Source organism: Henckelia pumila, chromosome 2 (assembly GCF_033568475.1).
Source record: "Henckelia pumila isolate YLH828 chromosome 2, ASM3356847v2, whole genome shotgun sequence".
Taxonomy (NCBI): domain Eukaryota; kingdom Viridiplantae; phylum Streptophyta; class Magnoliopsida; order Lamiales; family Gesneriaceae; genus Henckelia; species Henckelia pumila.
In genome coordinates, this window is record NC_133121.1 from 161,797,400 (window position 1) to 161,869,488 (window position 72,089).

General features: G+C 35.2%; 1 protein-coding gene and 2 long non-coding RNA genes across 4 annotated transcripts; all 3 read right to left on the reverse strand.

Annotated features, from left to right (window-relative positions):
* Positions 1 to 23,867: 23,867 nt before the first annotated feature.
* Positions 23,868 to 26,231, reverse strand: LOC140884096 (uncharacterized). 2 transcript variants are annotated; one of them, XM_073290762.1, is made up of 6 exons: positions 25,898 to 26,231; positions 25,636 to 25,821; positions 25,381 to 25,462; positions 25,158 to 25,265; positions 24,401 to 24,556; positions 23,868 to 24,298 (listed from the first exon to the last, which is right to left on the reverse strand). In XM_073290762.1, the coding sequence occupies exons 1-6, from the start codon at positions 26,132 to 26,134 to the stop codon at positions 24,066 to 24,068; spliced, it is 1,002 nt and encodes a 333-aa protein (XP_073146863.1). In that variant the 5' UTR covers positions 26,135 to 26,231; the 3' UTR covers positions 23,868 to 24,065. The 2 variants fall into 2 exon arrangements, with proteins under 2 accessions (XP_073146863.1, XP_073146864.1); XM_073290763.1 differs by lacking the exon at positions 25,158 to 25,265.
* A 15,369-nt stretch (positions 26,232 to 41,600) lies between these two features.
* Positions 41,601 to 42,453, reverse strand: LOC140884965 (uncharacterized). Its single transcript, XR_012150775.1, has 3 exons — positions 42,174 to 42,453; positions 42,061 to 42,084; positions 41,601 to 41,769 (listed from the first exon to the last, which is right to left on the reverse strand). It is a non-coding gene; the product is annotated as an uncharacterized lncRNA (long non-coding RNA).
* A 6,407-nt stretch (positions 42,454 to 48,860) lies between these two features.
* LOC140885133 (uncharacterized) lies at positions 48,861 to 49,619 on the reverse strand. Its single transcript, XR_012150815.1, has 3 exons — positions 49,340 to 49,619; positions 49,227 to 49,250; positions 48,861 to 48,935 (listed from the first exon to the last, which is right to left on the reverse strand). It is a non-coding gene; the product is annotated as an uncharacterized lncRNA (long non-coding RNA).
* Between the last annotated feature and the right edge of the window lie 22,470 nt (positions 49,620 to 72,089).

Genomic DNA, 72,089 nt, shown 5'->3' on the forward strand with positions numbered 1-72,089 from the left:
GACAGTTGCATGTGCTTTTCATTTTTATTCAGTTAACAAAAAATGCTAGAATTATTTTGGGTCCATTGAATCTCTACTCAGTATTGTGCAGTGAATCATATATATATATACTAGTGAACACAACACATGTTTTGCGTGTGCAATATAATATATATTAGCGATCGTGACACATGATTTTCACGGGCTTGATAATTTAATATATAAATTAGAGAGAAGTTGTAAAAAAAAATATGTAAATAATTTAATAGGGTAAATGGTGAAATTTGAAAAAAGAGATAAAGATAAAAGGAGATAAGGCTGTTAGAGAAAAACGACGATAATTTAGTCATTTAAGATGTAACATAAAAGAGATGTATGTTAAATTTAGAGGTAAAATGAGAAGAAGTTTTGGTATGATTTGACACACCAAAATCGGTTAGTTTAAGGGGTTGAACTATTATAATATATATATATATATATTGTATATACTTCAAAATCTTATAATAGTAACACACACGTGTCAACAATTATTTTTTGCACAACAAAGTTTTAAAAATAAAATATTTAATATGTACTATATTAAAAAATACGTTTAACAATATTTTATGATTAACATTATACTACCTTAGCTGTTCTAAATTTCATAAAATTAGCTCAGTGTATGAAAAATTAAATCAAATTTGTTTTAAAATTTCAATCAAATGAAACATAATGAAACTCACAAACCATGAAAAAAATTCAACATTATGAAATGTCTAGTAGAGAAAATATTCCATGTAATTGAAACTTAGAAACTATCAAAATTTAAACTCATAATGAAAAAATTTTAAGAATTACAAAATGTCTATTAGAGCAACTGTTTCATGTAATTGAAACTTAAAACAATAAATATTCCACCACACTTCTAATTCTTCCGAAAAGTTGTTCAGATGCAGCCGAACTTCTTCAAACTTGCGAACTACAAACAATGCAACATTATTCAGCACAATTGTCAAAAACTCTGTTGTCACTCGGGCAAGTTCTTCTAGCATACACACCCCTTCTGGCTAAAAAATGACGAAAATGCCCTTGACTTTTATGAACTATTTAATTTATCATTTATTTTATGTAGGGGTATTTTCGTCATTTTTTATCTAAAAAGGGTGTGTATGCTACAAATCTAGAATCACAGGGGGTTATTAGCTTAAAAAATTTTCACAGGGGGTTATTAGCTAACACGGGATTTCACAAGGGTGATATATGCAATTTTCCCATTTTTTTTCCCTAATTTCTTTTGTGTTGATGTTATTTCCTAAAAGCATAGTAGAATTACGCAAAGCTAAAAATACCAAGCTCAGTCTGAAACACGTTCTACGTCAAAAAATAAACTATTTTCAAGCCACCCCGAAGTGTCAAACCAATGAACTCAAATCGAGAATTGAAACATAACCCCATGATCGTACGAATATCGTTCCTAAATAATAACTTTTGTCGCAAGAAATTGAAGTCTTCTATTTCTTTGGTATAGTTGTTACATGATAGGATTACCATGTCACAAGTTGTACTTGCTTTTTCTTTAGGAATGATGATTAAAATACACACAAGGCGACGTTCGAATCTCGATTTGTATTCATGGGTTTGACCCTTAGACGAGGCTTAACTACGATTTTTTTTATAACATTGAACTGATATCTAACTAAATCTGCACTTTTTCATTTGTGTGCTTCTGCTATACTTACTACTAATTATTGAAAAAAGTTTTTGGGGAAAAATCATAGCACCAACGTTCATGATTTGAATGAATTTGGAAGATAGATTTTTGGTTTTGTGGGTTGGGCTATTGGATAATATTTAATTTGTGGAGGGAGATCTTTTAGACCGTATGTGAAAGATGGTTTAGTAAATTAGTTTTGTTGATTTTGAGGGAATCGATATTTACACTTCCGAATATTATGTGTATGCATCTCTAAGTATTTTACCGATGCTTCGAAATCATATAAGAGTAACACATGTGTCAACAATTATTTTATACCCATTTGAACAATTTTTAAAAATGAAATAATTTTATATTTACAATATTAAAACATCCATTTAAAAATATTTTAACTTAATATGATATTATCTTAGTTGTTCTAAATTTCATAAAATTAGCACAGTGCATGAAAAATTAAATCTAATTTGTTTGAAAATATCAATCAAATGAAATATAATTAAACTCACAAAACATGCACAAAATTCAACATTACGAAATTTCTAATAGAGCAAATATTTCAGGTAATTTAAACTTAGACACTATCAAAATTTAAAATAACAATGAATAAAATTTCGGAAAAATTGCAAATTTAGTCCTGTATGTTTGTTACTTTGCGATTTTGGTCCTTTATGTTTTCACATTTCAGTTTTAGTCCTGTATGTTTCGATTTTTGGCAATTTCGGTCCTTTTTCTTCGAAAATGCTGACGTGGCACTGTACACGTCAGCTCCACATCAGCATTGAATTGGTGCCACGTCAGCGCCACATCGGAAAAAGGACTAAAATTGCCAAAAAAATAAAGATAGCGGACTAAAACTGCAATCTAAAAATATAAAGGACCAAAATCGCAAAGTGACAAACATACAGGACCAAAAAAGCAATTTTCCCTAAAATTTCTGAATTACAAAATGTCTATTAGGGAAACTATTTCATGTAATTGAATCTTAAAACTATGAATATTCCACCACACTTCAACTTCTTCAGGAAAGTTTTTTAGATGTAGCCAAATTTCTTCAACCTTGCGGAGTAGAAACAATGCAACATTAGTCTGCGCGATTGTCAAAAACACTATTGTCACTCGGACAAGTTCTTCTAGATGTTTCCGATCATCGACAAATATATTCCTCAATTTGACAACGTGTTGAAGTTCAGGCTGTGTCCCGTCCAACTGCTGTTGTTCAGGGTGTCCCCCTTCCACCCATTTAACCATTTCTTCAAACCCTAGCAATACAAATTTCTGGAGATAATATCTACGTGATGTGAAGGCAACTTCTGGAAAATTTATCTTGAGCTGTGGCAACATCGATAAGTGAATACCATCAAACATATCAACAGATTCAAAATCTCTCTCGCACGGGTGCGTTAGCTGAATGAAAGAGGTACATACAACAAACACACATAGAACACAGATCCCACTTTTATCATTAAAATACGGGAAAATTGCTTTTTTGATCCTGTATGTTTATCACTTTGCGATTCTGGTCCTTTATATTTTCAGATTGCAGTTTTAGTCCGCTATCTTTATTTTTTTGGCAATTTTAGTCCTTTTTCCGATGTGGCGCTGACGTGGCACAAATTCAATGCTGATGTGGAGCTGACGTGTACAGTGCCACGTCAGCATTTTCGAAGAAAAAAGACCGAAATTGCCAAAAATTGAAACATACAGGACTAAAACTAAAATGTGAAAACATAAAGGACCAAAATCGCAAAGTGACAAACATACAGGACTAAATTTGCAATTTTCCCTTAAAATACTCAGAAACGTACGCACCTAGTATCGGAAATAATGTTAATCACGGTGCCGTCAATACATGAAAACAAATTTTCCTAGACCTTGATGCTCATGCGGTCTAAGGGTCATCTCCCAATGGATTAAAACTCCCAATACACTCATCCAAATCCTCCAGACGATGGCCCCAACCACAAAACCCAAACATCCCATCCAAGCTAGGGCATCGTTGTCGTGCTTTTTCCCCAACAAACCTTTGTTGAAGCCATATTCAAGAACTAGGAATAGCCACAGCAAAAACACACAAAAGAAAAGAAAGTCGGAACATCCTAATACCTATTCAAGGTGGAACAAAAAATTATAGCCAACGCCCGCCGAAAGGCCAAACTTTTCTTGAATTTCATTCTCATAGAGTCTAAGAGACATTTTCCAATGAATTAAAATTCTCATAATATTTTTCTGAATTCTCCCGCCGACACTCCTAACCAAAAAACCCATACTTCAATGTTATAAAATTCCTTTGCAATAATGGACGTTGGAGCTTTGATTTTTCCCTAATAGCTTTTGTGTTGATGTCATTTCCTAGAATTATTAGTAAACATAGTAGAATCACGCAAACCAAAAAATACTAAGATCAGTATGAAACATGTTCTACGTGAAATAAGATTTGTTGTGAAGCCTCCCTGAAGTGTCAAACCAATGAACTCAAATCGATATTTGAACCATACCCCCATGATCGTACAAATATCGTTCCTAAATGAGTAATTTTTGTCGCAAGAAATTGAAACCTTCTTTTTATTTGGTATAGTTGTTACGGGATAGGATTACCATGACATAGGTTGTACTTGCTTTTTCTTTAGGAACGATGATTTAAATAAACACAAGGCGATGTTGGAATCTCGATTTGGATTCATGGGTTTGACTCTTAGACGAGGATTGACTACCGTTTTTTAATTAACATTGAACTGATAACGGACTACGTCTGCAATTTTTTTCATTTGTGTGCTTCTGCTATATTTAATCCCAAATATAGAAAATAGGTTTTGGGGAAAAAAACATAGCACCGACGTCCATGATTTTAATGAATTTGGAAATAGATTTTGGGTTATGTGGTTGGGGATATCGGGAAAGATTTAGATGAGTGTACTTAGATTTTAATAAGTAAATTGGTTTTGTTGATTTTGAGCGAATCGAGATTTACAATTCCGAATATTTTGTGTATACATATCTAAGTGATGTATCCAAAAATCACTTGTACCCAATATGTTGCTTCCGCAAAGTTCGGAGTATCAACAAATTCTTGTATGTTCTCTGTGGAGATATTCAGTGAGTTGTTCCTACGTCACAAAACAAAGTCATAGGAGCCGGGAGGATTCCCGGCGAAGGAACTCCGATGCTCAAGTCAGTGATTACTCAAGGAATAATAATCGAGAGTAGAGCGTTATAGTGCTAAAGAAAGTGTGTACCTTAATGATGATGTGACTTGAGCTATTTATAGATATTCGGAGAGTTTCATGAGCTTGAACCTCTTATGGACTTTTGTAGAATTCAGGATCTACTTGAATTAAATATATATAATATTTAAATAAAATTTGGCCTCAAAAATATTTGGAGTGGACCTTCATGATTGGGCTCAGACTCAATTGAATTTTTAGGTGTAACCCATCACTAAGTATTTTACCGATGTTGTTGGTTCATGTTTTATGCCCGACGGCTGCTTGTGATTTTTATTTTTATTAAGTTAACGCACTCATGCTAGAATTATTTTGGGTCCATTGAATACCTACTCACTAGTGTGCAGTGAATCAAATTTATATATATCTATATATATATATATATATATATATATATTTATATATATATATAAATGGTATATGTTTCGAAATCTTATAAGAGTAACACACATGTCAACAATTATTTTCTACCCATTTGAACAAAGTTTTAAAAATAAATTATTTATATTTACTATATTAAAACATCAGTTTAAAATTATTTTATACTTAACATGATATTATCTTAGTTGTTCAAAATTTCATAAAATTAGCTCAGTGCATGAAAAATTATGTCAACTTTGTTTGAAAATATCAGTCAAAAAATAAAATTTAAAATCACAATCCATGAACAAAATTCAACTTTACCAAATGTATGGTTGAACAAAGATTCCATTTAATTGAAATTTAAAACTATCAATATTTAAACACACAATAAACGAAATTTCAGAGTTACAAAATGTTTATTAGAACAACTATTCCATGTAATTGAAACTTAATAAATATTCCACCACACTTCTACTTCTTCAGGAAAGTTGTTCAATGTAGCTGAAATTCTTCAACCTTGCGAACTACAAATAATGCCGCATTAATCTACACGATTTTCTAAAACTCTAATGCCACTCGTGCAATTTCTTTAGATGTTTCCAATCATCGGCAATTATATTCCCGAATTTGACAACCTGCTGCTATTCAGGCTGTCTCCCGTCCAACTGTTGTTGTTTAGGTTGTCCTCCTTTCACCCAATTAACAATTTCTTTAACGCATAACAACACAAATTTCCTGAGATAGTATCCATATGATGCCAAGACAACTTTTGGAAAATTTAGCTTGATCTATGGCAACATCGGAAGGTGAATACCCTCGAGCATATCAACAAATCCGAAATCGTTCTCCATAGGTGTGTTAGCTGAATGAAAAGGGTACATCCAACAAACACACATAGAACACAAATACCACTCATATCAGTAAAATAAACGGAAACGTACGCACCTAGTATCAGAAATAATGTCAATCCCGTTGCCCTCAAAATCAAGAAAAGAAATTTTATTAGACCTTGATGCTCATACGGTCTAAGGGCCATCTCCCAATAGATTAAAACTCTCAATACTCATCCAACTCCAGCCGATGTCCCCAACCACAAAATGCAAACATCCTCTCAAAACTAGGGCATCGGTGCCGTGCTTTTTACCCCAACAGAACTTTTGTTGAAGCCATATTCAAGAACTGGGAATAGCCACAACAGAAACAAAAAAATGAAAAGAAATTCGGAACAACCTGATACCTGTTCAAGGTGAACCTAAAAACTATAGCCAACGCCCGCCGAAATGTCAAACTTTTCCTATACTTCAAGGCTTCAAGCTAATATAGTTTACGAGACATTTTCCAACGAATTAAAGTCTCAGCATATTTATCCAAATTCTCCTGCCGACGGTCTTAACAAAAAAACCAAAACATCAATATTATAAAATATATTTCCAATAATGGACGTTGGGGCTTTGATTTTTTTCTAATATCTTTTGTGTTGACGTCATTTTCTAGAATTGGTAGTAAACACAGTAGAATCACGCAAACCAAAAAATATCAAGATCAGTTTGAAACATGTTCTATGAGAAAAAAAACTGTTGTATAGACTCTCGAAGTGTCAAACTAATGAACTCAAATCGAGATTTGAACCATACCCCCTTGATCATAAGTATATCATTCCTAAATAAGTAACTTTTGATGCAAGAAAATTAAACCTTATTTGGTATAGTTGTTACAAGATAGGATTACCATGACACATGTTGTACTTGCTTTTTAGGAACTATGATTCAAATACACATGAGACAATGTTCGAATCTCGATTTGGATTCATGGGTTTGACTCTTAGATGAGGCTGGACTATGGTTTTTTTGTTTAACATTGAACTGATATCTGACTACGGCTGAATTTTTTCTTGTGTACTTCTGCTATACTTACTCCCCATTATTGTAAAGAGTTTTTGGAAGAAAAAACATAGCACCGACGTCCATGATTTAAATGAATTATAGATTTTGGGTTTTGTGGTTGGGGCTATCGAGGAAGATTTATATTAGTGTACTTAGATTTTAATTCGTGGTAATTGTAACACACACGTGTAAACAATTATTTTTTGCCCATTTGAACAATATTTTAAAAATAAAATAATTTTATATTTGCAATATTAAAAAAATCCGTTTAACAATATTTTATACTTAACATGATATTATCTTAGTTGTTCTAAATTCCATAAAATTAGCTCAGTGCATGAAAAATTAAATCAACTTTGTTTGAAAAAAAATCAATCAAATGAAACAGAATTAAACTCACAAACCATGAACAAAATTCAATATTACAAAATGTCTAGTAGATCAAATATTCCATGTAATTGAAACTTAGAAACTATCAAAAGTTAAACTCACAAAGAACAAAATTTTAGAATTACAAAATATCTATTAGAGCAACTATTTCAAGTAATTGAGACTTAAAACAATGAATATTCCACCACAATTCTACTTCTTCGGGAAAGTGTTCAGATGCAGTCAAACTTCTTCAACCTTGCGAACTTCAAACAATGCAGCATTAGTCTGCGCGATTATCTAAAACTCAACTGTCACTCGAGAAAGTTCTTTAGATGTTTTCGATCATCGGGAATTATATTCCCCAATTCGACAACCTGCTGCAGTTCAGGCTCTCTCCCATCCAACTGTTGCTGTTTATGTTGTCCCCTTTCACCCAATTATACATTTCTTCAACCCCTAACAACACAAATTTCTGGAGATAGATCCATATGATGTCCAGAAAACTTCTAGAAAATTTAACTTGATCTATTTTAACATCGGTAAGTGAAAACCCTCGAGCATGTCAACAAATATGAAATCGTTCTCCACAGGTGCATTAGCTGAATGAAAATGGTACATCCAACGAACGCACGTAAAACACAGATCCCACTCATATCAATAAAATAAACAAAAATGTATGCACCTAGTATCGAAAATAATGTCAATCTCGTTGCCCTCAAAATCAAGAAACCAAATTTTCCTAAACCTTGATTCTCATACGGTCTAAGGGCCATCTCCCAACAAATTAAAACTCTCAATACTCATCCAAATCCTTCAGCCAATGGCCCCAACCACAAAATGCAAACATCCTCTCAAAACTAAGACATCGGTGCCGTGCTTTTTACCCCAACAAACCTTTTGTTGAAGCCATATTCAAGTATTGGGAATAGCCACAACAGAAACAAAAAAATGAAAAGAAATTTGGAACATCTTGATACCAGTTCAAGGTGAACCAAAAAACTATAGCCAACGTCCCCCGAAATGTCAAACTTTTCCAATACTTCAAGAAAATACAGCCTAAGAGACATTTTCCAATGAATTAAAAGTCTCAGTATATTTATCCAAATTCTCCTGCCGACGTTCCGAACAAAAAAACCAAAACTCCAATATTATAAAATTCATTTCCAGTAATGGACGTTGGAGCTTTGATTTTCTTCTAATAGCTTTTGTGTTGATGTCATTTCTTAGAATTGGTGGTAAACACAGTAGAATCACGCAATCTGAAAAATATCAAGCTCAGTTTGAAACATGTTCTAAGCAAAAAAAAAAAAAACTGTTGTATAGCCTCCCGAAGTGTCAAACCAATGAACTCAAATCGAGATTTGAAACATTCCCCCATGATCATACGTATATCGTTCCTAAATAAGTAACTTTTGGTGCAAAAAAATGAAACCTTATTTGGTATAGTTGCTACAGGATAAGATTACCATGACACAAGTTGTACTTTTCTTTTTAGGAACTATGATACAAATAAACACGAGACGATGTTCGAATTTTGATTTAAATTCATGGGTTTGACTCCTAGATGAGACTTGACTATGGTTTTTAGTTTAACATTGAACTGATATCTGACTACTTTTGAAAAAGCCTCACTTCTATCCCTCAGTCCCGAGCTAATCATGTCACACCTGACTCGATCATGCCCCACCTGTTGTCAAGCACACATACAAAACAAGACAACAGCGGGATAAATCAGGTGAGAATAACATTCCCAGTAAAAGCAACATAACATGCAATATCAAGTAATATATCAACAAAATGATATAACCTCAACATAGTTCAAAGATAAATAGAATGATATGCATGTTTTTAAAATTTGGGATTATCTAATCGGATAATCGTAGGAGAATTCGGTTCTTCGATTGGGATCCCGAGGATAAGATATAACAACAACTCACTGACTCACCCGATCGAGGTGGATGAGGTATAACTTAATCCTCTATACTTTGGAACAACTACAAGAAGTATTCAGATTTTGGGAGACGTCAACAACCCTTGCACTCAAATATAGTCTCCAAATCGTTTAATTCTAAAGAAATCAAATAACCAAGTATGTGATTAACAAGGAAATACTCGAAACAATAGCTATTTCGAGCGTTCTATCCCATCTGGATTAGCTGTCATTTATACCTTTCGATAGCACGTTTGAAAGTACTTCAATTCTGCAATGACATCAACGATAAGTCATATCACAAAGCTGCTCAACTTTTCAACTCAATGTCAAGTGCAAATGCTAGCAAACCTTGCTTCAAATCCTTCTCGGTTCGAATCGAATATCTCGAGTTCAGTAACTTCAATATAAAGCTGAGAAATAACATGTAGAAGGACTTAAAAGATCAGATGCAACTCAAACTATGTTTCTTTCAATCAACAATATCAAAGTCTTGACATTTTTCGAATCGGCGGCGTAACGGCTAAAAACCGGCAATCCAAACGATATCCAAATCAATATATCAAGCACTTTTCAACATAATTCTCCACATATAACTCAAAAATCAGCATAATCAGAAATGATAGGGTTCGAATTTTGCTTTTTAAAATCATAAGAAATCCAAACGACAGTCTTTTTTCGAACCGTCTACGAATACATAATCGGTACTATCTCATAGATGCATATATCAAAGAATAATAACAACCCATCTTCAACATAAAATTCAACTATGAGAAAAGTGAATAAAACTTATACCAAAACGTAGCTCTCGGAGCGGTGATCACAGATATATATTCGATTCTGAATTCTGACGGCCGGACCACGAATTATCAGAGGTTCAAAAAGCTGAAAATGGCGTTTTGCAAGGTGTCTGATATTTCTCCCTTATCTTTTCTGATATGCACGTGTAAATGGAGAAGAAACAAGTGGGAATTAGATATATATAGCATATTTTCAGTTTAGTCCCTGAACTTTTGGCTATTTGCAATTCAGTCCCCAAAAAAGCGATTTAATTCAATTTCAATCCTTATTCATTTAAGAACATTAGAATTTAATTCTAAACTCTAAATATTCCCAAATTAAATATTCTCGAATTAAATTTAAATAATCCCGGGCCTTACAAAGTGCTTAATGCGATACACCCTCTTAGCCTCGATAGCAGCTGAGTCTATTTGTCGCTTAGGCTGCAGCCATTATTCATCGTTACGAACAGAAACCCCAGCGCGTATGCACAGAGCAGTGATGATCATGGGAAAGTAGAGACCCACGGCGGTAGAAGTAATCGACCGGTGAATCTCGCTATGGATTACGCGTCCCACGTTAACTGGCCACCCCATATCAAGAGCGTAAAGAAGGAGAGCTCAAGACTGACTTCGCTAGAATGTAGTATCGACATCAGACGTCAAGTCAAAAAATCATACCAGGTGGCAGGAACCACATGAAAATAGCGCTCCTTAAAATTCAATGAAGACACTGGGTCAACCCACGCAGCTCCAGGATAGGCCAGTTGGCCAAGTAGCTCTTCCAAATCCGGGTTGAGTTTTATGATTTGATATAGAGAATCATCGACCTCCGGTATTTCAAACAAGGAATTCAACTCATGGGGCAGAAAAGAAACCAATTTCCCCCTGACAAACGCCTTACTATCCATCCTCTCCGCTGCATTAGCATAAAATTCACGGACAATGGGTATGACAGCGGGAGGAGGTTGCGTGCAAATTTTTTCCCAGCCCCGTTCTTGAATAAACCCAAAAATTTCACTATCACAAAATTCCAATTCGAATCCACGCTCGGGAATGGGAGAGCGGGTTACCTTAGCAAGCACGTAGCGATCACGAGCCGCTTCATTCACAAAGTGGCCGGCGAAGTTGGCGTGAGCCCGAGCCACGGCCGCACATTGAGAAGATGACTCGCCGGTAACTCGGATTTGTTTAGGGCCCATGTAGAAGTATAGAGATGACACAATTAGTAATAGAGGCAATTCGTCGAAAACTTGGCGTGCAACAAAATCCGGTGGATTTTCAAAGCTATATGAGATCAATACGAGAATATGAAGGTCGGTAGAGGTGAACTGATGATATGTAGATGTCGAGGATGATGATCGGAGATGGGGAAAAATCAATGAGATGACCGGCTGCGTAAGCTTGAGTTGACGACATGAGCAATTTTTCGGAGAAGAAGAAGATCAGATAGTAGAGAATATTCCAGGATATGATGAGGTGCGGCCTTGCTTTGAATTCCTGCGATAGAGGATGAAATTCGGGTGAGATATAGAGAGAAAGAAAATTTGGGGATTAGGGATTTGAGAGATAAGAAAGGGGAGAATGAGAGAGGAAGAAAGAAATCTGCGTTTTAATTCCCGCAATAGCTGTCTCACTCGATCGGTATGATGTGACCGATCGAGCGAGAGAAAAAATACCTACTTACTGTCCAAATAAAAGTGCTCTCGCTCGATCGGTATGATGTGATCGATCGAGCGAGAGAAAAGTACCAACTTACTGCCTGCTCCAAAATAGCACTCGCTCGATCAGCAAGATGTGACCGATCGAGCGAGAGAAAAAAATTCAAAATCTTTTTGGTTTTTTTTCTATTTTTCGAGAAACAAAATTAAACAAAAAAAAAAATAAACAAAAAAAAACTAAAATAAAAACAAGGGAAAGGCGAAAGAAGAATTGCCTTCCAGCCAGCGCTAAATTTACAGTCAGTCTATAGCTCGACTGCATGCCGCAATTTACTCGACAATTGGCGGAGCATCTAAAGTGATATCATGCTCGTCCCCTCCTATATTCGCTTGGAATCCTTCATAGTAGTGTTTAAGACGGTGACCATTCACTTTGAATGTTTTGGATGTGTCCAAGCTCTGAATTTTGACTGCACCATGGGGAAAGACATTAGTGACAACAAACGGACCATTCCAACGTGAACACAACTTACCTGGAAATAAGCGAAGTCGTGAGTGATATAGCAAAACTTTCTGACCGACTTCGAATCCCCGTCTAGAAATCATCTGTCGTGGAAGGCCTTTGTCTTGTCTTTGTAAATCTTTGAACTGGAATAAGCATCATTGCGGATCTCTTCTAATTCTTGCAACTGCAGCTTCCGGTGGTCGCCACTCTCATCCATTTGCATGTTAAAGTTTTTGATAGCCCAATAGGCTCTATGCTCCAATTCTACTGGCAGATGGCATGGTTTTCCAAAAATCAGCAAATATGGGGACATTCCAATCGGCGACTTGAACGCGGTTCTATAAGCCCACAAAGCGTCATCCAGGCGCAAGCTCCAGTCCTTTCTTGTAGGATTCACAGTCTTTTCTAAGATGGACTTGATCTCTCGGTTCGAAACTTCAGCTTGACCATTGGATTGTGGATGGTATGCAGTGGAGATCCTGTGCGTGACATGATACTTTTTAAGCAAACTAGCCACAGTTCGGTTGCAGAAGTGCGTTCCTCTATCATTGATGATGGCTCGTGGAATCCCAAACCTAGAGAAAAGATTGTGCTTGATAAACTCTGCAACAACTTTAGAATCATCAGTACGGGTGGCCTTTGCTTCCACCCATTTCGAGACATAGTCCAAAACAAGTAATATATATATATATCCATATGAACTTGTGAAAGGTCCCATGAAGTTGATACCCCAAACATCAAAGATTTCACAAACTAAAATTGGTTGCTGGGGCATCTCCTTACGTTGGGATATATTACCTGTCTTCTAGCATTTAACGCACGACTTACAAAAAACGTAAGCGTCTCGAAATAAGGATGGCCAGAAAAATCCACAATACAACACCTTTCTTGCTGTCCTTTTTGCTCCAAAATGACCACCACATGCATAAGAATGACAAAATGTGAGAATAGGGATTACCTCGCTTTCCGGTACACATCGTCGTATGACTTGGTCAGCGCAGTGTTTCCACAAGTATGGATCATCCCACACAAAATACTTAGCATCACTTCTCACTTTGTCCTTTTGTGCCTTGGAAAATTCAGAGGGAAACCCTTTAGTAACTAAATAATTGACAATATTTGCATACCAGGGTAATTCTGTGCTCGCTGAAAACAGTTGCTCATCAGGAAATTCTTCACTTAAACTCAGCTCCTCATCGATGTGAACCAGACGGCTCAAGTGGTCTGCGACTCGATTCTCGGCTCCTCTTTCAAATAAAAGTACAATAACTGAAATACATATATAAAAAGCTTCCCCTTAATGTAACAAAATTTTAAACAAATTGTTTATCACATAATCAAGTTTTATTCATTAATTTTTATTCTTTCCCTTAATGAAATCAAACCAAATTAAATCTTCCCCTTTTTGTGATAATCAAAAAGCCAAATAAATAAACAACACAATGGAATTAAAAATTTCATTAATAAAAAAAATTTAAATACAATTTAATTACAACAAAAATATAAAACTAAGAATCGTCATCCGAAGGGTCTTGAGTATAGTAGTTCTCTAGTACATTGAGTCTTTCGTTGACACCATCAAAAGAGTTTCGCATTTCTGTAGACAGGTTCGTGATAGATGTTTGAATAGACTGATAGGCGGAGAAGTTGCGATCCAAATTGAGCTCAAGCCGCTGAAGATACTCAAAGAGTCGATCGAAAAATGGAGCCGGATAGGTGGAGGCTGAGGCATCACGGGAGGAGAAAAAGGTAGCTCGTCATAATCAAATATGGGTGTAGAAAATGGAGGAACCGTAGAAGAATAAGGAATATCGGTGTCAATAAAAATACCAGGAAATCCTTGCTCTTGAATGGACGGAGGAAGAAGTGAAAAAAGAATGTGAAAGTTGGTTTCATGATGATAACGAGTGAAAATATGAGCTGGATCATGCACCCATCGAGAAAGTGCATGATTCCATGACAACTCCATTTTAGTGATGGAGGCATGGTCAAGAGTATAAGTCTCAGTGATAGGTGTCTTCTCCAAATCATCGAAGACTATGTCAAAGTGAGTCAAAATTTGGTTAATAAACCGAGCAAAAGGAAGAATGACTTTCTTTGACTTTTTTGCAATGTGATGCATGACCTGAATGATAAACCTAGGCAGGTTAAAAGGTCGCTAAGCAACAATGTGAAAAAGGACATAAAGGTCCAGATATTTGCATTTGGAGTGGTCTCCAGCGCGAGAAATGATTGAGTAAGTGATAAGTTTTTGAATAATTTGAAAATCGGGACAAAGAATTTTGAGAGTTGGTTGATCATCATCAGCGTGAGGTGGTAGACCAAAATGACAGAAAGAGCTTCCTCACGGCTAAATGCGGGACTATCCTCAGGCCATTTAAATGCAAAGAACTCACTGGGTCCATCTCTAGGAAGAGAGAACCAAGCAGCCAGATCACCTGAAGAAAAGCAAATATACCGATTTTGAACAATCGTAACATCATAAATGTCATCGCTGCACAACTCAAGTTCAAAATTGGCGTAGAACTCATGGATGAGAGAGGTATAGATAAAATCTGGATGAGAAGGCTGAAAAAACGCTCTCCATTGTTGGAAATCAATAAATTCCAACACACAAAGATGCGATTTCGCTAAATAAGGGCGATCAGAATACGACCCGGAAGAATCTGCCTATCATGGTAGTCGGCAGGTATAGGTCGTGAAACAGTGGTTAAGGTTGTGGACAAAGGGTTGGGTACGAGCACGAGTGCGTCACCTCGGATTGGCGGGATCAACTTGGCATCTGTAAGCCATTTTGGAAGGAATATCTTGAGTAAAATAAGGAAGAAGAGTGAATTTTGGTGTTCAAAAATGAGGCAAGGAACGGAACGGAACGGAACGGAAGCAACGTTAGCGAACATTGCGTCCGTTCGTCCTGGCGGGAAATTTGAACTGATATTTTTAAAAGTAGGCAGGAATGGGGACTAACGGAAGCAACGGTAAACCAACGTTGCGTCTATTGGTGACTTGGCGGTAAAAAAAATTCGCGGTAAATTTTTGCCAAAAATTTAAAATTTAGGCGGGTAAAGCTATGAACGGAAGCAACGTTAAGCGAACGTTCGCAACGTTAGGGCTGAGAACGGATGCAACGTTCTGACAGGATATGTAAATTTTGGATTTTTTCTCTTAGAATTATATTTTTGAAGATTTTATACCACATAATACACATAAAATGTGAGCTTATAATTATGAACAAATACAATTAATTTGTATTATCCAACATTAAATTGCTCGAATTTAATATTAATATCCTCCTTAATATGACATTAAATTTAAAATTATGTCTAAAGCGATTACAACTCAATCATGCCAAGTTCACCACGCAAATGAATAAAAGTATTTTCATCTAGTGGTTTTTTAAAAATATCGTCAATTTGATTTTTAGTGTCAACATATTGAAGTTCAACTTCATTTTGTTCGATGTGGTCACGTATAAAATAATGACGAATGTCAATATATTTGGTGCGCGAATGTTGAATTAGATTCTTTGTAAGACATATGGCGCTAGTGTTATCACAGAAAATAGGAATTTTTGAAAAAGAGACGCCATAGTCGAGCAGTTGATGCTTCATCCAAATAATTTGCGCACAACAACTACCGGCAGCCATATATTCGGCTTCGGTTGTTGACAGTGCAACACAATTTTTTTTCTTTGAAAACCAAGAAACTAAACAGTTTCCTAAAAAGAAACAAGTTTCACTAGTTATTTTCCTGTCTACCTTATATCCACCAAAGTCGGCATCACAGTATGATTTTAAATCAAAGAAAGAATTTTTCGAATACCACAAGCCGAGATTTGGAGTATTTGAAATATTTGAAAATGCGCTTTAAGGCGAACAAATGTGATTCCTTTGGACATAATTGAAATCGTGCACACAAAAAAACACTAAACATAATGTCCGGCCTACTAGCAGTAGCATATAATAAGGAGTCAATCATACTACAAAAGGAATATTGATCTACATGTTTACCATTATCATCCTTGTCGAGTCTGATTGCTGTGCTCATCGGTGTGGATGATGATTTCGTGTTCTCCATCCCAAATTTCTTTAGAATCTCCTTGATGTATTTGCTTTGGTTCACAAAGAACTCATCCTTGCACTGTTTGATTTGCAATCTGAGGAAATAGTTAAGTTCTCCATAATGATCATCTCAAAGTGATCCAACATAAGCTTGGAGAACTCTTGACAGAGAGATTCGTCAGTAGAACCAAAGCCATCAAGTTGTTTAATATAAACTTTTTCTTTTAATTCACCATTAATAAAGACCTTTTGACATCCATTTGAAATAATTTAAAATTTCTAGAGCAGGCAAAAGCAAGTAGCGTGCGAATAGATTCTAGTCTAGCAACAGGCGCATAAGTCTCATCATAATCAATGTCTTCTTCTTGACTATATCCTTTTGCTACAAGCCTAGATTTATTTCTAGTGATAGACCATGCTCATCAAGTTTATTCCAAAAGACCTATTTAGTATCAATAATAGATCTATCATGCGGCCTAGGAACAAGACACCAAACATTATTACGCTTGAATTCATTTAATTCATCTTGCATAGCAATCATCCAAGCATCATCTAACAAAGCATCGTCAATGCAATTAGGTTCAATATGCGAAAAAAAAGCAAGATGATTACAAATATTATTAAGAGAAGAGCGAGTGGTTACTCCCTTCGAAGAACTTCCAATGATAAGATCCATAGGATGATCTTTGTGAAGCGTCCATTCCTTCGGTAGTGGAGTTTCCTCAACAGAAACATCTATATCATTTAGGCTTGAGAAAGCCATATCTTCTTCGAGTAATTCTACATCATCGTTAGTAGTACGAGAAACTACAGACATAGATTCATCAAATATAACATGCATAGATTCTTCAACTAATAAAATACGTTTATTAAATACTCTAAAAGCCTTACTTGAGGTAGAATATCCGAGAAAAATGTCTTTGTCAGACTTGGCATCAAACTTACCAAGGTTGTTCTTACCATTATTATAAATGTAGCATTTTGATCCAAAATCCCAAAAATAAAAAATGTTAGGTTTTCTCCCTCTCCATAATTCATATGGAGTTTTCTTGAGAATGGGTTTTATTGATACACGATTGATGATGTAACAAGAAGTGTTCATTGCTACAGCCCAAAAATATTTTGGTTGAGAATGCTCACATATCATGGTCCTCGCAATCTCCACAAGTGTCCTATTTTTCCTCTCAACGACCCCGTTTTGTTGAGGAGTCCTAGGACAATAAAAATTATGACCGATGTCTTTCTCTTCACAAAATTTTGTAAAACTCTTATTTTGAAATTCAGTTCCGTGGTCACTACGGATCTGCTTTATTGAAAGATTTTTCTCATTTTCAACACGTTTGACAAAATTTTTAAAATAATCAAAGACATAATTTTTATGGGCTAAAAATAATGTCCACGTGAAACGTGAGAAATCATCCACAATGACAAATGCATAAAGCTTTTCTCCTAGGCTGGCGTTCTTTGAGGGACCACATAGAGTGGAGAATTTCAAGGGGCATAGAAGTAGATACAAAATTTTTCCTTTTAAAAGATTATTTTGTGTGTTTGCCAAGCTGACACGCATCACAAACAGAATCTAATTTTAAATTGAGTTTTGGCATACCAACTACTAGATCAAGTTTAAAAAAAAATTCAATGGTACTAGGACCAACATGACTTAATCGTCTATGCCAAAGAATATTATCATCAACATTCAAGGATACAAGGCTTTTAATATTTGTCAAAAATAAATTATTTAAAAAAACCTTGTAAACATTTTCACTTCTATATCCTTTGAAATTTATGGATTTGTCATTCGTGAGTGATATTGTGCAGTGTTGGGGAGTAAACTTGACTTCATAACCTCTATCGCACAATTGACTTATGATTATTAGGTTATGCTTAAGTCATTTCACTAGGAGTACATCATCAATCAAGCAGGATTTAGATATACCTATCGAGTCGATTCCTTCAATTACTCCTTTGCTGTTGTCTCCAAAGGTGACAGTTCCCTTCTCTTTTGGTTTGATCGATTGGAGTAGCTCCTTGTTCTCCGTCATATGTCTAGAACATCCACTGTCTAGATACCATATACTTGGGAAAATAGTTTTTCTATTTCCCTGCAAGAATTGATTTTGGTACTCTTTATTTTTTTTGGGTCCACAGTGTTAGAAAAGAAAGATACAAAATAGATTTCTAAGAGTTCAGTCTCTCATAGCAACATCATCGACACTTTTCAAGAGTGCTCCTAGTAGTAGGTAGGGATATGGCCTCTTTAAAAACCTATTTCCTTGGACAGAGCAGCGTTCATCAGGAAGACTAGTCGCAAGTCAAGACAGTTTAAATCGGTCTATGATGAACTCCCTTAGATCATGTTCTCATAATGTTGACTGATGAGTTGTTAAATACTCTTAGGCCTCCATTTCATGTAGCTCTTTTTATCATATTGATATTTCAAAGATCTATATTTATGTCTAGCATGATCTATTTTACAGCAGTAAGAGCATGTAGGGGGTGATCTCATTTTTGCTTTAGTAATAAGACTAACAAAGTCTATAGATTTCTTACCATACACTATTCCACCTTTATCAAAGCTACATTTCTGCATGCTTAGTAAATTATTCAATTTATTACTACTAACATTGAATTTATCAAATAATTTTTCTAAGTGAGCTATGTTATCCTTTAATCTTAGGTTTTCATGCTTCTTAGATTCTAATTCATTTTTGAGGTTTCTATTTTCCTTTCTAAGTGATTTAGTCATGTCAAACATAAGCTTATAAACATGTATTAACTCATTGTAGGAAGGTACATCATCATTGTCATAGGAGACGATGTCATCATCCCTAGCCATGAGGCAGATATTGGCTTCCTCCTCGTCATCATCACTGTCGCTCCAAGTTGCTATTAGGGCTTTCTTCTGGCCTTTGTCAACTTTCTTCTTGAGGAGGCACTCATTTGCATAGTGGTCTTGTTGTTGACAGTTGTAGCACGTCACTTCCTTGTCCAAATTCTTCTCTTTTTTGAATTCTTTTCCTCGCATGAATCGTTTGAACTTTCTTGCGAAGAGTTCCATATCATCATCATCATCTTCTTCGACTTGGGTGGATAAGGCAATCCCCTTTGCCTTGATCTTTTCACCCTCCTTATTTGATTATTTCCTTGTAGACACTTCTAACTCATGAGTTTTTAGGGTCCCATGGAGTTGATCAAGATCATAGGAAGCAGTGTCGCCTTTTTTGGACTCAATAATGGTCGTTCTCTTGGCATCCCACTTCTTGGGTAAGGTGCGCAGAGCTCTCCTCCACACTTGCTTGATTTGATATTGTTCTCCAAGTTGGGCTAACTCATTTATGATTTGAGACAGCCTCCGGAACATTGTATCTACGTCTTCATTGGTTTCCATCTCGAAGGTCTCATATTTGAGCTGTAGGAGGTCAATCTTGGTTTCTTTGACTTGGTTTGTTCCCTCGTGGCATATTTCCAATTTTTCCCAAATCTCTTTTGCGGAGGAGCACATCGAGATCCGATTGTACTCGTTTATATCTAGGGAACAATGCAAAATATTTATAGCTTTAGCATTTTGATAAATTAATTTCATATCCTCCTTTGAAAAGTCATCCATTCCCTTAGGAATGTTAACCCCTTCAACCTCTTTCAAAGGTATATAGGTACCTTTCACTGTTACTTACCAAAATTCATAGTCTACGGATTGGATATATAGGGACATTCAATTTTTCTAATATCCGTAGTTTATGCCATTGAAAAAAGGAGGACGATTGGTTGATTGCCCTTGAGCATAATCGCTCGCTAGATTTGCCATAGAGCCTTTTTGAAAATATTTTGTAAAAAGGTGGCTCTGATACCACTTGTTAGAACCTAATGAGGGGGGAGGATTTAGGTTCTATTGGCAACTTTAGCAATTTAAAGCGATTATGCAAATACGCAAGCGGAAGACTTAAAACGATCAAATATAAATGCGGTAAATAAGTGCATAAAGTAAATAAAGCAGTAAAAGAGATCAGATATGTTTATGTATGTTCGACGATAAATCGTCTGCGTCTCCCCTTCTTGGTTAAGATCGATTAACCAAGGATCCATAGCATTCCGAATGTCTTGGCCTTGATGACTCCAAGGATATCCGTACAACTCAATACGATCACCGTGCCAATTCACTCTCCTTTCATTTTCAAGAAATCTTCTCTCTATCAAAAGTGTTCAATCAATATTTGTGCGATATATTCAAAAGTCGAGAGTTGTTTGTCAAAATCATTTGTTTGTTGGTTGTGCGATCATTGTAAACACTTGAGTGTGAAGCCAAGTGTGTTGTGTGATTGTTGAGGCTATCCTTGGAGCCCTTAAGGCCAACCTTTCATTTTCAAGAAATCTTCTCTCTATCAAAAGTGTTCAATCAATATTTGTGCGATATATTCAAAAGTCGAGAGTTGTTTGTCAAAATCATTTGTTTGTTGGTTGTGCGATCATTGTAAACACTTGAGTGTGAAGCCAAGTGTGTTGTGTGATTGTTGAGGCTATCCTTGGAGCCCTTAAGGCCAAGTGTATCGAGATGTATTGGCGCGGTGATCGTGTTGAGTTATACGGCTATCCTTGGAGCCATCAAGGCCAAGACGTTTGGAGTGCTAGTGGATCCTTGATTAATCGATCTTAACCAAGAAGGAGAGATGTAGACGATTTATCGTCGAACTTCCATAAACATATCTTATCTTTTTTACTGTTTTATTTACTTTACGCATTTATTTACCGCATTTATATTTGATCGCTTTAAGTCCCCCCCCCCCCCCATTAGGTTCTAACAGCCGGGGTCCGAAGTGAAGGGGAGTTTTGTGTAAGGAAAGAAAAACTCTTTAAACAAGACATGACGAGAGACAAGGATTTTAGTAGACACAGGATCAAAGCACAAATAAGAACTTTGAGTAAGGGAGTATCCTAGAAAGTCACAAGGTGTAGATTTAGGTTCGAGTTTGTGGGTAGTGTAAGGACGTAACCAGGGATAACACAGACAGCCAAAGACGTGGAGTTTCTGAAGATTAGGACTATGACCAAATAATTTCTCAAAAGATGAGATCATAGAGAGATTGGCCTTGGGCATGCGATTGATAGTGTAGGTAACAACCGTAAAACCAAAAGTCAGAAGGTAGAGAGAAGAGAGGCTTGGTGAAGAAGAGTGAGACCAGTTTCAACAATATGTCAATGACGACGTTCAGAATATCCATTATGTTGAAGGGTATGAGGGGGAGTGGTAAGTTGAGAGATTCCCATGAGTGAAGAGAATATTCATTAGTTGTCAGTCTCTTGTTTAGAGTTTGTATTTCAACTCCTTGACAAAAGTTTGTTCTATGTTTAAACTACCTAATTGACGTCCAAATGCTAAACTACCTTCATTTTATTTTGAAATCCAACAATACTCTTTTAAATATGCAAATAATGAATATTAAGGAGAAATTATATGAAGACATTATTTTCCCTCTCTTTCTCAAACTGATCCTTCTTGGACGAAAGGAATAAATGATATTTGACGACAAGCTTGGTAGTCTAGATGATGGAACCAAATACGAGTCCTTATTGGCATGAAAAAAAACACGATTTGAAAAAAATCGCACACTCATGAATTCAGTAACAAAAGATTCAAAGTGTTGTTCTAATCTTGAAACAAGTAAAAGATTTTTGAAATTCACCCCTAGTTGAAGAAAACTAATGATAAATAATCACGATAAAACAATTGAGTTCAATCTAGTTACCGATGTCATCACCAAGTTGGCCGCCCAGTTCTCTCTCAAGGACCTGGGTTAATTATCTTATCTTTTGGGTGTTGAGGTTCTTCCCACAGCTAGTGGTCTTGTTCTTTCTCAGCGCAAGTATGTGCTCGATCTCCTTACTCGGTTCAATATGCTGACTGCTAAACCTGTTCAGACACCGTTGGCTACTGGCACTACTCTCTCTTTGCACGACGGTGCTCCATCTACTGATGCCTCTTGCTACCAGCAAGTTGTTGGTAGTTTACAGTATCTCCTTCTTTCTCGGCCAAATGTTGCCTTTGCTGTAAATCGTCTGTCTTAGTTCATGCAATCTCCCTCAGAAACTCATTGGGGTTCCGTCAAACGCTTACTTTGATATATCAATGGTACTCATAACTATGGTCTTCATCTTCGAAAGGATACTGTCCTTTCCTTGCATGGCTACACTGACGCCGACTGGGCTGGTAATCCCGATGATCGTTTCTCTACAGGTGCCTATGTCATTTTCATGGGATCAAATCCGATATCTTGGAGTTCAAAGAAGCAACAGTCCGTCGCTAGGTCCTTTACTGAAGCTGAATATCGAGCAATAGCCTCTGGTGCGGCCGAACTCACTTGGATCAGCTCCCTTCTTCAGGAGCTCGACATCTTTCTTCCTTCTGTCCCAGTCCTTTACAGTGATAATATCGGGGCTACATATCTTTGTGCTAACCCGATCTTTCACTCTCGTTTGAGACACATTGCACTGGATTACCATTTTGTACGTGAGTTGATTCAACGGTCACAACTACGTATCTCCCATGTTTCATCTCAGGATCATCTTGCTGACGCACTCACAAAGCCTTTATCTTCTGCTCGACTATGCACGTTAACTTGCAAGATTGGTGTTTTCCATGAATCACTATCTCGATGGGGCATGTTAGCAAATATTCTTGTATATCTTCTCATGAATATTTGTATAGATTTTCTATTATATCTTTCCCTTATAATTTGTATTGTTAGTTAGGAAGATATTTTGTGAATATCTTTTCATGTCCATAGGATCACGCATGTAATTATTTATACGACTTTTGAGATCAATAAAATTCATTCAATTCCATAAACTCTACAAGTTTAGCATTTGAACGTCAATTAGGTAGTTCAAACATATACCAAACTTTTGTCAAGGAGTTGAAATACAAACTCTAAACAAGTCGCTCCATCGATAAATGTTTGGAGCGAATATACACTTCAACAATTTTGATTTTCTATAAATAAGCTTGGATTGTAGCTGGGTTAGCAACTATAATTCTGATCATAATCTCTGTCCATCGAGCTAGCAAAGAAAACAGCACGCATAAAAAGCTTGCTGAGCTCGGGTGAGTTAGGATAAAATAACATATCCTGCATTAAAAAAAAAAAAAAAAAAAAAAAAAAAAAAAAAAAAAAAAACTTTTTGGAAGTTGGCATTCAAAAATGTTTTTTTAAGGAAAAGTTGCAATTGATGTTGTATCTTGGATAAATAGATGAAACAAATTTTATTTTTTATTTTTTGTTTGAAAAACTATAAATTTGAGCTATTAAAAAAAAATTTATTTTAGGTTATTAAGTGCTTTTAAAAGTACTAGAAGATCTACCCAAACTATAAAATAACGGGCGCAAGTTTCAGCAGGGCTCAAAGATAGGAAAATGACTTGAAACAATTTGTTTAGTTGATGAAAGTTCAATTCAAAGATCGTGTAGTTCTTTTGTCTAATGTTTAACAGAACTATATCACTAGAAATAGAAAAGTTTAGTCAGTACAAGCAATTTGTGAAAATCCACTTTAACCAGACTTACTAGTAGGCAGTAGCCTACTGAAACTCCTACCTAACAACGCACTGTGATATAAGATGATTCATTTAGGACATTTTAAGATGACCACTGTTCTGCTCAAAATTCATACACACAACAATCTTTCCACTGCTATCATCATCCCTCAAAATGTCCAGAGCTGTTTGAGATTCAATCACTGGAAAACGGAGCTTAATTGCAGGAACAACTTTTTGTTGAAGCACGGCAGCCCACAAATGAGTTCTCAGTTCAATAATCAAAGAATTTTTGTAACCCAAATCCTTAGATCGTAGATCGACAACTGTAAATAGTAATAACTACAAGATTAATAAACTGTACACTAAAAAATAGTTGGGAATGAAGGTTCTAAGCCAACTATGACGATGAAGCTGATAATTTTTACCTTTAATTTCAACGTGATTTAGTTGTAGTATAGAGAGATCAATCAAAGTAGATTTCGTTCCATGTAAATCCACAATGACAACCTTACCCCGGTGACGGCAGCACTGAATATTTCTGTGAAGGTCGGAAGCTTCGTAATCAAGAACCAAATCAACACCTGAAAATATGAATTTCAACCTAGTGAAAAAAAATGCTTCGGGAATTCGTTACTCTTGACACACATTGGCTGCTCCAAATTTCAACATGGAAGTATTCAAATACTACGAAGTATCAATTAACATGCTACGTGAAAAGAAAATTTTAGCATAATTACCAGTGTACACTGTATATAAGCAAAATCAAGACTTAATTAAGTTATGAATTTGTCATGGTTAAAGTGACAAACAAAGAGTTGTGAATCTCCATTTTGATCTCCAATAATAGGACTTAATTAAGTTATGAATCTTTTATTTATGATAAAGGTATGATAAAACAAGGACAACAGGCATCATTCATTCTAAACACTAAACTAATCATATAAACTTGGGAAACTAATAATTTGTAAATTCTGAAACTTGTGCTAGACCAATCTCCTTCCCTTGAACAAAAACTCATCCTCGAGTTTTGAAGGTGCAAAGACAATTTGTCCAGTGGAAAGTACTAAAAGATGAGACAATGAAAGTAACAGTGATGTTCATATCAGCAGTGTTGGGGGAGAGAAATTAAAAAATATCATGCAACACATCAGATCTTTCAATAAAGGATCGGTAAAACCTTACCTCCAGATAAAGTGTTAATGGTAACAAACCCTACAAAGTTTTTGGATGTGTGATCAAGACAAAAATCAGCACCATAATGACGACAAATTGGAAACTTGTCGCTACTTCCTTGCAATATCATGAACAAGAATGAGCATATGCAATAATATAGACAATGAAGACATTATAAACTATCACGGAAAAGAGAATGTGCTCAAGATTATAATGCAGTAAACCATGTCACCTGTGGAGGCAATAACTGTGAAGCCCATGTACTTTGCATATTGTATTGCCAATACGCCGATGGCGCTAGTACCTTCGCGAATCTAAATAAAGAAGTTATCTCTTAACAAAACAATCAGGAAAAAAAAAAAAAAAACATTATTAAAATTTAGGTATAAACAAATGCAAAACAGAAATTTGGAATGTAAATCACTTTTTTTTCTCCTTTTCCATTAAGATGGTGGTTCAATAACTTTAGTATCGGTTCTTTTCTCACCAAAACAATTTTTTTTTCAGACGTCTTGGGATCGTGCAATTTGAATAAAGCTAACAGTAAGGTGCATGATGCATAAGGCAGGCCAGCAGCATCATCTAAATCAATATTATCTGGTAATGGAAGAAGAAAGCTTGCCGGTACAGCAACTTTTTCAGCATACCCACCTCCCTCAAGAATGGCACAAACCTGAAATTCACAATTTTATCACCCTTTTGTATGAATATAGATTATATTAAAAAGGAAAAAAAAAAATTTATCACACCCTTTGTCCAATTTTCCAACAATTGACATTTCTTCCAACAGCTTCAATTATTCCAGAGCATTCAAGGCCTGGGCAGACACCATCAACACCTTTAGCCACATCAATTATGTCACCTCTATTGACACCAACGGCGCACACCTTGATCAACACTTCGTTCTCCTTAATTTTAGGCACTTTCACTTCTCGCCGTTCCAAAATTCTTGAAAACAAGCGTTTTTTAACCATCATCGCCTTCATTCTCGAATTCGATCAAGATATATGGCTGCGGTGCGATTTTGAAATCGGGGCTTAAATTGGGACATACATATTGATTGATATTAATTTTTTTTAACCATAATCCCCTTTTTTAGGAATGATCGGCTGGAGATAGTATTGTATTTTTTATATTTATCTATTATCTATTATCTATTACTATTTATCTATTACTATTTATTAAGTCTAAGCACCTTATAAAAACTGTGGTGTCTTGGTCTGTTTTTTATTTTTTCCAAAATTGCCACTTAACTAACTCACATTCTTTGTTTTGGATCCTCAAATCTCTCTCTTCAATATATAATATTCTTTAAATTCTTCTTGATTCTCATAATATTAATTTCATATAACAAATTGAACAAGAAAATAAAATTACAAAATATATTTCAATTCATACAAATAATTTAATCTCCACATGCGATTCTCCAAGTGCATCGCACGTGCTTTTTGCTAGTATTAATGATAATTGTTCACTAGTTTTTGAATTTTTTTTTGAATATAATGATATTTACAATGATAATATCCTAAAATTTTGTTATTTTATCGTGATATTTTGTATTTGATCATTTATCATAATATTTGATATATTAAATTTTTATATTGAATTTTTTGTGTTATAAAATTTGGTGTATAAATTTTGTTGTATTGGGCAAAACAACCAACGTTAAAAACAAAAATTAAATTTTGTTTCATCAAGATAAAATATATTTTAATTTTTTAAAAATAAATAGTATTTTTTATCTATATTTTAAATATTTTTAGATCAAATTTTTTATCATTGATAATATCATTTTATTTTTTGTATTTTTTTAATTTTATGTTATATTTATTATTTTCTCAAATGTTTTTTGGAAGGAAAAATTGTTTTATTTTTATTTAAGTTACTTTTTTGTTTATAGATTAAAATTTAAAAATAGGAGAAATACTATTTTTGTCTATTAACTTGTTCATGTTTAGGTTTTGGTCCAATAACATTCAAAATTTGGTTTTGGTACACTAACTTTTAATTTTCATTGATTTTAATCCAACTGCATGCGTGTCAGCTAGACATTGGCACACATCACTTGGAAAATGCTGGCGTGTGCCAATGTCTAGCTCACATGTGCAATTTGGACAAAAATAACAGAAATTTAAAATTTAGCGTACCAAAAACAAATTTTAAAAAATTAATGAACCAAAACAAAAATATGAACAACTTAATAGACCCAAAAAAATATTTTCCCTTACAAATAATAATCACTAGTAGAAAAGAACAAGCATCGCGTTTGTGATATAATACAAAAATATTATATATAATTTATAGAGTATATATAATTAATATGATTTGTTTTTGTACTGACCCGCACCATGATCACCTACTAAATAGAGACTTTTAGAGGGTATTTGGGTGAACTTATAAACTTTTCAAAACAACTTATAAGTTGTTTTGAAGAGTTTGTTTTGAAGCTTATAAACTCCAAAAATCTGTTTGGTAATTTTTTTTACAAACAGCTTATAAGCTGTCAAAATAAGTTGTTTGACAGCTTATAAGCTGTTTTTAAAAAAGTAGATACACCCTACTTTTTAAAAAAAAATCATATTCTAATATTTTATTTTCCACAATTACCCTTCTATATTTTAACTTATGCCCAACATGCCCTTCACACAAGTTTTTACTCGCACGATCCAGCCTCCTATCACGCAGCCTTCGCCTTCGACTCTTCTCTCCCAGCGCAGTTCGACTTCCATTTTCTTCTCTTCACGACACACGAATTTTCTCTGAATCGTTTAGACTTTTATATTGGTTATCTTAATTTCTTTCTATATCCATCTATTACAACAGTGGTTGCAAAAAAAAAAAAAAAAAAAAAACTTTAATTCATACCGAGATTGAATTATACGATTCTGAAGTTTTGGAAGGAGAGCCCCTGTTTCTACCATTGTTTCGCTCATTTCAATTTATTTTTTTTTCTTTTCAGTGCTTGATTGATGATGGTTCATGAGTGAGTGCTTTTTATTTTTTGAAAATACTGTTTGTTTTTTGTTTCCCATTATAATTTAAAAATATGTTTCGTTCTATCATTTTTTTATAATTTAAAACACTAAATTATGACGATATATTTAAGTAATTTTAAAAATATTATGACATTAAATATTTTTTAAAAAAATTCAAATATTACTATTTTTATAAATTAAAATAAAAAATAGTTTTTTATTTAAGTTTAACATTCATCATAAAATTTTAAAATTATTTTCATGTATATATATAATTTACATCACCTTCATATTATTATTATATCTTTTAGTAATTTTCACAGTAAAAAGATCTTATTATGCCAAACACATCAACATCTTTAAATTGTTTAACATAAGTTCATCCAAACATTTTAACAGCTTATTTTTAAAATAAGACCTAACAGCTTATAAGCTCTTAGAGCTTTTAAGTTGTTTTTAATAAGTTCAGCCAAACACCCTCTTAAACATGCATTTAAATTAATAAAATAATAAATCAAAAATAACAGTGAAAACCATAAATAAAATCCTAAAAATTTATACAATCATATCGAAAATCCAAATGTATTAACTCAAATACATTACAACTAAAAGCTTAAACATATCCGCTGGCCATCAGAAGCCTAAGCCCTCCAGAAACCACCAGCCTCATCCAATCGCAAATCTACCCCATGGAATAGGGGGTCCAAAAACAACAAAGTACGGGACTTGAACATAAAATGTTCAGTACAAGAGTATGAGTATACTGTATTATACGTGCATGTTTGCAAGTGAATTGGATACCATGACACTCTGATCAAGAAGAAGCTCATAGACCAGACCCAAAGTATATAGAACACTGTGTCGTTGCCTCAGGAGGTGGCTCCTATACCCAGTGAATAATGGTGACCTGATATTAGTACAAGTGTCCAACCATAACGGTGACCTGACACAAGATTTACGTATCCAACTATCGACATACTCGTAGGATGAACGCTCTACTAGAGGATATATCTAGGATAAAGGATCAATATACTAATGTACAAACAAATAATTTGAAACTTTTTTTTTAGGTTGCATTAATGTCGTGTGACCGTAACATGTGTGATTGATCAATCAAAGAACCAACGTACGTGGCAGCGGGATCTCTACCTCTTATACCACTTCACCAGGCTCAACCCGGATCCATAGGCGCATAATCATAATCATGTGGAAAGACAATCGGGCCCCAGTATCCCGTCTCACAATCGCGTAGCATATGAAAATGACTTCGGGCCTAGATATCACATCCCCAATCTCGTGGATTGTCACACGTTCATTTCAACTTCCTTGAAATATTTTACATGCCCGTAATCATTCATAAAAATATTCTTTCATCATGCATGAACTTAAAATTTCTTCACGATACCATTTTCATAAAAATTTGCCCGAAAATATATATTTAATTAATTTTCATAAAAATTATACTTACACATACATAAAAATATACATGCAAGAATTAAATATATATTTATAGACCATGTATTTTTATGGACTGGTTCAAACTGCTGACCCCTTAGACTTAAACTCATAAATTACTAGCATGTCTCATTAATTGAACTTAGACCAATTAACTTAATTTTTAGTTTAAATATCTTATTCAAGCCCATTAATTCTTAATTTGGCTCATTAGAGAACGCAAGCCCAATAATAACTTATTCTGGCACAATAAGCTCAATTTAACCTGAAGTGGCCCAATAATTCCCATGGACTACCAGGTCCATGAAAATTAATGGGCTCACTTAATTAATTATTTAAGTCCAAAATATAAAAATTATATAGTCCAAGTAGTTATTTAAATCTAACTTATCCCAAAACTCTTAATTATTTTTAAATTAAAAATACCCGAGCCCAACTAACATAACCTAGACTCGAACCCAACTAACTTAACCTACAAAATTTTAGACCTGACCCAGACCCAAGGACCCGAGCTATAGTAACCCGCACCTCATTTTAAGTAATTACATGGTAATCAAGGATTTTCAAGTGATTAAGCAGATCGGAACGTCCGATGCACGATCGGAGCTTCCGGTAGAGATCGGAACGTCCGATCCACGATCGGAACGTCCGATGGCGATCGGAGCTTCCGATGACGTGCACCGATGACTCAACTTCAGATCTTGACAAGTGTCGCACATGCGGAGATCGGAGCTTCCGATCTTGGCCGGGAATTTTGGCTATAAATAGGGGTCTCCGGAGTTCATTTTCAAATACAAATTTTCGAGTTTTCTTCTTCAGTTATATAGTGTGAGTTATACACTTGAGGGCCCTATCGATTATAATAGAAGTTCTGGAATAACCAAGTTGGGGTTATAGTCATCCGGGACTAGCGACTCCAAAGGGATATCTACGGATGAAAGTATGGTCCGGGAATTTATTTAAGTTTTGGGAGTACTTATTAGCTTAGTTAAGGCTTATAGAACTTGTGTAGTGATACGATGAACTTTTGAATATAGGCTTGGAACCTAGGATCTACTATACTTGAACTAGCCTAGAGGTACGTACACATTGACTGAGATTGTCAGCGAGTATACATGTTTATATGTTGAATTTATTTGGCATTATTATATGGCATGATATATGATTTATCGTTTTCCATATTCATATGTCATGTGCATATACACGTTGAGCCTATACCTTGTTATACCTGACTATAGAGCCGCTCAGCTCTATACTCGATAGTCTGTCACTGAGAGTACCGCGACGAAGGGGGCATTTATGTCTGACTACTCTGGTGTACTAGATGAGTGTGGTTGCACCCAGAGGTTGATCCGTGCGGTGGCAGCACTCATGTGGCGCTGGTTCTGGGCATGACTTTTCGGATGACCCTTTACCAGTCATCATGTTGCATGCATTATATACATATGTTTACTCATGTCTATGTACTGGGCATTAGTGCTCACGTCCTAGTTGTTATCTTGGACACCCTATTCCATGGGGCAGGTCGCAGGATGGATGGAGCCGGTAGTTCAAGGCAGGACTAGAGAGCCGGAGCTTTTCAGAAGATTTTATACAGAAGGATTTGTTTTAGACTGTTTACAATAAGTTCTTCGATTTGGTTGTATCACTACAGATTTAAGCCTGGATTTGTTTTACTAAGCTGATATGTAAATTATGGATTATTTTTCCGCACGTTTTTACTCTGTTATGTGTTTTGCTGTATTAAGTTTAAAGCATGCTATTAGTTGTCAGTTAATATGTGATTCCATGCAGGGTCACTACATTTTTGGTATCAGAGCATGCATAGATTTTGGGAATTAGTACTTGGGATTTAGTTTAGTCTTGAGAAATTATTGCGCATTTGGGATTTTAATGTGCAATTCTTTTCAGGATATGGCTGACGAGAGTCACGGTAGTGTTGGCCAGGGAGGTGGTCATCATCATTGTCACCATCACCATCAGGATGATCGACATCGTCCTCATGAGGGGAGACGTCGCTACACTATCAATAAGTTCATGCAAGTAGGACCGAAACCCTTGGTGGAAGGCGAGAATCCTGAACAAGCTAGAAGCTGGATGTCCAAACTTGAGAGTGTGTTTCGAGATTTCGAGTGTACTGAGGAGTAGAAACTGGAAGTTCTAGAATTCGTTCTAGAGGATCGAGCACGTTTTTGGTGGGATGCCAAAGCTGCTCAGGCACGTACTGAGAGAGGACAGGTGACTTGGGAAGATTTCTGTCAGCAGTTTCAGAAACTGTATTTTTCTCCGGCTGTTCGCCAAGCACGATCGATGGAGTTGCTTACTTTGAGGCAAGGATCAATGACTATTGATCAATATCAGCAACGATTTCTTGAGCTGCTACCTTTCAGTCCTCATATCAGTAACAGTGATGCATCAAAGTATGATATCTTTCTGCAAGGCTTGGACCAAGATATCTACTCACAAGTTGTCGTCTGTGATGATCCGACATCTTATGAGACTTTGGTGAACCGTTGCCGTCTTGTGGAGACCAGCAACAGGCGGGCACAGTTGATGATGCCAGGACAGCCTAGTGGATCTTTTGAGCCTCGAGCTCAATCTGTTGTGCAATCTGTACCTACGTCTTCTTCTACTCCTACTACTTCGTCTGGTTCTCGTGGTTCACGAGGTACATTCCGCTTTGGGAAGAAGAATAAGAAGGAGGAGTTTTGTAGCCACTGTGGTGGGAAGCATCCTGCAGCTTCATGTCGGAAAGCTACTGGTGCTTGTTATATTTGTGGTCAGCAGGGACATCTGCGGAGAGATTGTCCTTAGCGTATGGGTTCTGCTAGTAGATCGGGATCACAGGTTGGATCTCAGGCTTCTACTTTTTCACGTCAGCAGCCAGCACCACAGAGTCTTCTGGTTATCGTCCCCAGACTCAAGGGCAGGTGTTTGCTCTGTCTCAGGAGCAGGCTACTGAGGGAAGCGATCGCATGTTGGCAGGTAACTTTTTGTTATGTGGTATTCCTGCACTTGTCTTAATTGATACTGGAGCATCGCATTCCTTTATTTCTAGTCGTTTCGTTAAGAGACATAGATTACCTTATGTATCATTAGATATGGATTTAGTTGTATCTACTTCGCTGGAGCAGGAGGTAGTAACTAAGCGTCTAGTGATGGGTTGCCTTCTGGAGTTTGAGGGTAATGTATTATCGGCTAATTTGATGATATTAGCGATGACAGATTTTGATTGTATTTTGGGAATATATATGCTGACTTTGTATCACGATACTGTGGATTGTTATCAGCGTCTAGTACAGTTTCATCCTGTTGAGGGTGATAGCTGGTATTTTTATGGTGAGGGTGCGCGACCTCCGATGCCACTTGTTTCGGCTCGAAGGCATGTCATGTCTTGGAGTCAGATGGGGAGGGTTACCTCATCTATGCAGTTGATATGACCACGAGTAGTCCGGGTATTGATCAGCTACCGATAGTCAGTGAGTTTCCTGACGTATTCCCTGATGAGATTCCTGGTTTTCCTCAGGTTCGAGAGGTTGAATTTGGTATTGATCTAGTACCAGGAACTACGCCTATATCCCGAGTAACTTATCGTCTGGCACCGTCAGAGATGAGGGAATTGAAACAGGAGTTGCAGGATCTGCTTGATAAGGGATATATTAGTCCGAGTGTTTCTCCGTGGGGAGTACCTGTTTTATTTGTCAAGAAGAAGGATGGATCGATGCGATTATGTATTGATTACAGGCAGCTGAATCGTGTCACCATCAAGAATAAGTATCCTTTGTCGCGGATTGATGATCTGTTTGATCAATTACAGGGTACTTCTGTTTATTCGAAGATAGATCTGAGGTCTGGATACCACCAGATGCTGGTACGAGACTCAGATATTTCTACGACTGCTTTCAGGATCAGATACGGGCATTATGAATTTCTGGTGATGCCATTCGGTTTGACGAATGCACCGGCAGTCTTTATGAATCTGATGAATTAGGTATTTCAAGAATATCTGGATAGATTTGTCATCGTCTTCATTGATGATATTCTTGTCTATTCTCATGACAAGAATGAGCATGCACATCATCTAAGGATTGTTTTGCAGATGTTACGAGATAAGCAGATGTATGCGAAATTGAGCAAGTGTGAATTTTGGCTTGATCAGGTAGTGTTTCTCGGTCATGTGATTTCTAATGAAGGAATATCTGTTGATCCTAGTAAGATAGAGGCAGTGCTGAACTGGTCTCGTCCGACGACGGTTGCTGAGATTCGTAGTTTCTTGGGTCTAGCTGGATATTACTGTCGGTTCATCGAGAATTTTTCAAAGTTGGCCAGGCCTTTGACTCAGCTTACTCGGAAAGATGTTACTTTCATTTGGTCCTCGGATTGTGAGGAGTCATTTCACGAGCTGCGTAGACGTCTTACTACCGCACCTGTGCTAGCTCTACCTTCTGGATCAAGAGGTTATGTTGTATATACTGATGCCTCTGGTCAGGGGTTAGGATGTGTTTTGACACAGCATGGACATGTTATTTCCTATGCTTCTCGACAGTTGAAGACACATGAGAATAATTATCCAGTACATGATCTCGAGTTAGCCGCCATTGTATTTGCACTCAATATCTGGAGACATTATCTTTATGGCGAGAAATTTGAGATATTCACGGATCATAAGAGTTTGAAGTATTTATTCACTCAGGCAGAGTTGAATATGCGACAAAGACGCTGGATGGATCTTCTGAAAGATTATGATTGTGAAATCAAATATCATCCAGGTTCTGTTAATCTTACTGCTGATGCCTTGAGTCGGCAGGTGAGACTTTCTGCACTTCAGACTAATGAAATATCTCATATGATTCAAGAGTGCTGTTCATTGAGTTTTACGCTCAAGCACAAGAAAGGGAGGAATGAGATTCATTTGTATACTATTCTATCTGAGCCAGCATTGTATTCTCGGATTAGAGATGCTCAGATATCTGATGTTAAGACTCAGCGTTTGGCACGTCTAGCCAATGGGGTTCATACATCTGGATTCCATTTTCAGGCAGATGGTTTATTGTGCTTATCGAATCGAGTGGTTGTACCTGATGTTGCGAAACTCAGGAATGATATTCTTTCTCAAGCTCACAGGAGTCGATTATCAGTTCATCCTGGTAGAATGAAAATGTATAAGGACTTGCGAACTAGATTCTGATGGAAAGGGATGAAGCGAAGTGTTTATCAGTTTGTTTCGAGATATTTGGTTTATCAACAGGTCAAGGCTGAACATCGATTATATTAAAAAGGAAAAAAAATTTTATCACACCCTTTGTCCAACTTTCCAACAATTGACATTTCTTCCAACAGCTTCAATTATTCCAGAGCATTCAAGGCCTGGGCAGACACCATCAACACCTTTAGCCACATCAATTATGTCACCTCTATTGACACCAACGACGCACACCTTGATCAACACTTCGTTCTCCTTAATTTCAGGCACTTTCACTTCTCGCCGTTCCAAAATTCTTGAAAACAAGCGTTTTTTAACCATCATCGCCTTCATTCTCGAATTCGATCAAGATATATGGGTGCGGTGCGATTTTGAAATCAGGGCTTAAAATTTAAATTGGGACATATATATTGATTGATATTAATTTATAATATAATTTTTTTTATTATTATCAAATAAAGTTATCAGCCCGCTCGTTTAATATAGGATTGTGGCCCGTTAAAATCCATCAAATTATACGTAAGTTTGTTGAGTTAGCCTACGTATAATTTGACACCTCTATGAACATACATATTGATTGATTTTAATTTATAATAATATTATTTATTATCAAAATTATCAAATAACGTAAATAATAATACACATACATAAATAATTTTAAATTTATCAAAAATATTAAATATATATTAAAAAATTTATTTAAGAAAAAAATTGAAAATCATGTAAAAAAAAAAAAAAAAAGAGGACATGATGAGAATTTAATAAAATTTATAAGGATTAATTTGAAGAAGTAAAACAATATCAAAATAAAAAAAAAATTATAAAAAGTAAGGGTATCTTTTAAAAATAATTTATTTTAACAGCTTATAACGTTATTTAAACAAAAAGTTGTCAAACAACTTATAATCGTTAAACAATTTATAAGATATTTTCAATGGCTTATAAGCTTTATTATGCACCATCTTCCACGATTTTTGCGAATTCTAGAAATATCAAGAGGAGTGTGTTTTTTTTTTTTTTTATTATTCTAGTAATCCACATGTGCGATGCACATAAGGTTATTTTTATGTAACAATTGGCAAAATTAGTAAATATGAATTTTGATTAAATAATTAAATTAAGGTTGAATTGGATTAAATGATTTGAAATCTACGGATATAAATGTATTTTCAATGTTTAGATAATTTTAAAAATAAAATAAAATAAAATTTATCTTGATATTTATTACACAACAATTGAGGTCATCACAATGGATTTCAAATCCTTAGATTATTGGAATCAATTTAATTCGTTGTGGTTAAGGTGTGTTTGACAAAGTTTATAAGTTTTGTAAATTTGTTTGGAAAACTATTAGAAAACAGTTTTAAATGGTTGAAATAAGCTATTTGACATCTTCTAAGATGTTTTTTTTTAAATGTTGCTCCACCCCTATTTGTTTTTTTTTAAAAAAATTTATTTTAATATTTTACTTCTTCATATTATCTTTGTATATTTAAATTTTGTTATTTTCTAAAAGATTTATTTATAAAATAATTATAAATTTGATGCATGCAATATCTGTATTCTATACAAAAACAAAACATAATTTTTTTAAATTTTAAAAATTTTAAAGTTGAAATAGCAAAATATAAAAAAATAAAATATAAAATAAATATAATAAAATATAGATACATAATATATAATATAAGATAAGTTGGGCATGAAAAAAGAATTATTGTTGAACGATGCAAAATAACTAGTTCCAGCAGACAGAATTCTTTCCAAGAACGTTGCGATGTACAAATAGATAAAAGTGGAAATATTGATGGGAAGAAAGGCTGGCATCTTAGAGGGCCTCCTCAATACATATTGTCCTTGTGTTCAGAATACTAGCTATAACAAGAAAGGAAATACTCAACCAATGGATATATAGATTCGAGGATGATGTTTGAGCAGGAAATTGGGTATGCTCCTGGATGGTTAAATGAATCTGATGAGGCATCGGCTGGAGATCAGAGTTGTGGCTCAATCTTCTTATGAATGATAGGCCTGAAAGACAAAAATTTTGAAAAAACGAGATGAGCAGTCGCAACTTTGAAAGAAGATGGAATAAGAATCATGCTTGTCTTAGGAGATGAAAAGGAAATTGAGGAAAATGGATTTACAGGTTGATTGGGTGAGAAGTGAAGCTTGAATTAGGTAAGGAAGTCAACATCATTAGTTTTAACGTTTAATTGGATGGATGGATCAATTGCGGAAATAGAGTGAAAATTGGAGGACTAAATTGGATCAATGAAAAAACGGAGGACCAAATCAGGAAAGAGACCTAAAATGAGGGACCAAATTGGGAATTATTCCATTAAATATTATATATATTTAAAATTTAGATTCGATCACATAGTATTGTATTTTTTAAATTTAATGAAAACTCTTCACTATTTTTCAAAAAGATTTTTGGACGAAAAAGTTTCATGTTTATATTTTTATCACATTTTTCTGCGCATATATATATATGTATATATATATATGTATATATATACATATATATATATGTATATATATATATATAGAAACAAAACACTTTATTAAGAATAAAAACTAAATTTTGTTTCATAATGAATAAGTTTTTTACAAAAAAAAAATTATAAAAATAAAAAGTTAAAAAATAATTAAATTTTATAAAAAAAAATTTGATTGTTGTTTTTAATTCATATTTTTTATTTATATTTTCACAATTTTAATTTAACTATTTGTAGTTGTGTTTTCAGCTTTTATATATATAAATGCAAAAGGTATAACAAATATCATGTACAATGATATTTACAATGTTAATATCCTAAAATTTTGTTATTTTATCGTGATATTTTGTATTTGATCATTTATCATGATATTTGATATATTAAATTTTTATATTGAATTTTTTTGTGTTGTAAAATTTGGTGTATAAATTTTGTTGTATTGGACAAAACAACCAAAGTTAAAAGAAAAAATTAAATTTTTTTTCATCACGATAAAATATATTTTAATTTTTTTTAAATAAATAGTATTTTTATCTATATTTTAAAATTTTTAGATCAAATATTTTATCATTGATAATATCATCTTATTTTTTTAATATTTAATATTATCTCTATCTATAATTTTAAATTAAATAATATATTATTTGTATTTTTTTAATTTTATGGTATCTTTATTATTTTCGCAAATTTTTTTTGGACGGGAAAAATTGTTTTATTTCTATTTAAGTTACTTTTTTGTTTATAGATTAAAATTTAAAAATAGGAGAAATACTATTTTGTCTATTAACTTGTTCATGTATAGGTTTTTGTCCATTAACATTTCAAAATTTGGTTTTGGTACATTAACTTTTAGTTTTCAGTGATTTTAATCCAACTGCATACGTGTCAGCTAGACATTGGCACACGTCACCTGAAAAATGCTGGTGTGTGCCAATGTCTAGCTCACATGTGCAATTAGGACCAAAATAACTGAAAATTAAAAGTTAGCGTACCAAAATCAAATTTTGAAAAATTAATGAACCAAAACAAAAACATGAACAATTTAATAGACCCAAAAAAATATTTTTCCTTAAAAATAATAATCACTAGTAGAAAAGAACACGCATCGCGTTTATGATATAATACAAAAATATTATATATAATTTATAGACTAAAAATTTTCAGCTGTCTAACCAATGATGCCCAACTCGTCCCCGATCACTAAAATCTGGTACCGTGTTTTAGTGATATGAAAATTCAAAAAAAAAATAACTAAAATCCGGTACCGGATTTTAGTGGTCGGGGATGAGGTGGGCAGGAATTGTTGGGCAGCTGAAAACTCCTCATTTATAGAGTATATATAATTAATATGATTTGTTTTTGTACTGACCCGCACCGTGATCACCTACTAATAGAGACTTAAGCATGCATTTAACTTAATAAAATAATAAATCAAAAATAACAGTGAAAACCATAAATAAAATCCTAAAAAATTATACAATCATATCGAAAATCCAAATGTATTAACCCAAATACATTACAACTGAAAGCTTAAACATATCCGCTGGCCATCAGAAGCCTAAGCCCTCCTGAAACCACCCGCCTCATCCAACCGCAAATCTACCCCATGGAATATGGTGTCCAAAAACAACAAAGTACGGGAACGTGAACATATATAAAATGCTCAGTACGAGAGTATGAGTATATGGTATTATACGTGCATGTATGCAAGTGAATTGGGTACCAAGACACTCTGATCAATAAGAAGCTCATAGACCAGACCCAAGGTATATAGAACGCTGCGCCGTTGCCTCAGAAGGTGGCTCCTATACCCAGTGAATAATGGTGACCTGATACTAGTACAAGTGTCCAACCATAACGGTGACCTGACACAATATTTACGTATCCAACTATCTACATACTCGTAGGATGAGCGCCCTACTAGAGGATATACCTAGGATAAAGGATCAATATGCTCAAGTACAAAAAAATAACTTGAAACTTTTTTTTAGGTTGCATTAATGTCATGGGACCGTAACATGTGTGATTGATCAATCAAAGAACCAACGTACGTGGGGCGGGATCTCCACCTCTTATGCCACTTCACCAGGCTCAACCCGGATCCATAGGCGCATAATAATAATCATGTGAAAAGGCAATCGGGCCCCAGTATCCCATCTCACAATCGCATAGCATATGAAAATGACTTCGGGCCTAGATATCACATCCCCAATCCCGTGGATTGTCACACGTTCATTTCAACTTCCTTAAAATATTTTACATGCCCGTAATCATTCATAAAAATATTCTTTCATCATGCATTAACTTAAAATTTCTTCATGATACCATTTTCATAAAAATTTGCCCAAAAATATATATTTAATTAATTTTCATAAAAATTATACTTATACATACATAAAAATATACATGCAAGAATTAAATATATATTTACAGACCATGTATTTTCATGGACTGGTTCAAACTGCTGACCTCTTAGACTTAAACTCATAAATTACTAGCATGTCCCATTAATTGAACTTAGACCAATTAACTTAATTTTTAGTCCAAATATCTTATTCAAGCCCATTAATTCTTAATTTGGCTCATTAGGTAACTCAAGCCCACTTATTCTGGCCCAATAAGCTCAATTTAACTTGAACTGGCTCAATAATTCCCATGGACTACCAGGTCCATGAAAATTAATGGGCTCACTTAATTAATTATTTAAGTCCAAAATATAAAAATTATATAGTCCAAATAATTATTTAAATCTAAATTATCCCAAAACTCTTAATTATTTTTAAATTAAAAATACTCGAGCCCAACTAACATAACCCAGACTCGAACCCAACTAACTTAACCTACAAAATTTTAGACCTGACCCAGACCCAAGGACCCGAGCTCGGCCCGCAAGAAAACCCAAAACCCAAACCCCTCTTCCCAACCCCCTATGCACGCGACCCAAGTTTTAAAATGAATTTTAAAATTTTTAAAGTTGAAATAGCAAAATAAAAAAAATAAAATATAAAATAAATATAATAAAATATAGATACATAATATTTATATAAGATAAGTTACATTAAACTCTCTAAAATTAGTATAAATTGTTTTTTATTAACAAGAATTAATATATAAGTATACAAAGTTAAATAAATAAAAACAATTATAAGTATGATAACGAAAAAAAATTAAAAATTAAATCATATATTTATCTATATTTTAAAAAATTTTAGATCAAAAAATATTTAACTCAAATCATAATATTATATTTTCTTGAATATCCTATATTATCTTCATCTATAGTCTTGAATTCAATCATATCTTATTTCAAATTTGATGATAATTTCTTCACCATTTTCGAAAATAATTTTCCAGTTGAAGAATACTTGAAAGGGCCCGTGTCCTGATTTAATATTTAATAATCAAACAACCAGGATTAATTAATGTAAACAGCGAAAACGAGTTAAAAATTTACGTTTGGGCCTACAGAAATTTCGGCATGACCTATTCGTAAATAGGACATCCCAAAAATCTGTACAACACAACCAACAATATATATTCGAAAATAGAGTCACAACTCCAATTAACAAACCTATAGCCGCACTGGCCAGGACTAAACACATGCAGAGCCGGCAAGGCTCGATCACACAAATAACAATTCAAAACAAGGTCCAAAACTATTTATACAGATACACAGGGCATCACCCCGGCAAATATAAAACTCGCTAAACTGATATATATACATATATCTGGGAACTCGACTCCACGCTCGCCTCACTGGGTACCACTAGATGACGCTCCACCAGATGCGTCAAATCCCCCTGGATAACCTGCTATGGAATCACAAACAACCATAGCATAAAAAGAAAACAGGGGTCGGACCCCAGTACGACGAACTATAAAAATTACGACAAATATAACTGACATGAATAAAATCAAGTACAATGCAATGAAATGCAATGTAATGCGTGACAGGTATCAATGAAATAAGGGATACCAAAAGGAGTCCAAATAATCGTATCACAATAAACTCAGTGGCCACCCGTGCCAGGAACGCAGCAGACCTCGAATCATCACTGCTAATCCATACACGTAGCATCGGAGGGTGACAGGAGCGACCCGTCCAGCCTCATGCTGTCATCAGGAATGTCGTACGTAGCATCGGAGGGCAACAGGAGCTACCTGTCCGTGCCTCATGCTATCTCAGGAGTGCACTAAAATAATGTCACTCGCTCCATGATGACTCAATACATCTCAAGAGATCAATATAAATAGCAATCAAAGGAGTCAAGGCTCAACGTGCTATGTAAACTTGTAAATGAGTGAAGTAAATCATATAATCCACGTAAGCACATAAAACACATTATCACTCATTACAATATACTTAATATCATTACATGCCATTATAGGTGTCGTAATATAAACAGCTCATACGTACCTCAATCGACACTTAATTACCACAGAAATATCTCAAGTATTTCTCGGATATTCCAATCCCAAATTTTCAGAATCTGTAATTCCAGAAAAATTGCTCATAAATCCTAAAATTCATATTTAATATTAAAACATCCTATCAATGACCAAATATCGAATATACGACTCTAAAAGTCAAAATACCCCAAGTAGAACAATCTGAATTTTCCGAAAATTCCTACAAATTTCGAAAATTCGCATTTATATTTTCTAGAGCATCTAAACACTCAATTAATGAATAATCAACACTTAAATTCGAAAATCCCCAATATAAATAAATCTGGAAATTCGAAATAAATCCCAAATAAATTCTGAAAAATATCGAATACCTTCAATCGACTTCGATATAATACCTACAACCAATAATAAATCAAATATCAATTATCGGATGTCAATTGAATCGAAATACCCAAAATTCGAAACCCTAAATTCAAAATTATACCTCAAAGCTTGGAATTAAAGGGTTAAACGACTACCACCACCTACCCCTAAACTCCGGCGACGATCGGCGGCGGCGAACGGCGGCGAATGGCGGCGGCTGGTGCGACGGGTTTTCGGAAATTTCAATAAAAATATGAAATATGGGTACCGAAAGATAGCTCTCGTCGCGAGGATTCCGGAACTATATTTACTTTTGAAATCCAGCCAAAAACGAAGGAGATACGGACAAGTGAAGAAATGAAGAAATTGAAAAACAAAGAAACAGAAGAAACAGAAGAAACGAGGAAGAGAGAGACGGTGGAGAGAGAGATATTATGATATATATATTCTATATGTATATATAGATATGTATTAGTTTAATGTGTGTCCTATTTTATTTCATTCGGGGTTCAAACTGGACCCGGTTCGAGTTATTTCAACTCCTGTGTGCTCTATAAATAACATATTCATTTAATATCGTCTATAAACCGATATTTATAAATACATATTTTTAACACACAAATTAATTAATATATAATATCGGGTCCTTACATTTCTCCCCCTCTAAAAAGAAGATTTCGTCCTCGAAATCAAAAACACATCAAACTTATATACATAGTGGTCAAGCATCTACCACTGATAGTACATAGGAAAATCAGAGTACATGGCATAATTCATGACATTGTCAAACAAATGAGGCCATTCTTGACGCATTCGAGACTCCAACTCCCATGTAGCTTCTTCTCTCCCATGTCTACTCCATTCCACCATAACCAAAGGAATCGTCTTGTTCCTCAGTTGCTTTTCTTTACGATCACGAATCTGCACTGGATACTCAACATAGCTAAGGGAACTATCCAACTCCACATCATCAGCCCTCAAGATATGAGAAGGATCTGGTTCATACTTCCGCAGCATAGATACGTGAAATACATCATGTATCGCAGACAAACTCTGCGGCAAGTTCAAACGATACGCTAAAATACCAATCTTCTCAACAATCTCGTATGGACCGATATAACGAGGAGCTAATTTCCCTTTACGCCCAAATCTCATAGTACCACGAAATGGTGATACTTTCAAGAAAACAAAATCGCCAACCTGAAATTCTAAAGGTCTACGTCTATTATTAGCATAGCTGGCTTGACGATCCTGGGCTGCTTTCATTCTTTTCCTGATCAGGTCAACTTTTTCTTTCATCTCTTGAATAAACTCTGGTCCTGATAATTGTCGTTCTCCTACTTCTTCCCAACATATCGGAGATCTACATTTTCTGCCATACAAGGCTTCAAATGGTGCCATCCCGATAGATACGTGGTAACTGTTATTGTAAGAGAATTCCACCAGAGCTAAAGATTCTTGCCAACCTCCACTAAAAGCCATCACAACAGCTCGTAATAAATCTTCAAGTGTCTGAATAGTCCTTTCAGATTGACCATCTGTCTGTGGATGATAGGCAGTACTCATGGCCAATTTAGAACCTAAAGCTGATTGCAAACTAGACCAAAACTTAGAAGTAAATCTGGGATCACGGTCTGATACTATAGTAACTGGCACACCATGCAATCGCACTATCTGATCAATATACATTTTCGCCATTTTCGTATATGTCCAAGTACGATCATATGGAATAAAATGGGCAGATTTAGACAATCTATCCACAATAACCCAAATGGCATCACAACCACGATTAGATCGAGGTAGGTGTGTCACGAAATCCATAGTAATGTGTTCCCAATTCCACTGTGGTACTTCAAGACTAAGTAACATACCACCTGGTCTCATTCTTTCAGCCTTAACTTGTTGACACGTCAAACACTTAGCCACAAAATCAGAAATATCATTCTTCATACCTTCCCACCAGTAATGGGCTTTCAAGATATGATACATCTTTCTAATTCCAGGATGTACACTATGTCGACTACAATGAGCTTCTCGTAGTATATCGTCTTTCAAATCTATCAAATTCGGAACCACAAGTCTACCATTATAACGCAAACATTCATCAGAAGCAACAAGAAATTTCCCTGACTGACCAGCTGGAGTTAATTCTTTCAAATGATGAATATATGGATCAGTCTTTTGTGTTGCTTTGATTTTCGAAATTATTCGTGGTTCAACTTGTATAGATGAAACTATGAAATGATTACCTTTAGCTCGATAAGTCCATCCTGAAGTTTCCAAATGCTCATGAACTTTAGAAATAGTTAAAGATGCCAACATCTTAGTATGAACTTTTCTGCTCAAAGCATCTGCAACTTGATTCACGTTTCCTGGCTGGTATTGAATATCACAGTCAAAATCCTTAAGCAGTTCCAGCCATCGACGTTGTCTCATATTCAAATCAGACTGTGTGAATAAATATTTCAGACTCTTATGATCGGAATAAATCACAAACTGCTCACCGTACAGATAATGACGCCATATTTTCAATGCATGCACAATGGCAGCCAATTCTAAATCATGAACTGGATAACGAGTCTCATGTGGTTTCAATTGACGAGATGCATACGCAATCACGCGTCCATTTTGCATCAAAACACAACCCAGTCCATTCAAAGAAGCATCTGTACAGACAACAAATCCACCTGAGCCTGAAGGTAATGCTAGTACTGGAGCCGTAGTCAATTTCTCTTTCAAAGTCTGAAAACTAGCTTCACATTCCTCAGTCCACACAAAACGTCGATCTTTTTGCGTCAATATAGTCATAGACCTAGCTATTTCAGAAAATCCCTTGATGAAACGCCTGTAATATCCAGCCAAACCCAAAAAGCTACGAATCTCAGAGACATTGGTTGGTCGAGACCAATTAAGAACAGCTTCAATTTTACTAGGATCGACAGATACCCCTTGTGCTGATATCACATGTCCTAGAAATAATACTCTGTCCAGCCAAAATTCACACTTCGAAAACTTAGCATATAATTGTGATGTTCTGAGTGTCTGAAGAACTAATGTTAAATGTTCTTTATGCTCCTTCCTTGACTTAGAATAAATCAAAATGTCATCAATGAAAACGATAACAAATCGATCTATAAACTCCCGAAACACCCGATTCATTAAATCCATAAAAACCGCTGGAGCATTAGTCAACCCGAAAGGCACAACTAAGAATTCATAATGTCCGTAACGCGTTCGAAATGCTGTCTTGGAAACATCTTCCTCTCGAACTCGAAGTTGATGATATCCGGAACGAAGATCAATTTTAGAATATACAGATGTACCCTGCAACTGATCAAACAAATCATCAATTCGTGGCAAAGGATACTTATTCTTCACAGTAGCCTGGTTCAATTGCCGATAATCGATGCACATTCTCATCGTTCCGTCTTTCTTCTTCACAAACAAGACTGGAGCACCCCAAGGTGATACACTTGGTCTAATATAACCTTTTTCCAGCAAATCTTGCAATTGCGTCTTGAGTTCTTTCAATTCTGCTGGAGCTAATCGATATGGAGCTCGAAAAATAGGACTTGTCCCTGGCATTAATTCAATGCTAAGATCTATTTCCCTTTGAGGCGGAAAACCCGGAATCTCATCAGGAAATACATCAGTAAAATCCTTAACGACAGGAATATCTGAAACTTTCAATTTCTCTTCCTTCGTCGCATCTAGAGCATAAATCATAAATCCTTCATTTCCTATCGACAATAATCTAAACATTTCCATTGCCGATACTAATGGAATGCGAGATTGTGAATCACTACCATAAAAATTCCACTTATTGCCATAATACGGTCTAAATCTCACAATGCCATGGAAACAATCAACAGTAGCTCTATAATTCATCAGTGTATCCATACCCAAGATACAGTCAAAATCAGACATAGCTAGTTTGATTAGATTGGTTATCATGATCTTATCCTCAAATCTAATCACACAATTCAAAACTATCTCATTAGACATCAAGAAAACACCAGCAGGAGTAGCAACAGACACAGTATCCAATAACGGAGTAAAAGCAATCTCATGCTCATCAGCAAATGTAACAGATAAAAATGAATGAGATGCTCCTGTGTCTATCAAGATACGTGCAGGATACTCAAAAATATAACAAATACCTGCAATAACTCCCCCAGGTGCATCTTGTGCCTGATCCTGAGTCATAGCATGGACTTGAGCCTGCTGTGGACCTGGAAAACGCTGCTGACTCTGAGGAGATGGATACCTAGGCTGCTGAGTGGACTGTCCTGGAATATAAGGCTGTGTAGGAGCAAACTGTGGTACAGGAGCATATGGTCTGAATGATGGTCGTCCAGGAAACTGGCCAAACTGTTGTGGCTGAAATTGCTGTCTTCCAGCATTTGGACATACTCGAGACGAATGTCCAACCTGCCCACAAGTATAACAAGTTCCTGGAAATCCTGTACAATTTGCACTCAAATGCTTACCACCACATCTGTCACAGTATACCCTACCAGACGATCCAACTGAACTTCCACCACGACTACCACTGGAACTGGAGGAACTAGACTGTGGTTTCTTTTTAAATGGTTTCCCCTTAGCTTTAAACCAAGGCCTTTTCGCTTGCTGAGAAGATTGAATAGGCTGATATGAAGGTAAACCCATTGGTGTCTGTGAACTGCTTCCAGCTCCTTGAGGAACAGATGCTGGGATTGATTGTGGTTCACCCCTGAGTAGATTTGCTTCAATTTTCTTGGCCTTTTCTACTGCTTTCATATAAGTAGATGGAGTTCCAGTAGTTACCAACGTATGGATCGTTCGTGTAAGCCCCTTCAGAAAATGTGAAAGCTTTGATCGATCATTCTTTGCAACATGTGGGACATAAGGCAAAAGAGCAGAAAATTGAGAAGCATATTCAGCAACAGATTTATTGCCTTGCACCAACAGATTAAATTCATCTTCTTTAGCAGAATAATAAGATGGTGGTGCATATTCTTGTGCAAACTGCTTACAAAATACTTCCCATGTGCTCTTTTCACCAGAATCAGAAAGTGTTTCTGCTGTCGTTTCCCACCACAGTTGCGCTCGGTCTTTCAGCTGAAAAGGAACTAACTTCAGTCGAATGTCATCAGGATATTCTAGTCCATTAAACATATTGTTGAGACTTTTCAACCAACTAGCAGCTTTCTCACTTCCTTCATTGCCAAAGAACTTTTGCGGACGCAACTCCTGAAATTGAGAAATTATTAATCGAATTCCTCCCATTTTCTCTGTCAATTGGGCTACTGGATCAGACTCAGCCTGAATCGCTTTTCCTTTGTCAGGATTCACCCGTGGTTGTTGTTCCATCTCTAATTCCATATCTTTCGGAGGCTGAACAGCTGGTCGACCACGTCTTCCCCTGACAATATCATCAAGATTTCTAACATTTTCCGTTGCAGACTCTTCTACAACTTCCTTCCCTTTTCTACCTCTTCCTCCTGGTGCCATTCTACAAGACACAAGGATTTAAATACAGGCAAAATAACTTAACAAACAGAAAACTATGATAGGAACTCAGAGTTCTAATAGAATTCATAAACTAATTCTAAAGCCAAGAACTACTGGTTCTAACAAATACGTTCAAAAATAAACACCACAAGTAAGTCACGTAAGAACAAGTAGTCACACACATACGCAACCAATTTGTTAGTGTCTAAACTCGAGTGTCCTAGACTCTAGTTCGAGCATATCCCAGTATACGCTCTGATACCAAATGAAAGGGCCCGTGTCCTGATTTAATATTTAATAATCAAACAACCAGGATTAATTAATGTAAACAGCGAAAACGAGTTAAAAATTTACGTTTGGGCCTACAGAAATTTCGGCATGACCTATTCGTAAATAGGACATCCCAAAAATCTGTACAACACAACCAACAATATATATTCGAAAATAGAGTCACAACTCCAATTAACAAACCTATAGCCGCACTGGCCAGGACTAAACACATGCAGAGCCGGCAAGGCTCGATCACACAAATAACAATTCAAAACAAGGTCCAAAACTATTTATACAGATACACAGGGCATCACCCCGGCAAATATAAAACTCGCTAAACTGATATATATACATATATCTGGGAACTCGACTCCACGCTCGCCTCACTGGGTACCACTAGATGACGCTCCACCAGATGCGTCAAATCCCCCTGGATAACCTGCTATGGAATCACAAACAACCACAGCATAAAAAGAAAACAGGGGTCGGACCCCAGTACGACGAACTATAAAAATTACGACAAATATAACTGACATGAATAAAATCAAGTACAATGCAATGAAATGCAATGTAATGCGTGACAGGTATCAATGAAATAAGGGATACCAAAAGGAGTCCAAATAATCGTATCACAATAAACTCAGTGGCCACCCGTGCCAGGAACGCAGCAGACCTCGAATCATCACTGCTAATCCATACACGTAGCATCGGAGGGTGACAGGAGCGACCCGTCCAGCCTCATGCTGTCATCAGGAATGTCGTACGTAGCATCGGAGGGCAACAGGAGCTACCTGTCCGTGCCTCATGCTATCTCAGGAGTGCACTAAAATAATGTCACTCGCTCCATGATGACTCAATACATCTCAAGAGATCAATATAAATAGCAATCAAAGGAGTCAAGGCTCAACGTGCTATGTAAACTTGTAAATGAGTGAAGTAAATCATATAATCCACGTAAGTACATAAAACACATTATCACTCATTACAATATACTTAATATCATTACATGCCATTATAGGTGTCGTAATATAAACAGCTCATACGTACCTCAATCGACACTTAATTACCACAGAAATATCTCAAGTATTTCTCGGATATTCCAATCCCAAATTTTCAGAATCTGTAATTCCAGAAAAATTGCTCATAAATCCTAAAATTCATATTTAATATTAAAACATCCTATCAATGACCAAATATCGAATATACGACTCTAAAAGTCAAAATACCCCAAGTAGAACAATCTGAATTTTCCGAAAATTCCTACAAATTTCGAAAATTCGCATTTATATTTTCTAGAGCATCTAAACACTCAATTAATGAATAATCAACACTTAAATTCGAAAATCCCCAATATAAATAAATCTGGAAATTCGAAATAAATCCCAAATAAATTCTGAAAAATATCGAATACCTTCAATCGACTTCGATATAATACCTACAACCAATAATAAATCAAATATCAATTATCGGATGTCAATTGAATCGAAATACCCAAAATTCGAAACCCTAAATTCAAAATTATACCTCAAAGCTTGGAATTAAAGGGTTAAACGACTACCACCACCTACCCCTAAACTCCGGCGACGATCGGCGGCGGCGAACGGCGGCGAATGGCGGCGGCTGGTGCGACGGGTTTTCGGAAATTTCAATAAAAATATGAAATATGGGTACCGAAAGATAGCTCTCGTCGCGAGGATTCCGGAACTATATTTACTTTTGAAATCCAGCCAAAAACGAAGGAGATACGGACAAGTGAAGAAATGAAGAAATTGAAAAACAAAGAAACAGAAGAAACAGAAGAAACGAGGAAGAGAGAGACGGTGGAGAGAGAGATATTATGATATATATATTATATATGTATATATAGATATGTATTAGTTTAATGTGTGTCTTATTTTATTCATTCGGGGTTCAAACTGGACCCGGTTCGAGTTATTTCAACTCTTGTGTGCTCTATAAATAACATATTCATTTAATATCGTCTATAAACCGATATTTATAAATACATATTTTTAACACACAAATTAATTAATATATAATATCGGGTCCTTACAATACTATAGTTTCTATTTTAGCAATCATTTCATCATATATATATATATATATATATATATATATATATATATATATATATATATATATATATTAGAAAAAATAATATTATATTTTGTTGAATATTAAATATTACATATATTTAACATTAAATTCGATCACATAGTATTGTACTTTTTAAATTTAATGATAATTATTCACTATTTTTGAAAAAAAAATTTAGACGAAAAAGTTTCATGTTTATGTTTTTAGCAAACTTTTTTTGCATATACATATATATTTATATAAAGAAACAAAACACTTTACTAAGAATAAAAATTAAATTTTGTTTCATAATTAATTTGGAAAATTATGAGCTCAATTGACCGATCAAAGTCAATAATTTCAGAAAATGGTGTTAATAGATGTTGGGTGTGTATACCGGAAAAATTTCAGATTAAACTAATTTTAACATTTGGGTATCAAATAAATTAGTTCGGGACCCGAAAATATCGGGTTACTATAAATAGTAAAACAAGCACTGAAAAATCATTAAGAAAACACATATCAGAAAATTTGGCCCGATTTTCCCAAAAATTTCATCTTACTGTAGTATCACCTACTTGTTTTTCGTTTGCAAGATTTTCACCAAAGCTTCGATCAAAAATCCGAACGGTCATTTTGTAGCTAAGATCAAGACGATTCTATTGATACCAAGAAATCAAAGATCGGACGTTTGGATCACCGAAAAAATGAGAAAGAAGAGGCGGGCTCTATTCATCATCTTCTTCGGTGAGATTTTGTGATTTTGAGCTCGGTTTTGTTGGTTTTAAAGATATTAAACGATGCTATGAGGTGTGTAGAACAATTATCGAGATTATAGTAGCAATTTGGTGTGAAAATAACGCAGATCGAAGAAGAAACCACCTCGCTGTTGCCGGTCTGTAATTCGCCAATTTCCACCAAACCGAAGCTCCGGTCCGACTGATTTCGGTACGGTTGTGTTCGTCTTGAAGAGAGCTACAAATTTGCAAAATTACGTAATTTTTGGACAAGGTTTGGATCGTCGTCGCCGTCTTCTCCGGCGAGCCACCGACCATCAACATGTTAACCATTTTGTACTGTCTCGACGTGATGGATCTAAATATCTAAGTTTTGAGTCGAGATTGGGAACCGTGAAGCTGTGAGAACGCGATAAAGTTTGCTCATTTATTTGTCAAAGTTTGACCATAGTTGACTAGGGTTGACTTTTGTATATTATGTAATTTTTTTGCAAATCGAAAGCCAGTCGAGGATATTTAAAGGCAGAAATCAGCAGTTTAGAGGTCAGAACTTTCCAGATTTGGAAAATTGAGGTATGATCAAGCGAGGAATTATTGGGGATTGAGCACTCGAGATGAGTTTGAATCTCGAGCCCTTAAATCACACACTTTACTTATTTATGTGCCTTGACTGATTTTATTCGATTCACGTGTTTTGAATGAATAACATGATTTATTTGATGTCTCGATGATTTCGATGTTTATTTCATGCTAGTATTTGAATCAAATATGTGTTGCATGTATTGAGATGATTTTAAACGAGCAATAGCGGCAAGCAAGCATTATGATATTTGAAATAGAGAGAACAAGCTACATTTTGTATACATTATTGCATCATCTCATAGATATTGAGCCTGATTTATTTTAGTTTTAGCAAGCAAGAAGCAAGGAGACGTTTTGGGCTTATATATGAGTGGGTCAGGTTGCATCATAGGCTTCCTGTACTCTGCCATACTCTATATAGTAGTGCCAAAATCCTGAGTTAAGAAACTCGACGCACCACCCCGAGTGGTAGGGTAGGTGGTGTTAGTTGCGTTGTCTTTTCCCCTTTTTCGGGATCCCCATTGTCGAGATTGTATTTGAATCTTGATGCCGAGGTTAGATGCAAATCTTGATGATTTGATATCCGTCGATGGAAGCCAGCATTTTATTGAGCATTCATTTCATAAAAGCATTGCATATTTTGAAATAGCATCGATGAAGTATATCGATTTTGAAATGAATTTTAATTGTGATATTTTATTTATATTTGCTTCCGTTGTTCATACTAGGTTTTGTACTCACCGTATTGACAATATAAAATAATCCATATTTTTAGATGATTTCTCTGTGGTGGGTTCTTCATTTGATGTTGCTTATGTAATTTATAAAAAATGTTGAAAAGATGAGAAGAGTGTAATATTGTGCTAAACTGTGATAAGTGTCACTTTATGGTGAGAGAGGGGATCATTTTAGGACATAAGGTGTCCGAGAGAGGAGTGGAGGTGGATCGAGTAAAAGTCGAAGTTATTGAAAAACTTCCACCTCCAATGAATTTAAAAGGAATAAGAAGTTTTTTGGGGCATGCAGGTTTTTATAGGCATTTTATTAAAAATTTTGCTAGCCCCTAACCAATTTTTGGATGAAAAAGATGCCTTTTAACTTTTCTGATGAGTGTTTGCAGGCATTCCAAACACTGAAGCAGAAGTTGATCATTGCACCTATCATTGTGGCCCCGGATTGGAGCTTGCCTTTTGAGGTGATGTGCAATGCAAGTGACACGATGTTGGGAGCCATCCTAAGGCAGAAGAGAGATAAAGTTATTCATGTGATTTACTACGCCAGTAGCACACTGTCTGCCGCCAAGCTGAACTATTCCACACAAAAAAAAAAGTTACTTGCAGTCGTGTTTGTGGTGGAAAAGTTTAGATAGTATTTGTTGGGGCGCAAGGTCATAGTATATACTGACCATTCGGCATTGAAATATTTGATAAGCAAGAAGGATGCAAAACCAAGGTTGATTCGTTGGTTGCTGTTGTTGCAAGAATTTTACATGGAGTAGTTGATAGAAAAGGGACTGAAAACCAATTGGCATACAATTTATCCCGTCTGGAGAAACAAGGAATTGAGAATCAGGTAATTCATGATGAATTCTCAGATGAGCAACTGTTTGAGGTAACTAATTTACCATGATATGCAGACATTGTGAACTATCTCTCAAGTAAGTTTCTTCCCCCTCACTTGATTTATCAGCAGAAAAAGAAACTTTTCTCAAACTTGATATATTTTTTGTGGGAGGATCCTTTCATTTTTAAGATTTGAGCATATGTTGTTATATGTAGATGCATTCCAGCAGATGAGGTAAGTTCTATACTCACACGCTGTCACACAAGATAGACCAAAGGTCACTTTGGAGCGAGTAGAACCGCAACTAAAGTACTCCAATCGAGCTTCTATTGGCCTTCACTGTTTAAGGATTCTCATAATTTTGTGATTGCATGTGGTGAGTGCCAGCGGACTGGCAATATTTCTAGGAGACATGAGATGACCCTGAATAATATTCTTGTCTGTGAAGTATTTGAAGTATGGGATATAGATTGTATGGGACCCTTTCTTCTTTTTGATGGGAATAAATATATTTTGATTGCGGTTGATTACGTGTCTAACTGGGTTGAAGCACTTGCTTGTAGAACTAATGACTCTAGGGTGGTTTTGAAATTTTTGAAAAAATATGTGTTTTCAAGGTATGGTATACATAGAGCCATAATTAGTGATAGTGATACTCACTTTTGTAATCACCAGTTTGACACTTTGTTGAGCAAATATGAGGTCAATCATAAGGTGGCAACACCTTATTACCCCCAAACTAGTGGACAGGTTGAAGTCTCAAATAGGGAGCTTAAAAGGATTTTGGAAAAAAAAATTGTGAATTTCAATAGAAAAGAGTGGTCTAACAAACTAGATGATGTTTTATGGGTCTATCACACTGCATTTAAAACACCTATAGAAGTGTCTCCTTTTAGGTTGTTATATGGAAAAGCATGTCATCTACCTTTTGAACTTGAACATAAGCTCTATGGGCCACTAAATTTCTCAATTTTGATGTCAATGCAACAGGTGAGGAGCGAATTTTGCAGTTGAATGAACAAGATGAGCTCAGATTAGATGCTTATGAGAATGAAAATATATGTAAGGAGAAGACAAAAAGTTGGAATGATCAGAATATTGTCACCCGTGAGTTGGAAACGGGCCAACATGTATTATTATTTAACTCATGACAGGTAAACTGCGCTTGAGGTGGTCAGGGCCATACACAATCAGGCGAGTACTAGCATATGGAACTGTGAAGATCACTAGTCCAGCCACTAGGGAATTCAACTCAAAGGCCAAAAGCTAAAAATTTATCGTGGTGGATGCGTGGACAAAACTCAGATCACGATGGATCTGCAGGATCTGGGATAGTAAAAGGGAAGTACATTTGGGCTATAGACTATAAATTTAGCGCTAACTGGGAGGCAACCCAGTGCTCTTTCCTCTTTATTCTTTTATTCTGTGTTTTTTATTTTCGTTTTTCTCGTTAGATCTGTTGAAAAAAAATTCAAAAATTACAAAAAAATAATTTGTGCCCGAGCGGGATATTTCCACCGCTCGAGCGCACGGTCCTCTGGTTCTCGAAAATTTTGTGTTCAGGAATCGCGCTCGATCGGTTTGTTTTGACCTCTCGATCGCAAGATCCTACGTTTTTCAAAAAAAAAAATTAAGTAATTGCGCGGAAAATTTTTTAAGTATTCGCGCTCGAGCGGGATGTTTTGACCACTCGAGCGCGATTTCCTCTGCGTTAATATTAGATGCAGAGTTCTTCTCCCCCTTTCATTTTATTCTCTCCTATTTCAAAACCCTATTCCCCTCCACCTTCTAATCAACGCCCCTCACCTTTCTTTCACCTTGATTTGTAGGAATCTCACTCAATCGTCGGCCGCCTGCTCTCAAACATACCTCCCATAGCTGCTATCCCTTTCCATCAAGAGCGAGCCACCATTGCGCCGCCGTACTTTGTCCACAGCCACCGTGCCATCTTCTCTATCTTTTCTTGCTAAAATTATGGCATCAAAGAGAGCCCAAACCTCCAGCCAAGCCGTTGACGCTTCTTCTTCTTCTTCATTGTCTGTACTCGTCAAAAAATTCGTCTCATCGGAGGCAAAGAAAAGGTATGATCACGTTAAACTTCATCGTAACCCGATTCCTGAGCGTGTAATAGATTTGAATGCAAGGGCGAGTGATATTTGGGAGGATGTCCAACACCGGGATTGGATTACTTATTGCACCCAACCGAAAGCCGCAATCATACCCGTGTTTAGAGAGTTTTATGCAAACACACCTGCGAGAGATGACGTAAAGCGCTAGAGGGCGACTTGTGCCCTATAATGTGGATACTTTGAATCGGTTGTTGGAGACACCTTCGGTGGACGACTATCAATACCACCAATTTAAGCCAACCCAGATTTTAATCTTATTATCGAGACTCTTTGTTATCCGGGGGCTACGTGGAAATATTCTGTGTAGCGTATATATTTTCTGGAAATTTTTTTTTAAGATGGAGCCGGTGATGTGGTATGTTTGTACCCAAGAGGATGATGCCAGTCTCTCATACTAGCGATATTCACTCGGATCGCTCTATTATGTTGTATGCTCTTGAGATGGATTGGTTGTGAGGCCCACACCTCAAACCCAAGTACCACCTCGCCCCAAATCCCAACTAGGTGTTTAAAACTCAATATTTCTAGAATTCTGGGGATTTTTTTTTACGTTACAAAAAAATACAATCATCTCTAAAACATTTTTTTTCTATCTATCTCTCTCCCTCGAAGGGTGCTCTCTCTACAAAGAACGTGAACGTGGTTTCAAAGGATTCTAGCACTCTTACAGTCAACATTAAATTCATCGCTAGTAGAAGATAGTAAGTGGAACATGTGTTTTTTGACACTTTGATATTATTTAATATCATGGTATATTATGTATAAATCTACGTTCAAATGTTCGGGGATAGTTTTTTTTGCAATTATTATGTTTGCGTTGATCTTGCCTATGGTTAAACTAGACACCTATGATCTAATCTGGGGAGTAAAGCCAGATACATATGATACAGTCTGGGGAGTTAAGCCAGACACCTATGATCTAATCTGGGGTGTTAAGTCAGATACATATGATCCATTCTGGGGAGTTAAGCCAAATACATATGATGCAGTCTGGGGAGTTAAGCCAGACACATATGTTTCAATCTGGGGAGTTAAGCCAGACACCTATGATACATATGATCTAGTCTAGGAGGTTAAGCCAAATATCAAAAATGTATTCTGGGGTAGTTAAGCCAGATATCATGATCCATTTTGATAATTTAGCCATAAAATCATGATCTAATGTGTTGAATTTATTTTAATGGAATTGTAAAATATTTTTTTTGTTATTTTTTGAAATAAATATATTTTATTTTAGGCTTAGTGTTCTTTTAGAAATAAATTTAAATTGTAAATTCTGAGAACACTGCCGATCATGTTCATGCCATGCAATTCGGGGCGTGACATTTAAGTGGTATTAGAGCTTAGGCTCATGATCTTGATGGGAAATTGAAGTTAATACACAAAGATTAAGTTTCAAATTAGTAAATAGAAGTCAAGAATCGAGATTAAACTTTTAGTTAATTGAAATTGTAATTAGGTCTGCTACAATAATTTAAAAAAGAAAAATGAAAAATGAAGACTAAACTATGAGATAAGGGAAGATTAGTGGCATATGATTTACTATTTAGTGCAATCGTTTCTTATATTGAGATTGAGATAAGAATATACAAACGATTATCATTAATGATTTAATAAACACAATGAAATAAAATTAATAATAAATAAATAAATAAATACATTAAAACATGATTTACAAGTTTGATTGTAAATACTAAATAGGTATGATATGAGATTTTAGTGTATTAGGATATAATCAAATTTTCACCAAATATCGCATAATCCATCCAAATCATCAAGATTGATTTAAATCTAAAAAAAATCAAATATTTGAAGATAGAGTGATATAATCCATTCAAATTTCAAAATTGATTTAATTCAAAATCAAATCGACCCTATTTGATCTATTTCAGTCATTAGATTAATTAAAATACAAACTGTAGGGATAAATAATAAACCAAAGCTTATAGTAAGCAATAATTTATTCAAATCATTGAGAGGGAATTAGATTAAGATCGAGTCAACCTAATGTAATACATTTAATTATGTAACGTCCCACTGGGTCACCCATCCTATAATTTCCCCAAGTCAAGCACGCTTAACTTTGAAGTTCTTATGTGATGAACTTCCTAAAAAAATATGCATCTTCTTGATATGAGTAGTACATATGAAATCTTTTAAACTCTCTTCAACTATGCAGTCTCATACCTACACAGTCTCAAAATCCCTCTCATTTCGGCATGATCGGTTCATTCATGTCTCCCTCTACCTAGAAGCCTACCAGGAGCCGCTCATTGTCCGTGCAACCTCTTGGCACCGGCGATCACTCCTCGCCTCCTCAGCCCCGGGCGTCACAAATTAAATCTTCAAACTGTCAATCCAAATATTAAGTTGGATATTTAAAAAAAAAAGGCATATTTAAAGATCTCATCAATGAGAAGATTCTCAATAATTGACAAGAACAACAAGTTGAGTCCGAGATATGCGATTCTTATTGAAATTCTAGACAAGGTCGGTATACTTGCATACCGATCAGCTTTACCCCCAAATCTCTCGAGGGTTCAAAATTTTTTTCACGTATCACAATTAAGAAAATATATACCAGATTCACTCCACATTCTGGAAACGGAACCATTGGTAAGAAAAGGGAACCTAAAAGAAAATCTGGCATACAAGGAAGTCCCAATCCGAATTGGACACCAAAGATCAATACTAAAAAGACGAACTATTCCTTACGCCAAGGTCCAATTGTAAAACCATACCGCGTGAGAACCCACGTGGGAGCTAGAGGATAAGATGCGCCAACATTACCTATACCACTTTGGGAGTTTCACGGACCCAAGTTTCAAGGATAAAACTTTTTTTAAGGAGGGAAGAATGTGAGGCCCACACCTCAAACCCAAGTACCACATCGGCCCAAATCCCAACTAGGTGTTTAAAACTCAATATTTCCAGGATTTTGGGGATTTTTTTTTTACGTTACAAAAAAATACAATCATCTCTAAAACATTTTTTTCTATCTATCTATCTCCCTCAAAGGGCGCTCTCTCTACAAAGAACATGAACGTGGTCTCAAAGAATTCTAGCACTCTTACAGTCAACATTAAATTCATCGCTAGTAGAAGATAGTAAGTGGAAAGTGTGTTTTCTTGACACTTTGATATTATTTAATCACATGGTATATTATGTATAAATCTATGTTCAACTGTTTGGGGATAGTTTTTTGAAATTATTATGTTTGCGTTGATCTTGCCTAAGGTTAAACTAGATACCTATGATCCAATCTGGGGTGTTAAGCTAGATACATATGATACAGTCTGGGGGGTTAAGCCAGATACATATGATCCATTCTGAGGAGTTAAGTCAAATACATATGATCCAGTCTGAGGAGTTCAGCCAGAAACCTATGATCCAATCTGGGGAATTAAACCAGATACATATGATCTAGTCTGGGGTAGTTAAGCCACATATCAATGATCCATTTTGGGGAATTAAGACAGACATATGATCCATTTTGGATAATTAGGCCAGAAAATCATGATCTAATGTGTTGAATTTATTTTCATGGAATTGTAAAATATTTGTTTTTTTATTTTTTTAAATAAATATAATTTATTTTAGGCTTAGTGTTCTTTTAGAAATAACTTTAAATTGTAAATTCTGATAACACTGCCGATGTTCATGCCATGCAACTCGGGACGTGACATTGGTCGATCAATGTGGGGAGAGTTATTTTCTCAGAACTTCGTCACTCCATCCACACTACACATGTCGGGTTGTTCTTTCCATCGATCGTGTCTGATTTATGTATTCAAGCTGGTGTCATGCCTCGTGAAGATGAAGAGTGGTGGCAGCCGGGAAAGCCATTAGATGACGTCACCTAGGCCGTCAAAGAAAAGAGTCATTGTAGAGTTGCCCTACCTGCGAGGGGAGAGAGTTCCGCCAGACCAAGCCATTTGCCACCACCGCCCTGTCGTCATTTTGTAATTGACATTGTTAAAAAATTCTCTGTTTTTGCTCACTATCATAATGATTACCTGAACACAACTATTGCTCACCTCCATAATGTGGAGACCATGATCCGAGGACTAACCACTCAATTGGGTTTAGACCCATCCAATTATCAAGTCGTGCCCCAGTATTCGCCCCTGTTCCATTTCCAATATGCTACACCACCCCGCGCTGCTCCCACTAGTGTTCCACCCCCTGAGCTTGAAGAAGACGATGAGGAGAATTTCGATTGACCCGAGGGGAGTTTCGTTTTTCATTCTTTTTGTTGTTTACTTTTCCTTTCTTTGTCTATTGCATCTTGCTTGTTTTTGTGTTTTAATTTGTGCATTGTGTATTGTGGCCACATTTGGGACAATTTTGGTTTTAATTATTGGGGTTTGTTAGCATTTAGATTGTTTGCATGTTAGCTTCATTTCATATTGATACTTGTGTCTTGCATATGCACGTGTTTCATTTTACTTGTGCTTGCGTCGAGTTTGGATATTAAATGGGAGCCGATGATGATTGTGATGTTAAAAAATTGATTTTTGTTGAAAATTCTTTTCCTTGACTTGACATGAGAAGCCCTAGATTGAACCGTGAATATTTTTATGCACTTTTGTTAAACCAATGAATTGTAGCGGAAAAAATTGATGAAGTTTTTGTATGCTTGACAATTGCACGACACTAGGTGTTTAGTGATTTCAAATGTGTCTTGTAAATTTTGGTGATCCTCTAATATTGCACTTATGATCTCGAATGCGCACTAATTTTTTTAACAAATTTTTTAAAAAAGATAAAAAAAAAAATTATTTTTGAAAAAAAAAAAAGACAACTCCATTCGTATCATGAACAAGGGATTGAAATTCTAATCACCTAGTCCAAGACTAAGTATGCGGATAAAATGGGATTGATGCTCCATCAGGGCTATAGACAAGGGGATTGAAATCCGAATCCTATCGAAGTTGTGGATAAGTTTGCGGTTAATTATTGGGGATAATATAAGCGGTGCGTCAAATTCTAATCTTGAGAGAGGTGTGATTGTTAGAGGTGTCTGAAAGGAATGGATGCATGATAGTGATACTTGCACTAATGTGTTATTAGGTATCTAACCAGTCGTATAAATGGATTCTATCTAAGTTGCATGTAACTGAAATAACATCGCACACACACATTCATGCTAAATCGAGGGTGTATTGAGAAGAGTTGAGAATAGTTTTTACATGAAATGTATTTACACTTCACTGAGGCGATTACTTTTCCAATGGAATTATCCTAATTCAATTTTGTGTCATTGTGTTTGTTTTTGTCAATTTTCTTGCTCAAGGACGAACAAGATTCAAGTATGGGGGAGTTGATAAGTATGTTATTGTGCGTTATTTTGTACTATTTTCGACTCTAGTTTGCATGCACTCATTGTGTCTTTTGAGTGTTTTTGTTTTATTTATTTATTTATTTATTATTTCATGCATGCGGTCTACATTTCACTTTCCCGGGTTTAATTGCAGGAACAATGGAAAAAGTGACATTTTTGGGGTAGAGCACATCGCGATCGAGCGGGTATTTTCTACTGCTATAGCGCGCCAGGCGTAAATCAAATTTCAAGGAATAAACATTGTGCTCGAGTGAGATCTTTTGACCGCCCGAGCGTGCATGCGAGAAAAATAAATGTGCAGGTAGAGGAGCGTGCTCTCGAGGGGGATGTTTCTATCGCTCGAGCGTGCATGATCGCAGGACATGAAGTTTTATTTGGTTGGACTCTCGGTTTAAAAGGAAACAAATCTATTGGGTCCGGGATATAAATAACAAATTCGTCAGCAGATTAAGGGTTCTGAAAAGCCATTGAAGAACGGTGGCTAGCTTGGGGATTTCTGAAGAAAGCTCTACTTCTTCTCCTTCTATATTTTTTTTTGAATTTTTTGTTTGATGATTAAAACTTTGTTTTGAATTATGGTTCTAGTTATGGATCGGAGTAGACTTTTATTATCGATTAAGACCGTGAGATTGGATCGAGACAAGTCTATGTTGAACACGTGGATGCTTCTTTAGGATTTTTTATTTATGTCAAATTATTTATTGTTGGATTTATCTTTTTCTTCTTGTGAATGATTTGGATAGTTATTTACTTAATTGTTGATTGATTCTGAGTTGAAAGATTAGGGATTGATTGTGTTGACTCCAACAATTGACACAAGGTTAAATCGACAAATAGTAATTGATTTCATTGTGCGGTTTTTAGGTAAAACTGAATTCACAAAGATTTTAATGTGTTTGAGTTTGAGTAGAATTTAAATAATTAATTCTACCAACTTGAATAGGTATGACAAATTCTGAAAATAGATTGTTGAACAGAATAGGAGAATTCGCCGTGATTTAGATTAAATTTAAATCCTAGATTTTTCCACATGTTTGCATGATTTTTTCGGTACCTTCGTGTGTCTTGATCGATTTATTTTTAATTGAATTCATAAACCAAGTTCTAGTTGCAAGTTTGTTTCAATTTTTAATTTCTTCATTAGTTTGAAATTTCTTGAATTCACTCAATCACTTTTATTGCTTAGTCTAAATTAAGTAGATTAAATATATTTTGGTAATCGTCAGTCAGTCCTTGTGGGATAGACATCCAAACTCTTTGTCCGTATACTATAACTTGACGTAGTGCACTTGCTAGATTTATTTAATATCGAATTAGACGGTCTTTCATCATGTTCTCAACAAAATTCAATGAAGAGAAAACATTCAGAAACCTTGGATATCACTAATGTGAGACTTGTTTCAATCTATATAGTTTTCAATCTTGTATATTAAATACTCGTAAACACTAGAGAAGAATCCTTAAAGTTATTTCATACCACCCTCTTCTCTCGATCATCTCAGGATAATATTGTTGTTGTAAGGCTCAGAAATATTAAGTTAATTACGGAATTAGAGATTTAAATTCCGTATTTTAGAAAATATTAATTGAAGAATTTATGGAAATTATAGATTTAATTTTCGAGTTGAAAATATTTAATTTGAGAATTTACAGATATTGGGATTAAATTATGAGATTCTTAAATTAAAAGATTGAAATAATTTAATTAAAGATTTATGGGATTTAATATTTAATTTCCGATTTCTGGAAATTAAAGAAGATTTAATTAGAATATGGAACTCGAACAGGGACTGATTTGCAAATATCGAAGTTGCAAGGGCTAAAGTGCAATTGTCATTTTAATTTTAATCAAAAATATTTAATTTGAGAATTTTTAGAGTTTAGATTTAAATTCTAATATTCTTAAATTATTTAAGATTAAAATTGAATTAAATGATTGGTCGAGGACTAAATCGCAATTATTGAAGAGTTGAGGGGTCAAAGTGCAAATATGACATAATTGCCTTGGACACTTGTTGAATAATTGTGTTTCAAAGTGTATTTCATCTTCTTCATCAGATTGCTTCAGCCCAAGTCGAGAGATCAGTAATTCCAAATCAAAATTCATTTTCAAACTACGATATCTTTTGATCCGGTCACCCGATTTCAATTCCGAATATAGCGTTGCAATCCTTGCAAGAAGTACTACGATTTGATGTAAGATTTATTATGATTCAGCCTGTCTCAAGATGTTATATTTTGGAGAAATCATATTAGAACTATGAATATATGTTCTTGAGCTACTTGTGATTATATATTCGAAACCGGATCGAAGAACGGACGACGTTTGCAATTGTTATGAAATTTTAGAAAATGGTTCGAACATATGCTTTCTGATTTTGGTTGTATATGATGTATTCTTGCTGGTATGAATTGTGTTTGAAGTGAATATGATTGTTAGATTTGATAGAGTTGAGTTTCGGTTACCGAGTTTGTACCGTTACGCCGCCGGTTCAAGAATTTGTTAGAGTTTGATTGAGCTGTGTTATATATGAGTTCTTGCTTATATAAATGGCTTGTGAATACTTCATTCATCTTAGGAGTGAAGGCCATCGAGTTCGAGAAGTTCAGCTGCGAACCGATGGAAGTTTGATCAAGATTTGGAACAAGTATTGAAGTTAATTCTTGAAGATTTAAAGAGGAATTGGATAGCTGATGATCACTTCAATTCCAGATTTGATCAGAAGTTGATGAACTTGAGATTTCAGCTTTTGAACCAAGAAAGGATTGACCAAGTATCCAGAGTTGGACCACTGCAAGAATCGAGATAAGAAGGTATAAACGGACATCGATTGAAAGGGGTATGAAACTCGAGAACGGTGATTCTTGAGTTATCCCGATAACAATCACATACTTGTTATTTGTATGTTTTTGTATTAGAATTTGAATTGTTGAGCATCATAGGTAGTGGATCTTTAAATTATAACTGAAGTTATATTGATGTCGTATCGGAGATGAACTATCGAATATGGATCCATCCAAGGTTTATAGATAAATATTGAGGCCTTGAGCGGCTTTAAACATCTATCCAAGATCAAATACGATTCTTGAGCGCCTGGAGAGGCTTTAAATCTCAAAACCAAGATTGTGCACAAATCTTGAGGCCTGGAGCGGCTTTAAATCTCAACGAACAAAATTATTTTACGAGTTATGTAATTTTCTCTTTATATCTCGAAGTTGATATATGTGATCTTGCATGTATATGTCGTTTATACTGAGAATCCTATTCTCACCGGAGTTATCCAGATATTGTTTTGTTTGTATGTGTGCATGATAATAGAAAGGGCTAGATCGAGTCAAAGACTATCATGAGAGAAGATGATCGAGAGAGAAAAGTAGTGAACTCGGGCTTGAGGTAGAAATGTTGTAATTTAGAAACTTATCAAGCATGTTGAGTACCTAGTTTAGTTTACTATTTTGATGAATTGTAAGCTACTAAATGGATGTAGGAAGTACATGTAATCATGTTTGGAACTTGATTTGTATGTCAATGCATGTTTTAGACTTGAATAACATGGATTAGAAGAGATTGAAAGATCAGAATTGACAGGGCATAAAACAGGGTTGTTTCTGCACAGGGCAGCGCCCGAGCTGCACTTTATTGCAGCCCGAGCGCAGCCCCGTGCTCAGGGTACTGTTTTGGAAATTTGAGGGTGCGCGCGTTGAACGAAAAAAAAATTTTTGATTTCTTCTAAGCCTTGGTCCTTTAATCATGTTAATTTATTAATTGCCCTAAGAATGAGATTAACAACCCGAGGCCCCACAACAGGTGGTATCAGAACGTAGGTTCTGGACTGTTTAGAAAGGTGTGAGCGGGGTAGATCGAGTCGCATTCATGTTTGTGTGGCATGATTAATGCTTTACTTAATTTGATGAATTGCATGCGAGTATGATTTACTACTTAAGAAAACATGTCTTACTGACTTATGAATTCATTAATTTTACGTTTTATAACTTTTGTTATAAATTAAGACAGTGTTCTTGGGTGATGTAAGCACCCCAGATGGAATAGAACAGTAAGTTGTTTCGGGTGAGGTAAGAACCCTGGAGTGAATGGAATAGAGGCTTCAAATGAAGTAAGCATCTCAGATTGAGCAGAACAGTATACAATTGAATGAAAGAATGTTATGCTTATCCCGATGAAGATAGTACTCAAGAGATTTCCGACATACCATCCTCCAATTTTGAAAGATACAGATGATGCCATAGTATATTAAAATTGGTTTGAAAATCTTGATTTTTTTGTCCGAGTCTTGGGAATACTCAGATGAACGAAGAATCGGCATGATGATATACCAACTTCAAGAATTTTGCAAAAAGCTGGTGGATTTTTACGCAGAAATTCATCGAGAGCAGAGATGTGTTATTTACTTGGCAGATATTTAGAACAGATTTGTTTTATCAGCTCTTCCTTTCCGCATCAGATAGAGAAGATACAAAAGCAGAATACACCAATCTGAAGCAGGGCAAATTGAATATTGAGAAATATGTTATGAGATTCTTAAGCTTGCTACGAAATGTTCTTAGAGTTACTGAAATTGAAGAAACTCAAGAAGAGCTGTATATGATAGGCCTGAACCTAGAAATTTATACTTGGTTAAAAGTTGGCGATCGGAGATTTTACGGAAGCCATCGATAGGGCAAAGAAAGATGAAGCTAATTATGAAGCAGAAAAGAGATTTAAACATGCCACAGTAGTTGAGATAATTACAACCTCAACTGTAATTCCCACAACAGAGCAGATTTGAGGCTAGAGGTAGTGGCATCCGTATCGAAGATCAATTTCAGCTTAAGAGTCAACAGTTTAAGAAATATGGGAGTAGTTTATTTTACTCTAGTGGACCGAGACAAATTGTTTTGAGTCTGAATGCAGTGTGTGCTCATGATTTTTGCACTAATTGTGAAGGGAGATATCCTAGAAATCAGTGCAGAAAACTTTCAAGCAGAGTAACTAGGTGCAAGCAAGTGAGATATCTTGCTAGAAGGCATCTTAATCAAAGAAGATTGAGAGGAAATTAGAATAAAGATTAATCTCAGAGGTATAAAGAGGATCATACATAAATTGCACCTGAGAATGGGATTGCAGGTAACAAATTTATTTTGTTTAGTTAACCTGTTTTTGTTATTGGTGCAAGACTTATTGATAGCTGAAAGTTTGTTATGTTATGATCTCTGTATATGAAGAGAGAATCCATGAATGTAATTGACGAATGGGGCTATAATTTGTTGAAATGAAACTGAACATGATTTTGTTCGTACTTGGGATGTCTATTTATATGGCTTGATAGATGATGATGCACTAACCAAGTACAGAATCACAGAAGATTGACTCCAAAAGGTGATTATGCTAGATCAGGAAGAAAAGAAAGTGCATATGCATATGATGATATGATATGGGATCTAGAAATCAGATTCTTTTGAGATTCGATAAGTGAATACAGAAAAGTTTTGAAATAAGTATATTTTGTGCACTAGATATGTTAAGAATTACACCAGAATGGGTAAATATGTTAGTGGATAGGAATTGCAGATATATTCTAGATGAAATTCAAACTTTATGTTATGTCGTGAATTGGAATTCAATAGAGAATTGATAAACTTATGAAGTAAGTTTGGGAATAAGAAGTTATAGATTAGACGACGATAAGAAAATCAGTTACAGTTGAGCTATTTCTTTGATTATGCTGAAGTTATTATGTCAGATGAGAGATATGATTCTTGAATTATTTGATACTGGTTGGCTCTCATTGCTTATTCATAGAGCCTGAGTTGATTCACTCGTTCGGAGTTATAAGATGCAAGTGAGTTGTTTTTACTTGGCAGAGTTTGTTATCCCGAAGATTTGATTTTGGATGACCTTGATTGAAAAATTTTCTAAATCTTGATTTATTTCTTTTGAGTTTGAGGATCCTTGATCCTTTGAAGGATATTTCAGCCTAGTCTGTGATTATTAGCTCGTAATTGATAGAGAGATTAGAGTACTACCTAGATTTATGAATGGATTGGGTGATTTTTCAAAACTTGGAAACCAAAAAGAGAGAATCTGCTAGATACATGTATATGTTCTGACTTGCATTTTGTTCAAATAAAGTCATTCTAAGTTAGAAATTTTCAATTGATGATGAACTAGAATTTCTTAAAGCTGATGAAGACATACAGACTTTAGATTAAAGCAGTTGAATTCGGTATGAAATGCCAGATCAGAACAAAAATTGAAGATAACAAATTAGAGTGGTGGATTTTGTAGTGAATAATCGTTGGATTATGCCAGATGTTCTAGATATAGAATATCAGAGTTTGAAAAAGGGCACACTACAATAGATTTAATATGCATCCAGTTGTTTGAAAAATGTATGAAATACTTGGGAAATAAGTATTGATGAAAGGAAATGAATGCAAATAATACAGAACTGAATTTTTGATATTTGAATTTTCAGTAGAAGAGACAGAAGAGAAAGAGCTCAGGTGATCTCTGTTAAAGTTTAGCTATTTGAGAGTTGAAATAAGAGGAATTTTCGACAAAATTGTAATTAAAACTTATTCAGATTTTCATAAGTTGCGATTTGAATTGAGATGAAGTTCGACCAATTTTTGAATATGCTGTAATCGAGGTAATACAGTTATGATTTGATAACTTCTAAGAAGATAAAGTTGTTTGAAAGTTCAGAACTTATTGAAATCTAATACCTGATTCGGTATTAGCTGGCTTGATGTGTTGCCACTTGATTATTTTCATTCCTGTAACAGCTATCGGAGTGATCTAAAGATAGTATTTTGATTCTTAGATGATCAGAGAATCAGAAAGTTCCTTGATTTAGGATGATATGTGAAAATATCATTTATCAGATCAGATGTGATTTCAGAAAATACAGATAATACGAAGATTAATCTATTCAGAATATGAACAGAGCAGAATAGACAGAATTAGCAAGTGAATTATTGATATAACTTTTGAAGCTGGAACTGAGTGGTCAGCAAGAAATTTCTTTCTGAAATATCATCCGATTCAGAATAGATGAAGAACAGTATATGATATACAGATTTAGAATGTGAATGGTGGATACAGATCTTGAAGCTATAAGCATAATGCCAGTGTAGACTTAATATATGTTCTTTGCAGAGCATAGAGTGATATAGAAATGAAATAAGTCGTCATCAAAGATGAATTGCATTGTATGAAATTTCAAACATAGTTATAAATTTCATTGATAGATTTATTTTTGGTAACTCGATAAGATATATCAGATATGTTACATATGTCTAAAGTTAAGAAAGTACCCGTTAGATTCTTCTTATCTACTTTAATCACATGAGATAGAGTCTGAAATGATTCTGAGTTAAGTCAATTATTTGACAAATATTTGATGAAACGGGAAATAGCTCGGAGAGAATTCTCCTCAGCTAATTAAAGTACAAAAGAATAGACACAGAATGGAAAAGATACCTTGGAAGGAGAGTACAAGGGAATGAAGAGAATTCACAATCATATTATTGAGGTAAGAATTACTTCAGAACATTATTCCGTCTATCAGTTAGATGACACAAGATTCTTATGTACAAGTTGAAGCATATCAATTACCTTTTGTTCATTAACCTTAATCAGGTGAAGCAGAAGTTGATACAGCATGGAGCTAATTTATATAAATCTGATGACAAGAGAAAGAGTAGCTCCGATGTAAGTTCACTCAGTGACTACAGGGCAATGAAATGAATATGATTGAAGAATCAGTCAGAATGAAGAAGAAGATAAGATATCAGAACATATATCTAAAGCCTATCGGATTGAAGTGAGTAATACTTCAGTCAACTATCTATGTTACAAGATGTAGTTGTGAACGTGAATGTGATTTCGAGGACGAAATCATGTCTTAGAAGGGGAGAATTGTATTAAGGCCCAAAAATATTAAGTTAATTACAAAATTAGAGATTTAAATTCCGTATTTTAAAAAATATTAATTGAAGGATTTATGAAAATTAGAGATTTAATTTTCGAGTTGAAAATATTTAATTTGAGAATTTACGGATATTGAGATTTAAATTCCGAGATTCTTAAATTACAAGATTGAAATAATTGAATAAAAGATTTATGGGATTTAAGATTTAATTTCCGAGTTTTGGAAATTAAAGAAGAGTAATTAGAAGATGGAACTCGAACAGGGACTGATTTTCAAATATCGAGTTGCAAGGGCTAAAGTGCAATTGTCATTTTAATTTTAATCCAAGAATATTTAATTTGAAAGTTTTTAGAGTTTAGATTTAAATTCTAATATTCTTAAATTATTTAAGATTAAAATTGAATTAAATGATTGGCCGAGGTCTAAATCGCAATTATTGAAGAGTTGAGGGGTCAAGTGCAAATATGACATAATTGCCTTGGACACTTGTTGAATAATTGGGTGTCAACGTGTATTTCATCTTCTTCATCAGATTTCTTCAGCCCAAATCGAGAGATCAGAAATTCCAAAGCCAAAATTCATTTTCAAACTCCGATATCTTTTGATCCGGCCATCCTATTTCAATTCCGAATATAGCATTGCGATCCTTGCAAGAAGGACTACGATTTGATGTAAGATTTATTATGATTTAGCCTGTCTAGAGATGTTATATTGTAACGCCCCAAAAATTAATTACTGAATTAATTAGCAATTAAAATAATTATTGTGTTGATGAAATAATTATTATTGCTAATGAGATTATAGAGTGTATTTACAAAATACACGTGTCAGTTAATCAATGAATTTTACTATTTCTGGATATCTGGTATTATTGAGATATTGAAATAAAGATAATTATTTATTCCAGATAAATTAATTTGGAAGAATATTTGACCGAGTTGATTGGTCAGAGTCTAAGTTGGACTTAGTAATTAATTTGAAAATTATGAGTCCAATTTACCTGTCAAAGTTAATAATTTTAGAAAATGATGTTAATAGATATTGGGTCTGTATCGGAAAAATATCATATTAGAAACTAATTTTACCATTTGGGTATCAAATAAATTAGTTCGAGACCCGAAAAGATCGAGTTACTATAAATAGCAAGTCGCGCTAAGAAAACTCAGATCAAAGATTTTTGCCCCTTTTTTTGGAATTTTTGAATTTACTATAGCAGCTGCGACGTTTGCCTTCGTCGGTCGTTCACCAAAGATCCGATCAAAAATCCGAACGGTCATCTTGTAGCTAAGATCAAGACGAGTCTATTGGTACCAAGAAATAAAAGATCGGACTGTTGGATCACCGGGAAAGTGAGTAAGAACAGACGGGTTTTGCGCATGTACTATTCATCATCTTATTCTTTGGAAATTTCGCGATTCGAGCTTGTTTTTGTTGGTTTTAAAGCTATTAAACGATTCTTTGAGTTTTGTAGAGAATTTCGTAAGCTTTTGGTAGCTTTTTCCGACGTATATTGTGCAGATCAAAGCTTGTAAAGTCCACCACCGTTGTTTGGTTTTTCTCCGATCTACGGCGCATCGGAGCTCTGTTTTGGTCGTGGCTTAGGTGGTTGGAATCGTCTTGTCTAGCTCTACAATCCTGCCAAATTTCATAATTTTTGGAGAAGTTTTGCATCGTCGTCGCCGTCTTCTCCGGCGAGCCACCGACCTCCAACGTGTTAACCATTACTGATCGTCTCGACATGATAGATTCAAATATCCAAGTTTTGAGTCGAGATTCAAAGCCGTGAAGCGGTGAGAACGCAATAAAGTTTGCAATTTATCGGTCAAAGTTTGATCAAAGTTGACTAAGGTTGACTTTTGTATATTATGTGATTTTTTGCAAATCAGAAGCTAGTTGAGGATATTAGAGGCTGAAATCAGCAGTCTAGAGATTTGAGCTTTTTCTGATTTGGAAAATTGAGGTATGAACTGATGTTGATTTCGAAGGGAATGAATACTCGAGAGATATTGAGATTCTCGAGTTCCCGTTAAAATCACATACTTGTATGATTATGTGATATTATTTGAATTGTTTGAATTTGATATTATTTGAAAGACATGAGTCTGTCTATATGAATTTGATTGAAGTATTGATGCATATACTTGATTTAAAAAGCATGAGTTTGTTTATTTGAATTGTTCGATGATTATCGATTATATTCATGATTTTGAATATACGAGTTCAATGAGACGACATCTATGATATTTTGATGTCTAAGAAAACATATGTATGATTTTGATTTGGTTCAATTGCATTTGCATCATATGCATTCATATTGAGCATGTACTCTTGATTTCAGAGGGCAGATGGTCCAGTTGTTTTAGACGTTTTGGGGGATATAAGCGAGTGGCCTAGGTTGTAGAATTTCACCTAGTGTCAGCATACTTCTTATAGTCGCACCGAAGTCTAGAGGATGGAGATACGTAACACCACCTCGATCGGGAGAGTTGGTGAGTTGATTACGTGATTCATCCTCGGGATCCCAAAAGAATAACAAAAATTCCTTCGTTTATCAGAGTTGATATCCTTGTTTTAAAGACATGCATTTCATTCTTATTAGCATTAAATATGTTGACATTATATCATGATATTGATATATTATTTGATATTTCATTTTTACGTCATTTATACTGGGATTTTATTTTCACCGGAGTTATCCGGCTGTTGCTTTGCTTTGTATGTGTGCATGGTAACAGGTGGGGCAGGAGCTAGTCAGAGAAGGCATGAATGGCTCGGGATCGAATGATAGAAGTGAGGCGTCGATTTAGAAGTTGAATAGCTTTTTGAACTTCTTGTATATTTGAAAGCATGTTTAGACTTTTAATTGTCAAGCGAGGAATTGTTCCTCTTAAAAAAATCTTTAGTGATTATTATTGTCTTGGTTTATTGTATGATTTACTTTCTATTAGAACCGAGGTCCTCACATATATGTTGTATAAATCATATTAGAACTATGAATATATGTTCTTGAGCTACTTGTGATTATATATTCGAAACTGGATCGAAGAACGGACGACGTTTGCAATTGTTATGAAATTTCAGAAAATGGTTTGAACATATGCTTTCTGATTTTGGTTGTATATGATGTATTCTTGCTGGTAGGAATTGTGTTTTAAGTGTATATGATTGTTAGATTTGATAGAGTTGAGTTTCGGTTACCGAGTTTGTACCGTTACGCCGCCGGTTCAGGAATTTGTTAGAGTTTGATTGAGCTGTGTTATATATGAGTTCTTACTGATATAAATGGCTTGTGAATACTTCATTCAGCTTAGGAGTGAAGGCCATCGAGTTCGAGAAGTTCAGCTGCGAACCGATGGAAGTTTGATCAAGATTTGGAACAAGTATTGAAGTTAATTCTTGAAGATTTAAAGAGGAATTGGATAGTTGATGATCACTTCAATTCCAGATTTTATATGTAATGCCCCGATTTTATGATATTTGAGTTTAATTGAGATAATCAGGATTTTCAGTATTTGAGGGCCGTTTGATAATTCGCAGGGGGGGTCATTTTGCAAACTTTGAAGAATTGAGGGACCAAAATGCGAAAATGAGATTTTATATATATTATCTTGCAAGTTGACCATCACTTCACCATCTCTCCTCCTTCTCCCTCCCATCCGTGCGTACCGATCGAGAAAGCCATGGAAGCTCCTTTGAGCTTTTCTTTCGTCTGATTCGCACGATCCGACCGTCAGATTTTATTTCCGAGTTGAGATTCACGATCACCACAACGAGGGCTTCATTTTGACGTAAGTTTTGCTACGATCCTCGAACTTTGATTTTGGTTGGGTCCTCAGAAAATGATAATCTTCGAGTATATTGTTCTTGAGCTAGCATAGATCGTGTATTCGAAGTCGGTTCGGAAAAAGA

Bases quoted from the DNA above. Each gene is read 5' to 3' on its own strand.
- LOC140884096 (XM_073290762.1), bottom strand. From the start codon at position 26,134: ATGAAGGCGATGATGGTTAAAAAACGCTTGTTTTCAAGAATTTTGGAA. The intron at 25,463-25,635 runs GTGAGAAAAGAA...TTCTTTATTTAG, and splicing joins CTGAAAAAAAAATTGTTTTG to ATTCGCGAAGGTACTAGCGC. The intron at 25,266-25,380 runs GTGACATGGTTT...TGATATTGCAAG, and splicing joins CACAGTTATTGCCTCCACAG to GAAGTAGCGACAAGTTTCCA.